General features: G+C 48.0%; 2 protein-coding genes across 2 annotated transcripts; one reads left to right on the forward strand and one right to left on the reverse strand.

Annotated features, from left to right (window-relative positions):
• The first annotated feature begins 10,666 nt into the window (after window positions 1-10,666).
• Window positions 10,667-53,052, forward strand: MME (membrane metalloendopeptidase). Its single transcript, XM_054386045.1, has 22 exons — window positions 10,667-10,826; window positions 12,545-12,580; window positions 19,196-19,357; window positions 20,893-20,973; window positions 21,708-21,803; window positions 21,898-22,016; window positions 23,311-23,376; window positions 26,165-26,299; window positions 28,867-28,968; window positions 32,267-32,403; window positions 33,194-33,287; window positions 34,962-35,090; window positions 36,236-36,334; window positions 36,990-37,070; window positions 37,950-38,053; window positions 38,412-38,470; window positions 42,393-42,512; window positions 43,665-43,798; window positions 44,547-44,612; window positions 47,750-47,845; window positions 48,245-48,321; window positions 52,953-53,052. Exons 1-22 carry the CDS (start codon window positions 10,667-10,669, stop codon window positions 53,050-53,052), a joined length of 2,253 nt encoding a protein of 750 aa, XP_054242020.1.
• A 14,067-nt stretch (window positions 53,053-67,119) lies between these two features.
• Window positions 67,120-70,685, reverse strand: STRIT1 (small transmembrane regulator of ion transport 1). The gene is made up of 2 exons (XM_054386345.1): window positions 70,673-70,685; window positions 67,120-67,214 (listed from the first exon to the last, which is right to left on the reverse strand). Exons 1-2 carry the CDS (start codon window positions 70,683-70,685, stop codon window positions 67,120-67,122), a joined length of 108 nt encoding a protein of 35 aa, XP_054242320.1.
• Window positions 70,686-70,833: the final 148 nt, after the last annotated feature.

The following is a 70,833-nucleotide window of genomic DNA, read 5'->3' on the forward strand; positions in this document are numbered from 1 at the left end:
AGTGATAGGACTGGAGGGAATGGAGCAAAGCTAGAAATGGGCAGATTCAGATTGGATGTGAGGAAGAAATTCTTCCCCATGAGGGTGGAGAGACACTGGCACAGGTTGCCCAGTAGAAGCTTCACCCCTGGAGGGTTTTGCAGCCAGGCTGGATGTGGCTGTGAGCAACCTGCTGTAGTGTGAGGTGTCCCTGCCCACGGCAGGATGGTTGGAACTGGGTGATCCTTGAGGTCCTTTCCCACCCTGACATAACTCCCACAAAGCTATGCCCTGCTGCTTAGATTTAGTTAATAAACAATTTGACACTCTGGACGATTCAAAGCATTTGATAATTGTGAACAACTCAGTGTGCTGGTGGACAGGATGCTTGGATTTGTGCATGTGAGGTAAAGAAGGGCTTATTGTGATAGGATGAGAGGAAATGGATTGAGGCTTGAGCAGTGGAGATTTAGACTGGAAGTTAGGAAGAAATTCTTTCCAGTGAGGGTGGTGAGACACTGAACAGGTCACCCAGGGAGGTTGTGGATGCTCCCTCCCTGGAGGTGTTCAAGACCAGGTTGGATGAGGCCTTGAGCAACCTGGACTAGTGGAAGTGGGGTTGGAACTAGAACCCCATGGCAGGGGGGTTGGAACTAGAACGATACTTAAAGGTCCTTCCAACCCCAAGCAGGCTGTGCTTATATGAATCTATGCAGGCAGGCATATAAATGGAAAAAAAAAATCTAATCACTTTAATCTCCTGAAATAATTAATATTTTTTTCTCTTGCAGCTTCACTCTACTTTTAACTTTCACACTAAGATACCTAGTGTGAAAGGATCTGCCCCATGCCTTCTATTAAGTACTGATGACATTCACCATTAGCCTCTAGAGAAAGCAACCAGGTCTGTATTCTTCCAAAGGTGCTGTGGCTCTGTGAACTCAACAACAGCTGTGCTGAAAGATCAGCTCTCCAGACACACCCAGGTAACCATTACACCAGAAGAAAAGTGGAGCCTGGAGAGGCAGCTCGTGTGAGAACTCTTCTGAGAGCACACTGGCACACTCAGTTCTGGAGGAGCATTTGCACTGCTCAGCTTCTCAGCCGCACTAGATTCAAGCACCCACATCAGAAGAGCTCACAGAAGACTTTCCACAGTATCCCTCCCCATCCCAATGCCAAGTGCAAGGCTAATTATTGCCCAGTAACTTCAGACCACTCTCAGAATCTGCCCTGTTCCTATGAATAAAATTGGTCCATCTTTCCCAAGTACTCTTGGGTAAACTTCCTTCATCTATCTAGCTACAAATTTAAATCTTGGTTCTGAAACAGCTTCAGTCAGTTCCAAGGGCTTGGGGAAGCTCTTCTGTGATCACAATTCTCACCACAGGGGCATCTCAGCAGACATGCACCTTTGTGAGGCTCTATCAGAGCTTGGAGAGAGGACTTTGGACAGACAGCAATAGTTGAAGTACTTCCATGCAAGTCATGCCACCTTCCTGGCACCGTGGCTGAAGCCTGCCTTGCCCTCCAGGGTGTGAGGCATATTTTTGCTGGAGCAAGTTCCCTGTGCCATCTGGAAGCTGCTCCAAATCTTAAATTTCTGAGCAATTAATACTAGGAACTGAAAACTGCAGTGTGTGGTTATTGCTTTACCATACAGTACCTATTGCAGCCCTGCTCTCAGGACAAGAAGTCAGAAACCCAAAACAAATGAGGCTGGACAAGCACTCAGATGGACACACAGCCAGTTTTACTCCTTGTACTGGTGGCTACACCAACTCTGCTGCCTCTGGGCACTATGCCACCTGCTCAGTCTGAGCCTTGGAGGATTTCAAATCAGGCCTCTGCTCTGTATTTTTGTAGAAGGAATTATTTCCACAAATCTCAAATTCATGTCCCCTGCATCAAGAACAGGATAGGCCCTTTCACAAGCCCACACCACAGCTTCCAGGCTAAAGTCCTCTGCAGAGCAGAGTAAAGCTGGTCACATAACAACTCCTGGATAGCCAAATCATCTGAAAACTATGGAATAATCAAAAAACCTGTGCTCCTTTGCTTTTTGTTATCTTTAATTATCTTGCACAGGCACACCAGGCATTAGGATTCAGCTTCAAACAGTGCTGTGGTCCAATGTACTCCAAGGCTTCATCTCATTGTTTAGCAGGAACCAGCTGCTAGCATTTTGCCTGGAGGAATACAGAGCAAGCACTTGATTTACAAGTTCCTAACTCAAAACAGTATCCACATTGTGTCCAGCAGCAGCAGAGGAGTGATGGTGCCCTTGTACTCAGCCCTGGTGAGGCCACAGCTTGAGTGCTGGGTTCAGTTGTGGGCACCACAAGATAGGAAAGACATTGAGGTCCTGGAGTGTGGTGAGGGGTTTGGAGACTATGTTCTACAGGGAGTGGCTGAGGGAGCTGGAGTTGTTTAGTCTGCAGAAGAGAAGGCTGAGGGGAGACCTTATTGCTCTCTACAGTTCCCTGAAAGGTTGGAGAGAGGCTGGGCTTGGTCTCTCCCAAGTAATCAGCAAGAGGATGAGAGGAAATGTTTGAGTTCTGCCAGGGGAGGATTAGATTGGACATGAGGAAAAACCTCCCCATGAGGGAGGTGGTGGAATTACCATCCCTGGAGGTGTTCAAGAAGCTGTAGATGTGGTGTTTCAGGTCATAGTTTAGTGGTCAGGGTAGCTGGGTTATGGTTGGACTCAATGATCTGAAAGGTCTTTTCCAGCCATAGTGCTTCTATGAATCATGGTCCCCATGCATCTCCCTGCCCACAGCTGACTCCTTGGTCAGTAACTGCCAGTGACTCTCTAGCACTGTCTGTAAAAACACAACCCCAAACACACCCCACATCATCCTCTCTCCACCACCACAAACCCCTGTCCTGGCACCTTGCCCTGCTTCCCACCCACAAGGCTCTTTGGCGACGTCCAGCTCTGCAGTACAGGCAAATAGGAAATCGCCACCCCCAAGGCCTAAGAATAACAAAGGTGGTGACAACGCTAAGAAAACACAAGCAAAGCTTAGGCTTTGGAGATGGCATCAGCAGCTGGCTTTAAATGTGACTCCTGTCAGCTGCCAGAAGCACAAATGGCCAGGTACAGCTGATGGGCTCACTGAGGGCAGCAATGCTGCTGGCTACTAAGGGTGACCAGTGGGGGACCCCCAACACAGCCCTGCAGAACCTCACACCGAGGTCTCCTGGAGTCAAGCCCCCACCAGTTGCCCAAAGTCTGGAGCACCAAGTCCCACCTGGGCAGGAGCACTCCTCCAAAGGAATTCCTGTCAGGAACAACAATCATCGTGTTCACTGCAAGGGAGAGGACTGCACTGACCTCTTCCCATGCCTGCCTCAGCTACCACCTCAGCCACGGCCTCAGGTGGTGGTCTCCACACCACTGTGCTTGCCCGGATTCCAGGTGTGGGGTAGGTTCAGGTAGGCTGAGGAGGGTTGAGGCAGCTGAGGTAAGGTGAGGTGAGGTGGGATGAGGCAGGTTGAGGTGGATCGAGGCAGTTTGAGGTGGACTGAGGCAGGTTGAGGCATGCTGAGACAGACTGAGGCAGGCTGAGGTGAGCTGAGGCAGGTTGAGGCAGGCTGAAGCAAGTTGAGGCAGGCTGAGGTGAGTTGAGGCAGGCTGAGGCGGGCTGAGGCAAATTGAGGCGGGCTGAGGCAGGCTGAGGCAAACTGAGGCAGGCTGAGGCAAACTGAGGCAGGCTGAGGTGAGCTGAGGCAGGCTGAGGTCTCTGCTCCTGGCTAAGGCACAGCCTGCTTGTCCTCAGCAAAGCCCCACCAGGGCAGTGCACCAGGCAGCAGGGCCACACAGCTGCCCACCTATGATGCCGAGCTGCTGGCTGCAGGGCAAGAAGTGCTCCTTTTGGTGACACATGCAGCAGGTGGGTGCTGGCCACAGGCCACCTGACATGAGGCTATAGGGATCACAGCCTGGGGCAGGGATAATGCACTGGGAGCCTCACCTGTGGGGCAGCCAAGCTCTGGAGCCTAAGTGCAGCCAGTTCCTTGGATATGTGGTGTGGACTCCTTATGTTTTGCCTCTCTTCAGTGGTTTCTGCTCCAGCTGCTGCTGGGGTAAAGGCCTCTCTGTACTTGTGCTCATTGTTTGGTTTTTGGGTTTTTTTGGTTTTTGCAGCACTGTGGTTCTAAAGTTAACCAGAAAAGTGTGACTCAAGCTTTGCACAGTCGTATTTGCACAGGAAAACTTGCAGCTAATTCATCCAAATTTCATCCCTTACCTTTACTTCTGTGTTTGCATTATTATCAGCTTTTAATGCTGCCTGCACACGGCACATGCAGTTTTACCTCACTCTCTTATCCTGCTTTCTCCACAAATCCCACTGTTTTCCCACTTGCATAACTGTGATTGCCAGTATGGCTGCAGAAAGGGTTCAGGACCCCCAAAAGCCTGTTAGCCTGCATTGAGGGAAGCATTGTGTGTGGCTTTAGACAAGCTCAAAAACAGCTAAAAAATAATAGTAATAATATAATAATGCAGCTTTTCAGCCAAGCATTTTACCAGGCTTGCAAACACCTGCAAATCAGTTCCACTGCAAAGCCTTTCAACTAACAAAGCTTTGTAATACAATACAATTAGACCTGAATAATTTAGGCACTGAAGCAAATATTTTGAGACTTGGGCTGTTTACTTTCCTGAATGAGAAATGACCCAGACTTGGATTTGTTATAAACCTACCGAGAAAACAAACTCACAACCACACTGTGCTAGACTTCCCCGGCTAAATTCTCTCACACTACAACTGCACTGAACACACATGGGGCCAAGGAGGCGAGGCAGGAGATTTTCCATGTGTTCTTCTGCCCACAACATTGGACTTGACAGGGAGATCAGTGGGATTAAGATGGGTGGTCAGAATCACACAGGCAGCGTTAACGTGGGCAGCTGTTTGTTTCTTGAACATTGACGTTGTGAGCTTTCCCAAAAGGAAACAGAGCAAGGATCATCAGAGTTGTTTCATGGCAATGTGGATGAGTCCTAATTTCCTACAAGTCATCCAGAGGTCATCTTGAGAATAAGGTCTTAGTGTTGTCAGTTTGGACCAACTGGAGGAAACAATGTTGAATGGCTTGTTGGCTTTTCTTCCCTCAATGAAGGATCCAAGCAGAGCTGTTGTGACACAGTTTGTTTTCCTGAAGGCTGGCCGGTGCCTCTGGCGTTGTGTGTGCTGAGCTACCTGTGGGCATAGTTTTTGGAGAAGCATCCTCCTCAAGCTAAGGCCCAAGAAGGAATCTCAGCACTTGACTCACAGATCACACCTCCTGCAGCCTAATCCCTCTCTCCAAGCACAGGGTTCCATGAGAGTGGAAACTCTCACACTGCCTGTCAGACACATGGGACCTTTGGACTGACAGATTTCCAGTCGAGCTTCTCCCTTTTCTCTCTCTCTGGGGTGAATTAGGCAGCTACATTTCATTGGTTCACCTGAAATTTTTGGAACAAGTCCTTTTCTTGCCATTTTAGCTCAGTTGACATACCCTCCCCTCCACCCCCCCTTCTCACACTGGTGTAGTTGAGGTTGTACAACAGGCATCTAGCTACAAACCCACATGGGTTGGTAATGACTCCTCTAGGCTGATCTTGCTGACTAAGTTTCCTGTTTATGTCTGGGTGTCTTTAAGGCACCAGGTAATGTCAGGACTGAGCTGCAGGAGGAGATAGCTTCTTCTGGCAGGGGGGTTGGACTGGGTGATCTTTCAATGTCCCTTCCAATCCCTAACACTCTGTGATTCTTCTGCTAACTGGAACTCTGCAAGAATTGATGCAGGAAGGGTTGAAAGTGAGAAATTTGTTACCAATTTTGAACACTGATTCTGCAAAGGCTGTACTCAGCATCTCCCCCACTCCTGCCTGTAAGAAAACGCAGTATTTTTGTTCTCTAGACTTCTTGAAATGGTTTTCTTGCCTGTTTTTGGTACTTTATTGCCTCAGTGAATAAAACCTTATCAGTTCTTGTTCCTTCAGGCGTTTGCTTTGTGAAAGTGCTTCATTTGTAGAGCTCGGTCCATGCCTTATCAGCCTCCTCCCCCCCTTCATTGTTTCTGCTCTGTGGATCGTTTGCTCTGCATTTCTGGAGAGAAGTCAAGTACAGTTTCCACCTTTCTGAGAGCAGAGGAAGGTTGTCCCTCTCAAGCAGCAGACATTTTAGGGTGAGTAGCAGGTAAAATATTTCAGAAATTTTGGCTGCCATTCCTGCCTCAGAGGTGACAAAGGTGCAGCAAAAGTGAGAGGAACGACAGCAGCTCACTGCTGCTGGTGGTGTTTGCTGGGTTATTAGCAAAAATGAAACTTAATAAAAATGAAACTTCGTAAGAACAAAACAAGTATCTTTTGATGTTTGGTGGGCTCGGAGCTGCCTCGTCGTGCAAGGAAGCCACAGCTATCTCCCCCATGAGAAGAAATCCCTAGATGCTTGAGGCTATAAGCTCTTGCACAGGGTATGTGACTGCATCCGTGTGACAAAGGCAGCGAGTCTGCAGGGAGACAGGCACCGAGCCTCGCAGAGATGCAGCCGCTCGCCCTCTCCGTGCATCATCAGCTCTTTCCTTTTCTTGGACTGCCTGGAAAGAGATGAGTAGCCGCAGGAGGCGGGCAGGTGCAGGCTGCTCTCGCACTCCAGCCCGGTGCTCGCTGTCCCTTCGGCCCGGGGGCCCGGCACGCTCCCGCGAGGCAGGCAGCGGTGGCCTCCCGAGCCCGCGGTGCCGCGTTGGGGATGGGGCAGCTCCATCGGACGTAAGGCTGCTCCGCACCGCCTGTGCCGGGGCGGCAGCTCCGTCCCCGCTCTCTCCCTGAGCCGCCCAGGGCAGGGCAGCTTGGCGAGGTACGGAGCGGGGCGGGGGGGGGGCAGGGGGTGGGGGGGAGGTGTTGTTTGTTTGTTTCCTGCCCCATCCCATTTTTACGGTCGCACAGAGGAAGAAGCCTTCAGGTCACCCGGAGAACTGCTCGTCCGACAGACAAGGGCTCCTTTGACTGCCAGCAGCTCGGCTCCGCGGCGAGCGGCCGGCGCGGCGGGCGGGGAGCGCCCCGGGCTTTGATGTTCCGGCGATGCCGGCTGCCCGCGGGCGGGCCGGGCGCTGAGCCCCGCCGGCGGCCGCCAGCCGCCCCGCCAGCCTAGCCTGCGGCGGCCTGCCCCCGGAACCCGCTGCCCCCGGGAGCCGCTGGCCCACGCCGCCTCCGCCCGGCGCTGCTCGGGGATGTGTGTGGCGGCCCCGCGGCCGGACCCCTCCGAGCGCCAGCTGGTGAGTAAAAGGGACAAGGGGACGGCGGGGCGGGCACAGCGGCAGGACGGACGGGTCCCTGCGGGGGTTTCTGACCGTCCCGAGTTAGGAGCCTGCTCGACGGGCGTGCCCCGGGCACAGCGGGCAGGTGGGTGCCGGGGCGGCGAGCCGTCGGGATGCGGGACGGCAAGGGTCTCCCGGAGCAGCGCCCCGAGAACCGCTCGGCTGCTCCGGCGGGAGCCGAGCGCTCTCCCGGCGCGGCTCGGCCCGGCAGCAGCCCGCTGTGGCCCCGACCCGGCGGCCCCTCCCCGCCTGGCCCGGCCCGACCCGCGGCGACACCCAGCGGGGCCGGTTTGAAACGGCGGCGGGCAGCGTGCGGTGGGTTCGGCGGGAGCAGAGGTGCCAGCCCGCGTCGGGGACTGGCTGGCCTCGGGGCACTTCTGCGCCGTCCTCACCGGTTGGATCTTGCTTTTGCCGTGTCCGGGGCAGCGCATCTGCACAAGCTGCTGACAACTAAAAAGTGTTCTTGTGACGTGCTGCATCTCCTGCGGAGCCTGCACTGAGCACCAGGTAAGCCACCAGCCCGTTTTTAACATGCAATCCCCAATCCCCAAAAGCCAAGCATTAGCTTTAGCTCCCTGTGCCACCTAGACCAGACCAAAGTCAGGTCAGCTGTCTGCGTACCCGAGCTTTAGTCGGCAGAGGGGAGCACAGAATACTGAGAAATGTGACCAAACCAGAGTACTGAGGCTTGTCTCTGCTTCTCTACTCTCCCACTTTTGATGTGCTTGCAGTTAGCACATAAAGAAGCTTTTACCTGCTGTTTCTTAATGCAGATGGGGGGGTGAGTTCTCTAAATAACTAGAAGTAAAAATGAGTCAGTGGGATGTCTTTAACCATGAGGAAGGCTCTTCCAGGAACAGAAATATTAGCTCACTTGGAAAAACTTAGCTGAGGGTGAGGAAGATATTTGCACATGAAAAGTGCAATGTTTCTGCTGAGCTGTGTTTTCAATGTTCTAAAGGCACCATTAGGGTCAGGAGGTGAGTTTTCAGTGCTCTAAAGGCACCATCATGGTCAGGAGATGAGTTTTCAGTGCTCTAAAGGCACCATTAGGGTCAGGAGATGAATTGTCAGTGCTCTAAAAGCACCATCAGGGTCAGGAGATGAGCATCCTTTCTTCACTTGGGCTCAGAGGACTCTGGGGACTGGTCAGTATTCAGTCAACACAAGGAACATCTTTTATTGCTTCATATGACTGGAAGTGAGAAGGGTATGATGGTTGAATTGCTTTTTTTATGATCTGTGATTTTATAGCTCACAGTTAATGCAAGGTGAGTTTCTCTCTATGTAGCTCAGTCTTTTACACGGTTCTGTGGGATTGCAGTCCTGTGTCCCACAAAGCACTTCGCTAATTTGAACAAAGTCCTGCTCTTCGGAGAAAAATAGCAGCTCCTGAGGAAGATGAAAGCAGCTGTAGTGGTCCCTATGGGTTTGGAAAGACAGGCTGGGCAGACCTTGCAGGATTCCAGCCTCAGAAGAGCTGTGATTCTAGCACTGCCAGGCACTTCATGCCTTTTGGTGCCCAGGGAGTAGTGACAAATGGGGAGATGAGACAGACTGAAATAAAATGTTCTCTCCTTCACTTAGAGGAACAATGTTAGTCTAATAGTGTCCAAGCATCCCCTGAGACAGGTGTTGTGTAACATGGAACACAACATCTCTGCTTACTTAGGGCCATACTACTGAGTTATTTGCCCTCTTTATTTCACTTTAGTGAGATGTTCCTGCAGTGGAGGAGCTGGCATTGTAGTGAGGTGGGCACCAAAGAGAGGGAGAAGTTATTGCAAACTAAGGAACAGGAGCTGAGCAGAAACAGAAGGTCCAGAGGAAAAGCAAAGGCTGGGCATCTAAAACATTGTGGCAGCTCGAGGAGACAAAGATGAATGCAAGGCAGGTAAAAGTTTAAAATCATGAAGTTCAAGTCTTAGCCTTAGATGGATGAGGGACTGGGAAGGGTTCCCTTGCTGCTACTTCCAGAGAGTGGAGAAAAAAGGGTGTAAGGAACACAAGAAGACTGGAATGCCCTGACCCGTACCACTGGTTGACCTCCTTGTGAGGGATGTAGGTCTTGCCATTATTTCTCCCAGTGGAGCTCTCATCTTCTTCCCTGCTGAATGGCAAGGGGTTGTGCTTCATGCATGTAAAGATCCCCAGGCAGTGCTGTGTTGAGTTTCACAGCTGAGAGACGCTGCAGTGTGTGCAGGAATTGGAATCTGTCAGCAGAGGAGTGTCTGGGAGCAGAGGAAGAGGGAGCAAAGACCCACAGAACAGCAGTGCTGCACAAGGTGGTCAGGTTGCTTCTGAAGAGTGACAGAAATGGCATCCCACAGCCTCCCACTGCACACACATCCCATGGGGAAGCCTCAGTCTGCTCACACCCACATGGGTTCTGCATGCCTGGGTTGCTGTCGCTGCTCATTTACAGTGTTCTAACCTCAAAAGAGAGGCATGGGCACAGGTCTTTAAGAGCTGCTGTGAAGACTCACTATCTCCAGTGTGAATTTGACAGGCTCCCAGCACAGCCTGAATGCTTTTTCTATTTTTAGAGACAGCTGTAAAGCTGTAGTCCAGAATTGCTTACATAATATTGTAAGAAATGACAGCCAAGCACAATGGCATATTGTGACCTTTGGCATCAGATAAGTAATTGGAAGATGAAGTTAATTTTTATTCAAGCAGGGAGCCTTGCTTCTTGCTTGCCTATGAACTCCTGTACCATCATACCCTCATTAAACTGCACGGGTGCCTGTTAGAAATAGGGTTTGGCTTGCTCGCTTTCCTTTTCTGCTTGGTGGCCTCTTCATCTGAGGTAAGACCACAGTTCTGTTCTCCATAAAGGACAAGCAGTGTGTGGTAGGTACTTGTGTTTGTGTGTGTGCTTGTGTGAGAGAAGCAGAGGATCCTTCATTTCATGGCTGACATTCTAGTAGGGCTACAAAGAATTTGAAAGCTCACGCAGAGAATGTCTTTGTTACTGCACAGTTGAGGAGCCACTTTCAAGTGGTTTTCACTTTTTTTAGGGTGTCAGGGAGTGATAGGACTGGGAAGAATGGAACAAAACTAGAAATGGGGAGATTCAGATTGGATGTTAGGAAGAAATTCTTCACCATGAAGGTAGTGAGAGACTGGCACAGGTTGCCCAGGGAGGTGGTGGAAGCCTCATCCCTGGAGGTTTTTGCAGCCAGGCTGGATGTGGCTGTGAGCAACCTGCTGTAGTGTGAGGTGTCCCTGCCCACGGCAGGGGGGTTGGAACTGGATGATCCTTGAGGTCCCTTCCAACCCTAACAATTCTGTGATTCAATGATTCTAAGACCTATGTCTGAATGTAAGGCCTGCAGTGAACTCTCCTTTGCCTTTCAGACGCTGGGTTATGGGCAAGTCAGAAAGCCAGATGGATATCACTGAGATGAATGCTCCCAAACCAAAGAAGAAGCTGCGATGGAGTGGGCTGGAAATTGGGCTGGCAGTGGTGGTGGTGCTGCTGACTGTGGTTGCCATCACCATGATTATTCTGTATGCCACCTACGACGGTGAGTGCCCTGCTGTCCCTGCCTGTGCCAGCGGGGTTGGAACCAGATGATCTTTAAGGTCTCTCCCAGCTCAAGGCATCCTATGATTCTATGAATATAGAAGTATTATAAGCAATTACAGGAAAATGCTCCAATAGATAGAATCCAGTTCACAGGATCACAGGATGCTAGGGGTTGGAAGGGAACCCTGGAGATCATGGAGTCCAACCCCCCCTTGCCAGAGCAGGACCATAGAAGCTATCACAAGTCACACAGGAATGTATCCAGATGGGTCTTGAAAGTCTCCAGAGGAGGAGACTCCACAGTTGTTAGTACACAGTTGTTAATACAGAGTAAAGAAATAAATACTGAGGCTGCACTGGACTGAAATGTTGTCTGAGAAGACCCTGTGCTGCATGGCATCTAGAGCTGACTGCATTAAACATGAAGAAAATCAAATCCTGAGGTCAGCTCAGAATCTTTTGCCCGATAATAGAAGCTCATTGCTTAGCCAGTGTACAAAATGAGATAACTAACAGCTGCTACCTCATCTCCAGATTGCGTATTTATGGCACTGGGCAGTAGGACACAACCATCTGAAGCATAAAGCTGCACTCACACTTGCTCTTGCTGGACACAGACCCAAAACTGCCTTTTTTTCTCTTTTTTTTTTTTTTTTCCAGCAGGGACTCTCTAATTTCATTTGTTCCTGCAGAGTTGTGGTAAACACAAAACATCTGCTTGTTAGGACTTAGCTGTTAGTTCTGTTTGTAATTAATGCTTCAGGAGGCAAAAATCTCTGCATGAGGAAAGGTAAACTACAGTGCTTCTTCCTCACCCCTGCAGATACTATGTGAAGGTCCTGCTTTCCCCTTTCACAGGCTGCTGCAGGGCTCTTAAGTGAGTGTAGTCACACTAAGAGGGGTTGGGATCCAGCAGCCACCCCAAAATATTTGAAAGGAGTTCCATTCAGGAGTATCCTGAGAATCCTTGGAAAAGAGAATACAGAGAGGCTAAAGTTTCCATTTGGGGTCAGACTAGAATTGTTTCCTCACATTGGCAGCAAAATGCTTTGTTTAATTTTAAAGTGCTCAATAAACAATTTTGTTTAAGCTGTAGATTTTAGTCTGGTTCAGGCATGGAATAGGGAAAAATGCCATTCTGAAATGGCAAAAATAAAAATGTCTCAAAAGGAAACTCTTTTGTCTTCCTGAACCTTGAGAGTGAATGTCTCAGAGTTTTCAATGAATTCCTTCAAAACCTTGATGGTTATTACTAAACTCAACCTGACTTTGCAGCTGCCTTCACTCCATGTGCTGTTTTTCTCCATTTTTTTTGTTATAAAAATAGTATTTTGCCCCCCTCTAATTGATTGATAAAACATTTCTTGGACACCTCCAGGGACAGTGATATGTTTGCCATGAGTTGCCCTGATCAGACTGGGAGGGTGAGGCTGGTATCTCCATGCAGCACCCTCCAGCCCTTCCCACACCTTTCCCTCTGCCAGCTACCAAAACTGCTCATGATGAGTGCCTAGCACTGAATGACCCTAAAGGGATGAAGATGATGGTACTTTTTAAAGCCTGATCCTATAAATGCTCACTGAGAGTGAGCATTTACCACTCCTCTTTACCTTCTGTACACTTAAAAGAGACTGTCAGTGAAAATCTTATTTGCAGCAGGCTTTATTATATTGATTGTCAGTAAAGGATTAAGACTATGACTGTGTCCTCTTTCAGATGGGATTTGCAAGACATCAGACTGCATAAAATCAGGTAAGAACAAAAATATTCACCTTTTAAATTCTCTATTACCACCATGTAATGCTCCCATCTAGCTGCAGACAACTACCCTGAGGCATAGTATCTGCTAGCCCAAATCATTTTCTTTGCCGGCTTCTTTTCCAGATGTAAAATCCTGTGATGAAATAGTGTCAGATCTCACAAAGTCATCAGGGGCTGGCTAGGTTAAAACTCAGAAACAAATACAACACTACAAATACAAATACAACTCTTCCCCACCCCTCCCTCCAGATCAGAATTCCAGCTGAGGCCATGGCTCTGCAGACATGGATATTAGGAAGAAATTCTTTACAGTGAGGGCAGGGAGACACTGGCACAGGTTGCCCAGGGAGGCTGTGGATGCCCCCTCTCTGGAGGTGTTCAAGGCCAGGCTGGATGAGGAAACTTGAGCAAACTGGGCTGGTGGGAGGTGTCCCTACCCATGGCAGGGGGGTTGGCACTGGATGATCTTGAAGATCCCTTCCAGCCCAAACCACTCTGTGAAGAAGGTACATGGGAACCATGGGAGACTTCCAAAAGAATTTGGTTTGTATGCCCCATTTAGACTTGCAGACATGCCAGAAACAGCTTAGAAAGGTCATTAGATGAGCTTCCTTACTTCCATGGGACTGCTCATTTTAGGTCTCCTTTTAGGCAGCAGCCAGAGCAGCTAAGTTGGTTGCCCCTCACACCTTGCTCCTGCTGGAGTCATCCACTGGTGAAGTCCCAGTGAAGTCCATGGTCTCACTAACTGCACAGTGTCATCAGCACTTTGTTTTCTTTCAGATGGTCATCACTGTCTTCTAGCTACCCTTTCCAAGGTGGTTTGCTGAGATTTCTTTCAGATGGTCATCACTGTTTTCTAGCTACCCTTTCCAAGGTGGTTTGCTGCCACCATGAAAGAGGTTCCCATAGATGGTGTAATGCTGAATGGACTCAAAAAGGAAAAGCGGTACAAGCTCAGATAAGATCTAAAGAGATGCAGAAGGCACTGAACTTCTGACCCTGTTATGACCTGCAGTGTTAGTGTTGGTAGGGACAACCATCAGAAGGGGCTGAGGACCTGCAGGGTCTGTTAGCATTGAAGTACTAAAACCTTGCCCTGGGGGAGCCAGTTAGGATCAGTTTGGTTGTGTTGGTCCTTACAGAACTGTCAGCTCCAAGTCCTGCATCTGTCTGGAAATGATTCAGAGCAGAGCTCTGAGCAAAGTTGGGAATGACCAGGTTGAATTTAAATTGCAGGCCAGGATGTCCATGAATGCATTTCAGGCAGAACTTGCTGTAGAAGTGTTGGGCCTTCTCCATACCTCCAGGGCCATTAAATGATACACAGAGTATGAAAAAGGAGGCTGGAATCACCTAGAAGACTTCTCTGATATGGTGGTCACTAGAGAGAGTGAGTTCTGTGCTCCAGAAGCAGAATACTGACTCAGGTGCATAGAATGGTTAACTGGCACCTGCTCCAGCCTTCAGTACTCCAAGAGCTTCACAAACACTTCCAAGAGTTTGTCAGAACTGTATCATTTAATAACAAAATCAGATTTAAAAATGCAGTGTCAAAGGCTTAAAGCAGAGGAACAATTTGTTATTATTGCTGTTTAGTTGTCATCCTACTGGGATGAATCCACAAATTCAGTGTTACTTTGAATCAGGATTTTGTAAGTGGTCATTTTTAACTTGACTGCTTCATCCAGACTGTGTCGGTGTGAGCTGAAATTCTCCCCCCACCAACAATAACCAGGCTGGCCCAGTCTGGAAGCAAATGAAGGCTGTATTTACAAGCAGAGTCTAAAATCTACAATGAAATGCAATGAATATGTACAAATATACAAAATTCACAACATTCACAAATATATACAATCAACAGAAAAGCACAACCGATCTCCCTTTGCTTCCCCCCAAGGGGACCCTCCCAAAGGGGCCTCTCTCTCTCCCAGGAGCTTCCCCCTAGACCCCCCTGGACAGAGAAGCAGAGTTAGTTAAGCAGAAAGTTGTTAACTTAGCTGCCAAGGTCAGTACGTGTTATCTTCAGCCAGAAGAGAAGAAGAAACAGCAGCCAGACAGCCCAGCAACTGCCCCCACTGCCGAACGCAGAATATGCAGAGTGCCTACTTTGTTTTGGGTAATAGTTCTTAAACATTTCTATCTATCCAATGGAAGTGTTTAGAACAATCACTATTTTGCTTTCTTACACCCAATAGTGACTTATTTACATTCTTTCACTTTCTCTGTTCTGAACTTTGCAAGGAAAAATTAAAAAGACAGTTTCAAACCATCACACAGACCGTGTAGGAGAAGAGACAGGAAAAGTTAGACAGATGGAGGCAGAAAGCAGGAAGTGTTAACTCTGAAATACTGCTTGGAAATGTCCTTCTAGAAAGCTTGGAAATGTCCTGTCCTTTCAGGAAATGGTCTTAGGAACAGATATGAACTGATTAGTACTGGGCCAGATCTTTGCAGTCACTTTCATTGTTCTGTGATAGCTACAAGCCACTAGAAGAAGAACAAAGTGAAGATCCTGTCAGAATTTGCAGTACCTTTAATAGAGCAGATGAAGTGTAATGAAAATTCACTTGGTTCTAGACAGGGTAAGCTGTTTGTGAACCCCACCATGATCCCCTGTAGTCTGTAGATCTGAGCATGTTCTGAAAAAGCCAGCAGGCTCTGCTCACTTCCCTGAGCTCAGGCAGCACAGGGAGGAGAAGAGGGAATTCTGATCTCTCTGAGCTGAGTTTCACCTAGGTAAGCATGTTGTATTTCTCCTGCATCCTCCCCAGGCCACTTGTTGTGTCAGCTTATAGCACTTTATTAGTAAGCTATTAAAGCAACAACTGGCAATCAGGAGTACTACAATAAAATTAATCATTAAGTAGCTGAGATAAGGCTCTGCATTCCTCAATGACAGTCAGGAACTTGAACAAACAAGTGAGGAGAGGAACAAACCCAAACACTGGGTCACCAAAGCAATGCTGAGGACTACTGAAGGGCGTATCATGTATTGATCTGTGTTTGTGTACAGAGACATTAACCTCTGGTAGAGCTAAACCAAGACAAGAGTCATCACTCTCACACTTGACCTCTCCAGAGCAAAAGCATCTTGGTGTGTACAGCCATGGATTTACCATAAAGCTTCTTTGGGGACAATATCAACTAATAAACAACTTAGAATCACAAAATTGTCAGGGCTGGAAAGGACCACAAGGATCATCCAGTTCCAACCCCCCTGTCATGGGCAGGGACACCTCACACTACAGCAGGTTGCCCAGAGCCAGATCCAGCCTGGCCTTAAAAACCTCCAGGGATGAGGCTTCCACCACCTCCCTGGGCAACCTGTGCCAGTCTCTCACTACCTTCATGGTGAAGAATTTCTTCCTAACATCCAATCTGAATCTCCCCATTTCTAGTTTTGCTCCGTTCCCCCCAGTCCTATCACTACCTGACAGCCTAAAAAGTCCCTCCCCAGCTTCCTTGTAGACCCCTTCAGATACTGGAGCAAACCTGGAGCAAGTTTTGGATTCTGTCTAGCCCAGTTGGGCCTGCTGCCTTAAGGGGCAGTTCCTGGGTCACCATGCTTCTGGGCTTGGTTGGTGACAAAATCACATTGCCTTGATTTCAGCAGATTCATGGTATCAGTCAAAGAGTGAATGGTGATCCTGGGGGTTCAGGTGTGCAGATTACCCTCTTGAGGAGAATGCTTAATGCATGTGTTTTGCATGAAGCCCTAAGTGAGAGGTTGCAGCTCCCATGGCTGAGCTCTTTCTGTTATGTTTGCAGTGCTTAAACTTCAAATTTTGATCAACGTTGAATAGTTGATAGTGGCTAGCCTGGAATTTACAGCAGAAGCACTGAGGGATGGATATTTCTGGGTGACAGCAGCAGACAAGGAACATCAAGCAGATGCTGACTACAAATACAGCAACCTGATTCCATACAGACTGTTAATCATTGCTCAGGTTTACACAAGATGTGGGGTTCTCCTGGGGTTTGGTTTAGTTTGGTTTTGCTAAGGTGACAAGACAGTGGACAAAAGCCATCTTCTCTTGGGGTCAGCTTTCTCTGTCCTGCCATTCCTTCTTGGCAGGGCTGGCACACAGCTCAGAGTGAGCCACCCATAGTGTCCAGTCCTGGCTTGTTAAAGCCTTTCTTGCTGGACTAACACATGCCAAGGTAATCCAAGAGAATACTGCCTTTTAGATGGTGCTCCATCCTAGCAGGGAGCTTGATAAGGACACCCTTAAACCAGGAGAGGTTGGTAATCATCATCAGTATTCCTCTTTTACAGCAAATAGATGGAGCTAGGACAGGAATAAAGTGCACCACTGAAAACATTCCCCTTCCACACTGGGACAAACTAGAAGGCAGTAGCAGAGTTCACACAATCACAGGACAGTTGGGGTTGGATGTGGCCTCTGGAGATCACACAGTCCAGCAGCTCTGCTTAAAGCAGGGTCAGCTAGAGCAAGTTGCTCAGGATCTTGTCCAGGCAGGTTTTGATTATTTCCCAGATGGCGACTTCACAACTTCCCTGGAATCCCATTCCAGGGTTGGATCACCCTTAGAGTAGGAAGCTTTTCCTTCACTTCAGAAGGACTTTTTCCCCCCTCTTTTCTTTCTTTCTTTATTCCTGTTTGTGCCCATTGCCTCTTGTCCAAGTTTACAGACAAAGCGGAAATTCCTTGCTTTGTCAGACAGGACAGTAGGGCCGGATGCTTGGCATTCTCAGGAACGGGCAAAAACCAAGTCACACCTCATAAAATCATGAGGGAATTTTACAATCTCAGGCTGTTGGCATGGTCCTGTCTCCTTTCAAATTGATCTCAGCCTGCCATTGACTTCAGAAGGAAGAGAATCACGTGGCAGATGTCGTACCTATTACTGCAGTGGGTTTTATGCTACTGAAGCAACCTAAAGCTGCAGATGTGTGTGTTGCCATCTTCCAAGCACTGGAACTCTCTAAAGCCATCAGATGTCGGCCTCAACTGTAACACTCTTAAGCCAACTGAAGAGTCCTAGAAAAAGGGAGGAGGCAAGTCAACCTGACTACTGCAGCCTCTCCAACCACCTCTCATTTCTACCAGCACAACAGCCATGGAAAATATTGGAAGTACAGGAGGAATAACTCTAAATATTTGATTCAGCCATGTGGGAGGAATGAACACATGAAATCACAAGCCTCACCCTTTGCTAAAAATAAAGCCTGAAAAAAGAGGAAGGGCATTCAGTCTCCTGGGAAATGCAGAGGTTTCACTGGCTCTTGCTTGACTCCTAGCACCTGTCCTTTCTGTGAGAGCCTCCATGCTGGCATACTGGTGCTGAAAGCAGCCTTGGTGGAACAGGAATATAAAAAGGAAAAGGCACAGAAGGTTTAGGAACTGCAGCTGGTATCAGATCTCACTAGAGAATCCCATGTCCTGGTCAGTCAGTGACTGGTTAGTCTTCGACAAGCCACTTCAAGAGGGACAGCAAGAGGCAGTATCAGTTCTAAAATAAAAATCATTGTAGATTCAGAAAGCATTAAGAGGAAAAGCTTCCCTGACAGGACCTTAAATGGTCCAACCAGGCTATGATTTTCTTGAACCAGACAGGATTCAGCTCACCCTCCATCATACCTAATCACTTAAATTGCATTACAGGAGGTGAGATGAGATTCCCCTCTGATCTGCCTTGTGTTTTTAATTGGTGTTCTCACCCCATTTCAATACAGAGAAGTGTAAGTCAGGAACTGAGACATCCTACCTTTGATTTCAAAATGAGCAGCACAGACAGGGAGCAGCAACATCAGCAAACACAGGCAACAGGGAAGTCTGTAAGCTACAGGCAGGGAGGGAACTGGAATGGGTTGTTCACTGCCAGCTACTTTGGTCTAGATTGCTGAGAAGCAGCAGTGCCCTCCTGCAGCCCAGCAGGCAGCTGTGTGCTGGGCTGCAGCCAGAGGAGTGTGGGCAGCAGGGCAGGAGAGGGGATTCTGTCCCTTTGCTCTGATGAGACCTCACCTTCAATTCTGCATCCAGTTCTGGTGTCCCCAGCATAGGAGGGACGCAGAGCTGCTGGAATGAGTCCAGAGGAGACCACAAAGATGACCCAAGGGCTGGAGCAGCTCTGCTGTGAGGACAGGCTGAGGGAGCTGGGGGTGTGCAGCCTGGAGAGGAGAAGGCTCCAGGGGGACCTTAGAGCTGCCTTCCAATACCTGAAGGGATCCTACAGGAAGGCTGCAGAGGGACTTTTCATGAGGGTGTCTGAGACAGGACAAGGGGGAATGGTTTGAAGCTGAGGCAGGGCAGGGTTAGACTGGAGCTGAGGAAGAGGTTCTTCAGTATGAGGGTGGTGAGACTCCTGAAGAGGTTGCCCAGGGAGGCTGCAGATGCTTGCTGCCTGGAGGTGTTCAAGGCCAGGCTGGATGAGGCTGTGAGCAGCCAAGGCAGAGGGGTTGGAGAAGATGATCTCTAAGGTCCCTTCCAACCTGAGCCATTATATGATTCTACCATTCAATCAGGCTCAAGCCTACTCTAAACTGAAGGCAATATATGGTATCACTTCTGCAGAGCACAGAAGTGTGTTAATTTCTCTTCTCTGGAGGTCCTTTATGCCTTGCTTTGTGTGGTATTACAGCAGCCCGAATCCTGGAGAACATGGACACCACTGCAGAGCCCTGCAAAGACTTTTACCAATATGCCTGTGGAGGGTGGCTCAAGAGGAACGTCATCCCAGAGACCAGCTCCCGTTACAGCAACTTTGACATTTTAAGAGATGATCTAGAAGTTGTTCTAAAAGGTCAGTAGGGTTTATGTTGGTGGACTATATAAAGTTTCTTCTTTGGCTCACATGTTATTCTGCTAAGATGTGGTTGTCTAGCAAACCTTAAAACACTTCCAAGTGTTTCAGTTTCTTGGTGTTGGGTTGAGGACAAATCTACCACAAAGTGTTTGCTGTGGAGGTTATGCTGTTGGGTCTGACACTGGAGTGGGGCTGACCAGAGCTGACCTTTCTGGTATCTGGCCTCTGTGTGCTCATCTGCATATTATAACAACTGAAATCCATATCATCACCCTCCTGAGCTACTAGCAGCAGCCAAGCTAGATGAAGAAGGAGGAGGGATGCCTGTGTCTGAGGTAGCTGAAAGGCTGGAAGTTACCCCCTGGCATTCCTATGTCCTGCATGTCTTCATTCCAGCAGCTGAATCCCACAGAGCAGGCAAGCAATTTTCTAACTAGGCACATCATCAACTTACAAATGTTCCTTTTCCCTGGGTGTCAAATGGTCCATATTCCCCTTTTCCAGACAAAAATAACAGAGTCCAAGAAGTCAGTTTATCCTCATGGAATATTCTCTAGACCACTCTCTCCAGACAATATCATTTTTATGACTGTGCATATCACCAGGCTTGCAGTTTATGGATGCCATAGTGGTCCTTAGGCTTCAGCTGCTCTGAAGCAAAGCAACTGCAAAACAGTAATTGGAGTAATTGTAAAGTACTGGCAAGAGCAGGCAGCTCCACAAGGGAAGGGGAGCCAGAAGCCCACTGTGAACGAGGCAGGCATGGACAGAGGCCTCACAGACATGGGGCTCAGACCCACAGGACCCAAACCAGAGAGCAGAGCAGGTGACAGTGACTGAGTTCAGCCAACAGCCTCGTGCCCACCAGACAAGGCCACAGTCATGCAGCAGGTCTCAGGCAAGTCACACTCAGCAAGGTACAAGGCCAGGTGAGCACTTAAAAGTGTGGGCAAGGACCATAGGCAAGGGACTGCCATGGACTGCTGCTCCTGAGCCAACAGCCACTGGGTGCACAAGTGGAGGCACCAGATGAGGCTTCTCATGGCTCTTTCTTACAATTTAGCTGTTCTCACAGCCACATGGCTGTGCTGTGCCAAAGCAGACCCTGACCACCAACAGCTAAACTCCTGGCTGCAGTGAAGAGACTGCAGGTTAGAATGACAGGAAAAGAGGGTTATGGGCTGGTTAGTGCAGTTAGAGCCTGCTGCTACACTTAAGACCCCCCACAGCAGCTCTCTTCACACCGTAGCTTGGTCCCTGAGAAGTCAGAGCATTTTGCTAAAGGTGACCCACAGAGTATCTGTGTGGCTCCTCAATGCTCAGCACACAACACAGGCCAGTGTCATTGCAAAGCCAAATCATCTCCAGAGCTTTCTCCCCTCTGAAAGGCAAAGCTTCTCTGGAAGCTGAGATGGACACAGAGCATGCACTGTCCACCCTCTGGTCCTCAGGATGGTGTCCACTCTGGTTCCTTCAGTACCTTTCCAGTTAAGATCAGATATTAAGGTAGATTTGCTGCCTGTTTGTTTCAGATGTCCTTGACACACCGAGCAGCAACGACATAGCAGCAGTGCAGAAGGCAAAAACTCTGTACAGATCCTGTGTAAATGAAAGTAAGTATCTCCTGGCTGGGCTGCAGATAGGATACATAAACCTCATCCAAAGAACCTCACCTTCACAGGCAGCTGCACCCAGGGCCTAAGCATCATTGCTCAGAAGTTCTCCCTGAAAACTCAAACGTTTCTGTTCTATAGAGTCCCATCAGAATATCAGCAGTAAGATCAGTGTTGGAGCTCCTGTTTCACTAGCTTGGGTATTTTAGGTGAGATTACATCACTCTTCAGTCACCAGTTTGCTGCAGATACTCAAATTCTCTCAGTTATAAATGTGAGTTAACTTCTTTTACAGAAATTATCATGGATGAGGTGAAAAACAGCTGCCACAGCAGGCTGCTAGAAAGGGAGGGAGGTATTTAGTTAGGAATTTGGGCTAGGTGCTGCCACTGGACTGAGGAGCAGCAAGCCAGCAGCGCTCCCTAAATCTTGTGTTTTTATAGTTCCTATAGTGCTATTAATACTTCTCAAACCTAGTATTTCAAGCTACCCACAGAGGGAAAATGCAGAGGTCTTCAGTGTCACAGTCTCCAGGGTGTGCATAGGAAGTTTGCAGCCATGGCTAAAATGTTTTGGAAGTGAAATGTTAAAGCACAGTCACAGACCAGAGTGTGTTCCTGTTGTGGTGGTGGGGAAGACACATTTCTCAGCTTCTTTACTCTGAACTCATTGCAGTAGTGTAGGGTTGGTGTGGTTTAAAATGTCCTGGTAACTCATTTGATTCCTTCCCAAAGCTACCATTGACAGCAGAGGTGGAAAGCCTTTAATCAGTTTACTGCCAAATGTGTCTGACTGGCCTGTAGCAACAGCTAACTGGGATACTTCTTATGGTAAGATAATCTGCACTGATTCACCACAGCCTCTCTGAATGATTGGCACTGCACACCAAAGACAGAGGCTGAGGCTACCTTTCATTTTGCCTAGGTGCTGCTTGGACAGCTGAGACAGCAATTGCACAGCTGAACTCCAGATATGGAAAAAAGGTCCTTATTAATTTTTTTGTTGGCACAGATGATAAAAACTCCTCAGCACACATCATTCATGTAAGTCTCTCTGGGTGCCTTTGCCTTGTTGATTACAGAAGTGCAGCACAGCCATAAATGTTAACTGGGAGAAACATCTGCAATGGGACTTTGCTATAGCAAAGTAAGTTGTAGATTAATCTTTTGAATCTATGAATCATAGAATGGTCCAGGCTGGAAGGGATCTCCAAAGCTCATCCAGTCTGACCTCCCTGCAGTCAGCAGGGACATCCCCAACTAGATCAGGTTGCCCAGAGCCCTGTCCAGCCTCAGCTTGAATATCTCCAGGGAAGGGGCCTCAACCACCTCCTTGGGCAACCTGCTCCACCCTCATAGTGAAAAACTTCTTCCTGATATCCAATCTAAATCTGCCCTTCTCTAGTTTGAAGTCATTTCCCCATGTCCTGTCACCACAGGCCCTTGCAAACAGTCTCTCCCCATCCTTCCTGTAGGCCCTCCTCAGATACTGGAAAAGAATCCCCTGATTTTTTTCAGAGCTAAATTCTCAGAGTGCACTCTCTGTCCATTCTCATTAAGCTCTGTGTCTGTGCACTCAAGCTGTTATTCTCAGTGAGATGAGGGCAGCAGAGACATTTCCAGACACAACTGATGTGTACACTGCACAGCAGACAGACACCAGCTTATGCTGCATGCAAGCAGTAAAGCAAACTTGATTTCCTTAGCATGGACTTGAGGCAGAAAGCTCTGCTACTAAGAAGCTGGGCTGGGCTGGGCTGCCAATGGCAGAAAGCCCACAAAGGTTGTGTTTTCACAAGGTATCAGATGCCAAAGCACCAAAGGGACCTGCTGGCACAGACCTGAAAGGGGCTGAGGGCATTTGCATAAGGAGCATGTAGAGAAAGATCCCTGCCTGTCAGTGTGAGCAGATCCCTGGGCAGGCCAGGGGAAGGCAGCAGCTCTGTGTGAGCTCCACCTTCACCTAAAACCCAACAGTTACAAGAGCAAAGGTCTAATCTTCCTTGTCAGTGGGTAGATAGATCCATCACCACTTGGCAGGTACAGATTTCCAGGAGGCAGTAATTGCCTTGTTTGTCTCTGGACTAGTTTGTCTGCTGTACATCCACTTCTCACACTGGTTATGTGCGGTCTGCACTGTTCAGCCACAGAACAAAACCAACTGGAAAAACAGACAAAAAGTGTAGGGAGAATGAAAAGAATTTAAAGGGGGGGCAACAGGCTGGGAGAGAAACTCCTCTTTGGCCAGCAGACAATTTGGCAAGAGTGCAGCATCCTAAGAGACAAAAGTGCTTTGCCATTTTGTCTTTAATCACTTAATTTTTATTGGCATTTCCAGATTGATCAGCCTGGGCTTGGCCTGCCTTCTCGTGACTACTACGAATGCACTGGTGCCTACAAAGAGGTAAGGTGGAGCTGAGAGATCCCTGACTACAGCTGGGGAGTGGGGATAGGCAGAGAACAGGGGAAGGGAAATGGAGAGGATACAGAGAAATGAGACCAAAGGCAAGCAGAAATAAGTCAGCCAAGAGTGGAGAGAGCCTAAGAAGTGTCCTGAAGAGGAGACCTCACAATATGATGCCATAAATGTCAGTGACCTTGTTTGATCTTCCTGGCAGCACCAGGAGCCAAGGGGGTTTTGTCTAGGCTCCAGTTGCCAACTCTCTCTGCACTGGATGAGAGGAGTGCACATTCCTCTGGCATCACTACACCCCAGACATCCCAACCTGTTTCCCTTCCTGTGCCCCCCTCCCTTCTCTTCCATTCCTGAATGTAGCTGTGAGGAGAAGTTCCACACAGCTTCTGTATGAATGTGCAGGTCAGATGAGGAACAGCTACTTGACATTTTAGGACCTCTTGGAGAGAAGTAAACACAGAGCCATTACACAGCTTCTGCCAGGCTTCACGGCTGAGTCAAGAGCTACCTCAGAAGTGGTAATAAGATAGACTATGAGTGCTTATGGATCACCCCTTATGGATCTCTCAGGATCCTGTTTCTGATTGACTGGCAAGAGCTTCAGGGGCCAGTGGAGTCCAGCTGGAGTAGGCACTCATAGGCTTAGACAGAAAAAAGAACCACTCAGAACCAAAGACACACTTCTCTGCTTGAAAGATCTGAACAGATCATAGTCTCCCAAGTCAACTGCTGCATGAAATGGCATCACCTAAACTCTGTGATATCAGCAACTGCTGCAGATACTAAAATCTTACTTGGTTTTGAATTAATCTTTAGCTGTTTTTTGGTATGCATTCTAATTAACCTGGTAGCACTTGATGCTGTGCTAATCTTGGAAGTGCATTAAGTCCTGGAGAGCTGAAGTGTACTCATTGTAGTCAGGTAGCTGAAACTACCACCACAGTAACCCTTAATTATCCAGGACTTCTTTTCTTGTAATTAAAAGCAGAAGCGAGGAGAACGTGTACAAAACATTTGGGGTCTGTAGGCATTTTGCTGATGTGCTGATAGCTAATACTCTAATAATGATGACCTTTGATTACAGAGCACATGCTAGTAAAGACAATCATCACTGTTATCTGTTCAGTTCCATCATCATCATCATCACCACATGTGCCACAGCCTCTAGGAGCTGGCTCTTGCGTCACAGTCTGCTCCCTTCCTTGTGTTACATTGACTGCAGCACCAAAGGGCCATTCCCCTTCTAATCTCTGACCCACCTGAAGATATCAAAACACTTTGCACTGCTGGGAAGTAGAGGAGGAAGTATTTTAAATCCAGGAGGTTTATCAGTGAAGGGCAGACCCATGATATTCTGCTGGGCAAGCCATGCCCTCCTTGAGGTCCCTGGGCTCTGTATGCTGCTGTGTCACTCTACTCTTTGAGCTTCCAGCAGGCAGCAAACAAGGGATCATCTGCACTTTAACCTCTGCCTTTATCAGGACTTCCCTTCACAAGGCTACAGGAGCAGTCTGTCAATAGGGTATTTTGAAAAGCTTTTTTCCCTGTAAGCTCCATGACTCCTCTGCTCATCCAGGAGTCACTCTGACATCCAAGTCCCCACTCAGAAACCTGCCAGTATTCACACAGTCCATCTGAAGTTAACTGAGCTGGTTCTTTGCCAACTGACCACACAGTGGTCTGCACTTCAGGCCAAGAGTAAAGTTGCAGAATCACACAGACTCACAGAATTGTCAGGGTTGGAAGGGACCTCAAGGATCAGCCAGTTCCTACCCCACTGCCATGAGCAGGGACACCTCACACTACAGCAGGTTGCTCACAGCCACATCCAGCCTGGCTGCAAAAACCTCCAGGGATGAGGCTTCCACCACCTCCCTGGGCAACCTCTGCCAGTGTCTCACCACCCTCATGGGGAAGAATTTCTTCCTCACATCCAATCTCAATCTCCCCATTTCTAGTTTTGTTCCATTCCCCCCAGTCCTATCACTCCCTGACACCCTCAAAAGTCCCTCCCCAGCTTTCTTGTAGCCCCCTTCAGATACTGGAAGGCCACAAGAAGGTCTCCTTGGAGCCTTCTCTTCTCCAGACTGAACAACCCTCTGCTCATCCTTGTGGCCCTTCTCTGGACACCTTCCAGCACCTTCATAAATGAAATGAATTCTGTAGACACTTGCCAGTGTGACTTTCAAGAGGATATACTTCCATGCTTTCATCCTTCCCCTTGATGAATTATTTTATGTGCAAAGTAATAAATACTTTTTTGTCTCTAGGATATCCAGATATGCTACCTTGAGAGGCAGCACCACAGTTTCTAAGTGTTCCAAGAAGCAATGGAGGAGGCTCAGTGCTTCTGGGAGTGATTTCCCCACAATGCTAATTCAACACAGCCCATCAGCATTGCTCTTGGTTTTATGTTTCTGGTATTTTTAGCAGTTGTAATTAAAGTGAGCTAGGAAAAAAAAAGCAACAAGGTTGATGGCTTAAGTATGGGACATAGAAATATCTCATTTGAGATAATGAAAACACAGGGGCAGTAGCTGAGACTGTTTGGCTTTGAACAGCAGGATGAATTATCCAGCAATTTTCCATGAGGGAATTTTCAGAGTTAATTTCTGTTTGTCAGCTAAGTGTATTGCAGAATAAATGACTACGGAATGGGGTATGGAAGGGATGAAGGACTGCAGCTCAGAAGGATGAAGTGGAATCTTAAAGATAATCAAGGTAGGGTAAACTTGGAAGAGTTTGGTCTGTAACACCTTTGTATTTGCTCCTGCAGGCATGCTCTGCCTACGTGGATTTCATGATTTCTGTAGCTATGCTGATCCTACAAGAAAGAAATATTTCTTTCAATGAGAACGAGGTCTCTGAGCAGATGAAGAGAGTTATGGAGCTGGAGAAGGAGATTGCCAACGTAAGAAAAACATTATTAAAGTGCCCTTTAAATAACTGCCTTTTCCCTTGATACCTAGGGGAGCTAACTGTAAACTGAGTTGTTAAGTTCCTCACTAATGTTATTCTGTGGGATCAAAAGCTGACCAAAAATGCACGGGGCCTGGAACACCTAAGAGGAACACATAATGAGAAGGACATGCCTTCTAAGGAGAGGGAAAATATTTGAGTTAGCTCTTTTCCAAAGAGCACAGTCTTTTATCCTAAGCTGTTCACATAAGCCCTTCAAGAGGAGAAAGGGAGCAAAGAGAGACATAAGTGGTTGCTGTTTAGTCTGTTTCAGAAAGGGAGTTTTGGGAGATGCTTCCTGGCCTCTTCTCTCTCTGCCCTGTTTCCCCCGTGGGCTGTTTGGTTATCAGAGCAGCAGATTCCCAGCCCTTAGCCTGCCAGTGCCACACAAAGTAATGTTTGTCCTGCAGAAGCTGCTCCACAATGCTGATTGTTCCCAGGGCATGTTCAATCAAACACTGTTCCCCGTCACAATGTGCCTTGGAGAAAAGGCTGGGATTTGAACTTGCATGGAGGGGAAACAAATGGAAATGCAAACGTTCATGAGCAGAAATGGTTGGACTTGATCTTAAAGGTCTTTTCCAGCCTTAATGATTCTGTGAAAAGCATGGCTGATGATTGTTAAACATCTCAGAAAGACCTGGAGCTGAGGATGATTGTAGAGCAACTTAAATGCAAACAAGTTCTAGCTTCAGCTGCTTTTCAAGCTACACTGATAGTAAGCCTATGGTTTTGGCAGAGGAAGACTTTTCCTTCCCCCATTTGTATAAAATAAACCCATCTGATTTCAATTCCTCTTCACATTTTCCTGTGAAACACACCTCTGACTTAGATCAGAGAAGGAAAATTATTACAAAAAAATAAAAGGAGTTAATTGGAGAAAGATTTGAAGGGGAGTACAAAAGGAAGCCCCAACTGAAATGTCTGTGGAGCAGTTGCTGCTGGTAGAGTACAGTTGGTGGGGGGTAAACTGTTGCCTCTGTGTTTAATCTCTTTGGTCAAAAACTCGGCACCAGCCTGGATGCTACTGGAAGAGAGCTGGTGTTGTGCTCTTGGGAGTCTGTTAAAGAGAAAAAGCCACTGAATGCACAATAGATTAGGAAAGAGGAAGAGGAAGAGAAAGCTTTTGTGAAGAAAGACAGAGATCAGATCAGACTTGGCCTGGCTGGGTTCTCAGAGCAGTTTAAATAGGCAATATCTGCTGTGCTCACTCCTGAGCCACTCAGGTAAGAGGTCACTCGAGGCAGCAGGGATGCAGCTTCCCCTGTGGGAACTACCCTCACAAGATCACTTTTTCCCCCATAATCGTTTGTGTCCTTGAATTTTCTTCCTCTGCCATCAAAAAGCGGAATCAGGGGCTGGGTGAATGATGAGCATCAGCCAGTGCTAGTGCTGTCACAAGATACTTCTGCAGCAGAACAAAGGTGTGAAAGAGGATCCAGGAATCCACTTCAGAAGCCTGCAGGGGCAGCCTAGCAAGGGACACACTAGTGCTGGAGGAAACAGAAAGACATCCAAGAGAGCATTCAGAGACCATGGGAATAGTTACCACTAGGTGCTGCTTTTGTCTTCTCTCAGGCTACATTGTCCACACCTTATTTCCAGAGACCTTCCTGCTAACATTTGCTGTCTGGAGACTCCAGTGATTAACTGGCCTCATAAAGCACCACCACAAACACAGGTCTCTGGCAGCCAGGCAGTTTCATTGTCTACAATAAATGGGCCTAGTAGAGTGGTGCCATGAAGGTGTTAATGCATGCACAGTTTTAACACACTGGTGCAGAACCTCCTTGCCTAGACTAATGCAAAGCTTACTTGAGTTGTGAGTTATGGCTCCCTTTCTGTTCTGGGAAGAACAGGCCAGACAGCAGCACACTCAGCTGCATTCCTACCACAGCACTCTGGTTGCCCTATGCTCCATAAATCTATGTCCTTTATTAGGCTGGAGCTTAGGAAGAAATTCTTTACAGTCAGGGTGGTGAGACACTGGAAGAGGTTGCCCAGGGAGGCTGTAGATGCCTCCTCCCTGGAGGTGTTCAAAGCCAGGTTGGATGAGGCCTTGAGCAACCTGGGCTGGTGGGAGGTGGCCCTGCCCATGGCAGGGGAGTTGGACTTGATGAACTTCAAAGTCCCTTCCAACCCAAACCATTCTGTACATCTGTGATTCCCTTCTCCCAAGATTTTTGCAGCTTGCATCATCCCATGAGTGTCATGGGATACTCTTGTGTTGATTGTGTCTGTGGGTAACAGATTCTGCTGTGGGTGCTGTGAGTGCTGTGGGTCTGTGTTCCTGCACAGCCCAAAAAGTAAAGCTGCAGTTCGCTGTCAGAAATGTAGCTCATTTCATCTGACATTTTATATGCTTTCCATCCATACTTACATGTAAGCTACTTTACACTTAATGCAAACTTATCTTTTAAGCCAGCAATGCTCATTTTCTTACTTTGTACTTCCACTTACTGAAACTGCTGTGAATTGCCTCAACAGACTTAGTGATTTTGTCCTTGCTAACTTTGATAGGCAACGACGAGATCTGAAGACAGAAATGATCCACTTCTGCTGTACAATAAAATGACCTTGGCACAGCTCCAGAACAACTTCTCCCTGGAAATCAATGGAAAGGTGATGATCAGTAATCTGGTATTTTAACCTCCAGTTTGTGACTAAGTTAAACAATGAAGCCTGACAACTATTTCTTTTCAAGACATTAAGTCTTGAGCTGGGCCATATTTGAAATTGAGCTGGGTACCTGACCTGCACACTCCTACCTAAACATCTGCTGACTCTAAACTGGGTGGAAAAGGCTCTACTTCTGTACCCAGTTTCTCCTTACTTGAAGGCAGATCTTATCCTCTGCTTCAACATAGAGAGATGGAAAAGGACAAAGGAAAAAAGCCAATCCCATGAGTTTGATTTACCCTCATGGATTCAGGGTGGTAAATTCTGTAAAACCTGCGGTACATAGCCCTTGTTACAAGTCAGAGTGCAGATCAATTCCCTTCTTATCTTATTACCACAGCAGCTCCAGAAGGATTCAGAAGAAATCAGCCAGAGGGGTGCACATTCAGAACAAGAAGTCCTCTTTTTCCAACATCCCCTCAGTAAGATGGGCTCCCAAAGCATGCAGAAAGAAGCCCAAAGGTCATGCCTATGGATCAGGAAATCTCTCCCCATTCCTTCCCCTGTAGCTCCCACAGGATGTTTCAGCTCTGTCTTTCCCCTGCCCCTCAGCCATGTGCCATTTGTGCACCATAACCTTCAGCTCTTGGAGCCACAAAGTCCAGCTAGGGAGCAGGCAGAGTTGATAACATGTGGGTGTGCCTGCTCAGTGCATCATGTCCCACATAGACACAGTGGTGTTCAGCATCAGTGACTCCTCCTTCAGTCCCTGGCACAACAGGCAAGCAGTTAACTGAGCTGTCACAGGGAGGACACAATGGCCCGGCTGGCAGGAGGGCATTACTGTCTCTTTTGAGGCCACTCAGGTACTATCAAAATACTGCCCCAAATTCCTTGCCACAGCTTCATAATTGCTGCTGTTGTTATTGACTTCAAATTCTTCAGCTTTAAAGTACAGGACAGTTCACTCCTGCCCACCTTAATTTGTTTCATAATTTACCTTCTCCCACAGATCCCAGCTGAACACCATCACAGTCCTAATGACAGAAACTAACTTCTCTTGTCACAGAATGGTATTGCCCTGCTCATTTTTAGTTCCTGGGGAGAGCTGCAGATCAGCAATAATCATCTGCTCTAAATTTATCCCCAAATGCTCAAAAGACACATGATGGGAGTTGGTAGCATTGTTGTAACTGTCTAAGGATAGAACAGCAATTATCCCTAAGATTAGCTTGATGTTGGCTGCTTCTCTTCCAAACTTGAAGTGATTCTGTTCCTGAAAGCTTATCTGCTTCCCTCAGCTCCAGGAGTTTGTCTGATGAAAGACATCAGCTCTTTTAATAAAACTTCCTCTCAAAAAATACAGGTTGGCAAAAAAAAAAGTCACCAACGCTTCTCAAAGCAACAGGCACAACAAAAAAGGTTTGAAATTCTGACAAAAAAACAGTTTTTTATCTGCTTTGCATAAATGTGACACCTCCCTGGTCATTGCTGAGATGGTACCTGGGGTAAAAGCGTTTAAGAGCTCTAGAATTCTGGGGTGCATCAAGAAAAGTGTGGCCAGCAGGGCTAGGGAAGTTCTCCTCCCCCTCTACTCTGCCCTGCTGAGACCACAGCTGGAGTACTGTGTCCAGTCTTGGTCTCCCTAGTTCAAGAGAGACAGATACCTGCTGGAGAGAGTCCAGTGGAGGCTATGAGGATGATGAAAGGATTGGAACATTTCTCCTATGAAGAAGGTCTGAGAGGCCTGGAGCTGTTTAGTCTGGAGAAGGCTGAGAAAGGATCTTGTCAGTGTCTATAAATATCTGAGGGGTGAGTGTCAAGAAAAAGGGCCTTTTTGGTGGTGCCCAGTGGTAGGTCACAGTCTCACAGTCTCACAGTCTCACAGTGTATCAGTTGGAAGGGACCTCAAGAGATCATCAGGTCCAACCCCCCTGCCAGAGCAGCATCACTTAGGGGAGTCCACACAGGACAAAGGGTACAAGCTGGGACCCAGGAGGTTCTACCTCGACATGAGGAAAAACTTACTTGGTGTGAGGGTGCTGGAGCCCTGGAGCAGGCTGCCCAGAGAGGTTGTGGAGTCTCTGTCTCTGGAGACTTTCAAAATACATCTGAATGTGTTCCTGTGTGACCTACCCTAGGTGACCCTGCCTTGGCAGGGGGGTTGGACTCAGTGATCTCTGAGATCCCTTCCAACCCCCATGATTCTATAATTCTATGAATTCTGATGATGATTTTCAGCTTCTGCTCTGAATCATTTTCTCAGTCCAAGCAGTCTCAAGCCACAGATCAGGAGATTTTGGAGCCATGTATGTAGAGCTAGCTGTGAGGTTGCTGTCATTTACTATAGAAGTGAGTGGAGGCACTGGGGCAATATGTCACACAGTGCAAGTGTCTGTGCCCACAGGCCACCTTCTCTCAGCAAGCCAGAAAATGACTCTGTGCTCTCCAGCCAGTAATGCTCTCTGAGGCAAACAGCACTGCCCAAGGGAAGTTATTTATTTATCAGCAAAGGACTGAGAGTTCCCAGCTGGGAGTGCCCAGGCACTGCAGTGCTGCTCTGCTCAGCTCACATGGACACCACAGAATGAAAACTTCACAAAACCTTTTCATAGGTTCCCTGAGCCTCTCACAACAATGAATGCAGCACAAAGAAAGAGGGGTTTAGGGCCAGAGCAGTAGAAAACAAACCACCACTCCAGCCTTTGTCAGGTTTCTCAGGCTGACCTGCTGTCAGATCTGTGCTTCCCCAGTACCAGAGGACAATTCACTACAGAGAGAGGATTTAGAGTGTCTGTTCTAAAGCCTGTTGAAATAAATCCTTTTATGGACTTCAGTGTACTTCAGAACAAGTCCCTGCCATATGCTTCAGGATGGATGGCCAAGGATGCCATGAACCCTGCAGCCCCACAGGTGCAGAGCCACTGAACTGGTCAGGGTCAGCGTGTCCCTTAAAAGCTCTTAGTCAAACACAGCAAACAGGCAGCTGAAAATTTTACTTAAAATACCATTTCTGCTTTCCCAGGCCAGAAGGAAGGGACTATAACCTCTTTAGTTGTGGTAGTCTGAAATCAAAGCAAAGTCTTATCCCTTCCTGCTACACGCCTCTCTATTTTAATGGGATTTTAGAGCACAGAGGAGATAACTGATCTCAGACATTGCTCTGGTTACAAGCAGTGCAGCTCTCAGGCAAATTAAAAGGCAGAGCATTTGTGTTACACAAACATATTTACATTGGAAAACCAGCTGAAGGCTCTTTCTTCCTGATTTAACTATATGACAACACACCTTCGTTCTCCAGGTATTCAACTGGTCAAAATTCATCAATGACATCATGTCAACAGTGCAGATCAACGTGGGGAACACCGAGCACGTCATTGTTTATGACCCTGAATACCTCACCAAGCTGAAGCCTATTCTTATCAAATATACCCACAGGTAGGTAACATGGCCATTGCTGTTTGTGTGGTGGAGAAGGACCTGGGAGTCCTGGGGGAGAGCAAGTTCTCCATGGGACAGCAATGTGCCCTTGTGGCCAAGAAGGCCAATGGTGTCCTGGGGTGCATTCAGAGGAATGTGTCCAGCAGATCCAGGGAGGTTCTCCTCCCCTTCTACTTTGCCCTGGTGAGGCCACACCTGGAATATTGCATCCAGTTCTGGGCTCCCCAGTTCAAGAGGGACAGAGATCTACTTGAGAGAGTCCAAGGCAGGGCTACAAGGATGCTGAAGGGACTGGAGCACTGCCTGATGAGGAGAGGCTGAGAGCCCTGGGGGTGTTTAGTCTGGAGAAGAGAAGGCTGAGAGGGGATCTAATAAATGTCTAACAATATCTGAGGGCTGGGGGTCAGGAAAAAAGGGACAGGGACAGCCTCTGCTCATTTGTGCCCTGGGATAGGACAAGGTGCAATGGATAAAGACTACAGCACAGGAGGTTCCACCTCAACATGAGGAAGAACTTCTTCACTGGGAGGGTCACAGAGCACCGGGACAGGCTGCCCAGAGAGGTTGTGGAGCCTCCTTCTCTGGAGACTTCCCAACCCTGTCTGGATGCATTCCCGTGCTACCTGTGCTGGATTCTATGGTCCTGCTCTGGCAGCAGGTTTGGACTGGAAGTTCTCCAGAGGTCCCTTCCAACCCCTAACATCCTGTGATCCTCTGTTTTCCAATAAACCTTAGTAGCCTAAAGACATGAGCAGCTTATTATTGTTGTTGTTGTCTTGTTAAACAGGGACCTTCAAAATTACATGGGCTGGCGCTTCGTCATGGATCTTGTCAACAGCCTGAGCCGCATCTACAAGGACACCAGGAACGCTTTTCGTAAGGTGCAGCACCTGACCTCTATTTTAAGTTGTAAAGATGACTTTTTGGGAACCACAAAAGATCTTTTTTTTTTTTTTTAATGCACTTGTAATATAAAACAATGCCATGTGTTGTGAATTTTGCACACAAAATCTGGGACAGGCTCCCCAGAGAGGTTGTGGAGTCTCCTTCTCTGGAGACTTTCAAGACCTGTCTGGATGTGTTGCTGTGTGACCTGTGCTGGGTTCTATGGTCCTGCTCTGGCAGTGGGGCTGGACTGGATGATCTCCAGAGGTCTCTTCCAACCCCTAACATTCTGTGATTCTGTGTTCACTGAAGCTTCTGCTGGAGTGTTCACATAATTTCTGTGATGCATGCTTGATGGCTGGAGAGGATTTGAAAAGCTCTGCTCTGGTGCTTGGTCTCTGTGCTCTTCCGAATCTAAACCCGTCCCTGTTTTGATGCCAGCACAGTCTTTTACTTGCAAGTGGGTACTGAACTCTTCTGACTGAACTGCAACATTTAAGCTAGAGCAGGGGAGATTTAGGTTGGATATCAAGGGGAAGTACTTCACAATGAGGGTAGTGAGATACTGGAACAGGTTGCCCACTGAAAGGGTTGGAGGCCCCATCCCTGGAGACATTCCAAGTCATACTTGATGGGGCCCTTGTGCAACCTGATCTAGTTCAAGGTGTCTCTGCTCACTGCAGGGGGTTGGACAAGATGACTTTTGAGGGTCCCTTCCAACCCAATGCACTCTGTGATTCTCTGATTTGTTGCAAATTCTTCATCATCCAAAGCAAAACATTTCCAGTCAAACATTATGAGCCCAATCTTGGTTTTCAGGCATTTGATCCTGCAGGTATTTTATGCTCTGAAGGAAATGCAGAGAAATTTCACAGACAGGCTGGAGATGAAAGTCCCTTTGTATTGCCACAGTAGGATTTCCTACATTGCAAGCTAGCTCAGCTCCGTTAGAAACGGTTAAAGCCACTTGGTGATACCTGTCAGTGACAGAAGAAATACTTCTAACACACACATGCAGCTTTTTAAGGAGATTACTTTGCTGCATAATCACAGTGGCCCCGTCAGAGGCTGGAACTGCAACAGAGATCCCTGGAACAGTGGAAGCCTTGTGTCAGCGTGTTCCTCTTGAACCTCCCCTGCTCTTAGCTTTCAGAGTGGTTTTCTTCTCTCTACCTTTCATCTTTATAAGAATAAAGAATCTTGCTAATGATTCCCATGTTTCCTCAGCCTGTGGCAGATGTTCTCATTACAGAGCCTGTCTAACTGCCATACCCACAAATGTGAGTCACATCCATCTATTTAAGGTGGATTAGGGTCCTGTGAAACACACATGTGCCAGTCTCCCTATAGAATCAGAGAATTGTTTGCGTTGGAAAAGCCTTTTAAGATCATTGAGTCCAACCTTCAACCTAATACCACCGTGGCCAACAAGCCATGTCCCCAGGTGTCAAGGCCACAGGTTTCTTGAACACCTCAAGGGATGGGGACTCTACCACCTCCCTGGGCAGCCTGTGCCAATCCTTGACGACCCTTCCTGGGAAGAAATTGTTCCTAATGACCTAACCTAACCCTCCCCTGGCACAATTCCCTCTCATTCTCATCACCTGTTACTAGGCAGGCCCTCTGTGGGCCCAGATGTCACTCTTTCACCTCCTGCTTGTGTTTCCCAGGCACTCTACGGCACGACATCAGAGACTGCTGTGTGGCGGCGCTGCGCCAACTACGTCAACAGCAACATGGAGAATGCGGTGGGAAGGCTGTACGTGGAGGAGGCCTTTGCTGGAGACAGCAAACACGTGGTGAGGCCTTGAGCAAACTCAGCCTTGTGCCTTCTAGGCACCACTTCATTGTCACAGCTTTCACACAGCATTGATGACACTTTTTGTTAAACCCTTTCTGTGTAGTTGGTTACTTCTTAGTTTGCAGCCTGCCAACAAGGGCGCAGGGACAGTTGGTTACTGATGGTTGTCTTCAGTCACTGAACTTAATTACAGAATCATAGAATTGTTTCAGTTAGAAAATACCTCCAAGATCATAGAGTCCAACCTTCAATCCAACACCACTATGGCCGTTAAACCATGTCCCCAGGTGCCACGGCCACAGGTTTCTTGACCATCTCCAGGGATGGGAACTGCATCACCTCCCTGGGCAGCCTTCAGGGACCACTCCTTCAGGGCAGAAATTTTTCCTAATATCCAACCTAGACCTCCCCTGGCAGAATTTCAGGCCTCTTCTTCTCCTTCTACCACCTGAGACTAGAGAGAAAAGACCAACTCCCACCTAGCTTCAACCTCCTTTCAGGGAGTTGTAGAGAGCAACAAGATCTCGCCTCAGCCACTCTTCTTCTCCAGACTAAATATCTTCAGTTCCCTCAGCTGCTCTTCACCAGCCCTGTTCTCCAGACCCTTCAACAGCTTTGTTCTCTGGACCTGCTCCAGCTCTTCAATGTCCTTGTTGGAGTGAGGGCCCCAAAACTGAACCCACTATTCAAGGTGTGCCCTCAGCAGTGTCCTGTCCAGGGCTATGATCACTTCCCTACTCCTGCTGGCTACACCATTGCTGATCCAGGCCAGGATGCTGGTGACCTTCTTGGCAACCTGGGCACACACTGGTTCATGTTCAGACAGCTATTGACCAGCACCTCCAGGTCTTTTTCTGCCACTCTGACCTAAGCCTGGAGCATTCCTGGAGCTGTTAACCCTTAGCTGACTCCTATTCACTCCTACTGTATGCAGGCACCTTTTGACATATGCAAGGTGATGTGATCAGATGAACAACATTGATGGATGGGTCTCTATCAGATGTTTTTTTTGACCTGAATGACTAAATTTCATTGCCTTGTGAGCTCATGCCCATTCCCTCTCCTCCCAAGGGACAGGCTAAATGTCCAACTAGAACTGGATCATTTGATGTGGCTTTGTAACATTCTGCTGCTTTCCCCAAGGTGGAGGAAATGATTGCAGATATCCGTGATGTCTTTATCCAAACCTTGGATGAACTCACCTGGATGGATGCAGAAACCAAGAAGAAAGCAGAACAAAAAGTAAGTTAAATCTGAAATGTAGTGAGGTCTAAGAAACCCTTGAAAGTTTCTACAAAAAGTCACTGTTTCAAGTCTTTTCTAAATACAAAGCACTACTTGGCCATCAGAAGAAACTGAGTAAGGTTTGGGACTTCCAATTGTGAACATTTGGGAATGTTTAAATAACTTCTTGCACTGCAGTACAGATAGATGTAGGAGGAGCTAGTTAAGAAATAGGGAACCAGACCCAAACTGTGTGCAAGTGTTCACATTTCTGGAAATTTCTAGGTGTGTTTTCCTGTAATGAACTGAAGTAAAAAAAAAAAAAAAATCCAGTTATTAATTTCATTTCTGTTTTAGCTACTGTAAAATATGTCAAAGACTTCAGAATTTCTGCTATTTGTTTACACCAGCCTGTCAGCTGTTTGTCTGTCTGTCTGGTGCACTTTACTTGCAAAGGAAGGAAGAGAAGAGAGTTTCTAGACTTTTCCCTGGTTGTAATTAACCATCAGAGCTTTACAGTGCTCCAAATCAACACAAAATGTAAACAAAACCTACAGATAATTAACATCCTGAAGTCTCTGCAGTCACTTCCAGATTTCATTTCTTAGCTAATTAGGATTGATTTCTAAATCTGGCTGGATTTGCTATGGATGTCAACTGCTGTTGTCCCTAGGCCCTGGCAATCAGAGAGAGGATTGGGTACCCAGATGAGATCGTGACTGATGATGACAAGCTGAACAGTGAGTACCAGGAGGTAAGTGTCCCTGACAGGCAGGATGGTTAGGGAAGGGTCACATCCACTCCAGTACAGTATTTGAGGGGATTTCAAGGGAATGGATCAGTTCTAGAGGAATTACACTAGGATAAAATGTGCAGAAGGGCTGGAACACCTCTGCTGCAAGGACAGGCTGAGGGAGCTGGGGTCATTCAGCCTGGAGAAGACTCCAGGGGAACCTTAGAGATGCCTTTCAACACCTGCAGAATCCTACAGGAAGGCTGCAGAGGGACTTTTCCTGAGGATGTCTAGAGACAGGACAAGGGGGAATGGTTTAAAGCTGAGGGAAGGTAAGTTTAAACTGGATCTTAGGAAGAAGTTCTTCAGTATGAGGGTGGTGAGACTCTGGAACAGGCTGCCCAGAGAGGTCATGGGTACTTCCTCCCTGGAGCTGCTGAAGGCCAGACTGGATGAGGCCTCGCGCAGCTGAGTCTACTTGAGAGGTGTCCCTGCCCAGGGCAGGGAGGTTGGAGTAGGTGATCTCTAAGGTCCCTTCTAACCTAAGCCATTCTAGGATTCTATGATAAAATGCAGAGCCAACAGTGCTGAGTCCAGTGGCTACAGGTTTCAAGCAGGCAACTCCCCAGAGGTTAGAGTCAAACCCAAAAAATGCTGAATGCCACTCAAAAGATCAATATAAAAAGGCAATAAAGATCTCTGGAAAGAATTACAGAGCCACTAGGATATATCCAGCTACAGTAGCAACCCTGTGACATAGCAGAGCACTGCAAACTCAGAACCTAGTCCTCAAAATGCATTGCTTAGCTCATTGTGCTTTAGAGTAGATCCTCCAGATCCATGTCTTTTACTGCAAGTCAGTAACACCACCTCTAAGGACTTTTCCCTCTTTCTTTTTAGTTGAACTACAAAGAAGAAGAATACTTTGAAAACATTATTCAAAATTTGGTATTCACCCAGAAGAAAAGGTTGAAAAAGCTTAGAGAAAAGGTGGACAAAGAGGAGTAAGTATTTAAAAATACTGTGTGTGGCTTTCATCCACTTTCCACTGGAGGAGGTTCTGGGGGGGTAGTCAGTGATGATTTAATGACCCTCCTTCTGCACTTTGCCCTCCATGAAGGGGGCATTGCTCATGTCTCAAAGGCTGGACCTACATCAGCAAGTAGAGCAGAGCAACTGGGAGCTGGTGTATGCCTAAGAAACGCAGAGTTAAGTACTCTGGAGTAGGTCAAGTCTGGTCCTTTAGTTCCCAGTGTGGGTTAAGTGGACTTCTGGAGAGCAGCTTTGTAATGAAGTTCATCTGAAAGATGCCATTAAGAACTGAAAATGATCTGACATTTATTCTTCTGTTACTATTATTAGGTGGATAAGTGGAGCTGCTGTGGTCAATGCTTTTTATTCAGCAAGCAGAAATCAGATAGGTAAGGCTTACTAACTTCTTAACTGGAGACAGGTTTAATTAACACAAATGATTTATGTATGTGTGTATATTTTTAAAATGAAAAAGTGAAACCACCTGAACATTCTGGGGGCTGCAGAAAGGCCTCAGTGCAGCACAATCAGAAGTTGTCATTCATAGAGGTTGTCATTTCATCTCTTTGGGTTTTGAGTTGCCTTTGTGCAGACCAAAACCAAACAAAAATACAGGATGAGAAGAGAAGCAGTGTGGAGTGGCTACAGCTTTAATGGCCAAGGTAAACAATAAAAATTAAAAGGCCACCAAATTTAAGGGGTGAGCAAGGAGCACAGCACCACTTTTACCTGAAGGAAACAGTGGCTTCAAAAAGCCCCAGAGCTTCCTGCCATGGACTTCTTGTGGCTTCCACTCCTTACAGCCCTGCTGCTGTACCCCCCCAGCTGCTTCTGAGTTTCTGTGTCCTCATTTCCAGTGCTTCCACACACACAGCTGTAAGAGGCAATGCTCAGAGGAGAGACTCCAGCAATCAGCTTCACATAAGCTGTGCTTAGCAAACTTGTCCCATGCTGCACGGGCCCAGCAGCTCATGGGCTCACTGCTTCTGGAGCATAGGGTTATGGTTCCAGAGCTGCTTCAAGTCCCAAGCAGACAGAAATCCTGCATGGCTATCTACAAAGATCCAAGACAAGTGGAACATAGAATCACAGAATGGTAGGGGTTGGGAAGGAGCTCAGGAGATCATCAAGCCCAGCCCCCCTGCTAAAGCATTTGGGGCCCAGTGAAACCAGCATTGCCCAAAAGACAAAGTTTGCTCAGAAAACATCTCACCAGCTCTCTTATCTATAGCACTTCAAGATCTAATTAGGAACCACAGCACACCACAGCTCCATTCCAGTAGGACTTTAAGTAGTCCCACTTCAATGGCGACTCCTAACTGGTCACTGACTTAAATACAAAGCCCTGACATGCATCCTTTTACATAAGGCTTAAGAAAAGAAGAAAAGTTTAAGTGCTTTTGGGGCATCCTCAGCTGTGGCACTTAAGAAGCAAGGTCTGCCAGATGCCTTTGAGCTCACTGTCTGCTGTCATTTAATTCTGCTGTTTTTGGGAAGTGGAAATGGCCACCTGGTAGCTTAAACCAAGGGGAGAACCAAACTGAAAAAAGAGAAAAGTTCACTACAATCAAATTGTTTTCATAGGGCTTTTGAGCATAAACATTTCTACTCTCAGCCCACCCAAAACCATCCATGGTGAAAAGTAAAAGAGAATAGGAAGCCGTCAAATGCTTTTAAAGACAAAGAATTCATTGTAGCTAGAGGTTAGAACTGTGTGGCAGCACTGAGGTTTCTCAGTTTGTGAGCTGTGCCAGCTCTGCACAGCCTTGATGCACCACAAAGCATTTTACACAAAGCATTAATTCTGCCTCACACTATGTCTGTCATAAGCCATTCTTCAGATACTGTTGTTCTCCACACTTCATACCTGCCAAGGTGTTAGTGAGGTTCTGTGACCCACAGATAGCTCCTGCAAACAAGGCTCTAAAAAATGAGAAACCCTTGTCCTGGCCTAGAAATGAAACAATTACTTATGAAGGCTTCCAAGGAAAGTATTTGCTGAAGACATTATTTTCACTGCTAGGGATGGAATTCCCACTGCCTTTCAGTCTTCAGGAATGGCTTTTGAGGTAGTCCCACCTCCTTTATCAAATGGACTATTAAATCAAGGTGAAAACTGTTGGGTACTCCTTCCTCTGGGCTCTCCTAACACTAGTTTCAAAATAACACTACAGTTCTGCAGGACTGTTCCCACCAGCAGGACTTCAGTAGCACCAAAGTTAACCAAAGTTAAGCTTGACTTGGGGACCAAATGTTTATTCCCTGTCCAAAAGCACTCCCTGATGTCCAGTCTGCTCAGCCAGATGGATGCAGTTCTCTTCCACTTTTAACAGAGTCACATTTGGTGTTTTCTGTGCAAAACCCAGAGCTCATTTAGCTCCTCTGATCACCCAAGCCTTGATTCTGCCAGGGCAGGTTTTGAGGAACAGGATCAGCTTCATAAGGGAAGAAATCAAACTGAGCCAAGCATTCCAAAAGGATTTTTTCCTTTTTCATTCTTTCTGGCCCCACTGAAGAAAATGTATCCCTGCAGTCCAAGATCTTACTGCAAATGTGATCCTGACTTCTAGCCGTAACCTGTGTCTTTGCAGTAGCTTGCACCTTCTGCAACTCTGCATGGGGCACACTGGGACTGCAGCACTGCCTACCTCAGCATCATGAAAGGATTGAGGAGAAAACTCCTTGTATTGGTTCAGTCATGCACAGGAGAAGGGATTAAACGCACTAGAAATGCTGCTGCTTGCAAAGGAATTCAGCAGCTGCACCCCTCACCTAGTTTTGAGTTTCATGCCCTTGTCAAATCTTTCGTGATATTTGCCAAGGGTGAAGTTAACCCAAACTGTTCTGGCTGTGCAGTGGGTTGCAGAGGTGAAAGATGAAATCAGCATTGTGAAATCCAAGATGGACTTCACAGAGACAAACCCATGTGAACTTCACTGAGCAGCACTGCTTGGTTAAGGGTGGCAAGGCGGTGCAGCCAGTGGGGCAGGTGGTAAAGCCAAGGAGTGTTTAGCTCATTACTGAACATTTAGCACAAGAATCACCTCAGGCAGCTTTGTTTAGAGCAGCTTTGTTCATTGAGCTGTGGAAAAGGAATCATGATTTGGAAGACTGAAGCTGGTGACTGGCAGTTAATGTGAGCCATAAATTCTTACCTCCTTCAGCTATGGCATGCCACAGGATAATTAAAGCAGTCTGATCTTTAGAATGATGTCTGAGTTCACTCAGGGTTTTGCTTTTTAAGTAAAAACCCTCTAAAGAGTTCTGTGCATGATGGGTAGGAAATTTAGAGCTCTGCTCTTGCAAGATGGCCTGATCTTCACTGCTCCATCAGTGAAGGAAGGAACAAGACGGTAAGGAAGCCACTCAACCTCAAAAAATGAGCTGAGCTGCCTCTAGTAAGGTCCAGCACTCCCTAGAGCTCCTGTGTCCCAGGCAGCAGTTTGTATAGTGCAGCAGAAGTGGGAGTTTTGTAACCTGCTTCCGTTTTCCCATGGTGCTTCCTCCTCTGGAAAGAAACTGCTAGAACTAGACTGGATTTGTGCTGCAAGGCAACCAACACTGCAGTGAAAACTGCCATCCAGCTCCTCTTTTCTGTTCAAGTTCTGCAGTCATATCTCATTCACAGTGAGAATTAATACTCAATATTGCTGCAGCAGGCTGGAGTAGAGGGGAAAGCCTCCATGAAAGAGAAAGTGTAATTTGGTATCTGGTAGAATATTTTGTCATTCTTCATTTATACAAAGATCACAATTGTTAAGTGATTTCTTTTTTTTTTTTTTTTCCTTACTGATTTCTTAGAAAAAAATGAGCACCAAGTGGGTGAAAAGAACCAGTGTGCTCCAGTTCTTTGGCCTATTTTTACTGATTCTAGTGGGAATTATTGCTATGTCCAGTGGAAGAATAAAGTCTTCTCTCCTGAGACTGATTTGTGGTGGGGGCAATGATCAAACAATTTATTCTGCTAGGGGAACACCTTCCACTTTTCATGACATCATCAGGTTTGCTTGATAACAATGCAGCCAAGTGCTGCAAATTGAAAAGTAAACTGATTTTTTTTTTTTTTGCTAAGTAAAATAGTAAAGACAAAGTAAAAGCTGATCATGACTTTGGGAGTGTCTAAGGAGGAGGGGAGTGCTGCTGCTGCTCTGCTCCTGCTGTCCTACAACCATCCCCATGTATCAGCTCACTTGCTGCTGCTGGTGAATCTGAGGGAGCAGCATGACTCTGGCTGAAGCCCATTGAAAAATGTCTGTTCATGCTGTGGGATAATGAGGCAGGGCCCTGACTGTGTTGTGGTTTTCCTTGCAGTCTTCCCTGCTGGCATTTTGCAGCCTCCTTTCTTCAGTGCATCCCAGCCCAAGTCCCTGAACTATGGTGGCATAGGCATGGTCATTGGGCATGAAATCACACATGGCTTTGATGACAACGGTAAGGCACCAAGCTTCTGCTTGTAAAACTTAAGAGTGCCAGAATGTTCTGCATGCTTTAGCGCTTAATCACTCCAGAAAGCAGATAAAGTGAATTCTCCATCAGAAATCCACATCTGGATTTTTGAGGCTTTACAGTATTGTTCTCCATGATGATTCCCTACAGCAGAATCCAAGGAATCCCACAGACACTCTTGCCACTGCAAGGCTGCAGGAACAGCTCTGGATGTTGGTCTGTGGCACACAAGGGCTTTTAACAGAGCTGCTGCTCACCTGCTTTTCCCAAGGCCTACAGCAAAACCCATCATAAACCACCCAGAACTGTGCCAGGGTGTGCCACTGGGCTGGCTGTCTCAAGGGTCTGGCTCTCAGGCCTGCTGCCCAGCCACACTGGTCACTTCTCCCCACACTATGATCAACCACAGGTCAGAGCCGTTCCAGGCTTCTCAAGAGAGGCTTTAAAAATGAAAGAGAAAGAAAGGAAAAGCTGTAAAATACGTAAGCATCATCTGTTTGACCACCTCATTACTATGATATTTTTTTCTGCATGACTGCCTATTGCCCTTTCTACTGCACCAAACCCCTCTGTTCCTCTACACAGAATTCTCTTAAAGTGATTCCACCCTTCTGCTCTGCTCTGGTGAGACCTCACCAAGAGCACTGTGTCCAGATCTGGGGCTCCCAACACAACAGGGACATGGATCTGCTGGGGAGGGTACAGAGGAGGCCACAAAGATGATCAGAGGGCTGAAGAACCTCCTCTATGTGGACAGGCTGAAAGAATTGGGGCTGATCAGCCTGGAGAAGAGAAGGCTCCAGGCAGACCTCAGAGCAGCATTTCAATATCTGAAGGGGACCTACAGGAAGGCTGGAGAGGGACTCTTCAGAAGGGGCTGTGGTTATAGGATGAGGGGCAGTGGTTTGAAATTGGAGCAGGTTGGACATCAGGAGGAAGTTCTGCACAGTGAGGGTGGGAAGACACTGGAACAGGTTGCCCATGGATGTCCTTGAGGCCCCATCCCTGGAGACATTCAGGATCAGACTCGATGTGCCCCTGGGCAGCCTGGAGGTGTCCCTGCTGACTGCAGGAGGGTTGGACAAGATGCTCTTTGAGGGTCCCTTCCAATCCAATCCAATCTGTGAATTATTGCAGGCAGAAATTTCAATGAGAATGGAGACCTTGTAGACTGGTGGACTGAAGAATCAGCACAGAATTTTAAGGAGCTATCCCAGTGTATGGTGTACCAGTATGGCAACTTCTCCTGGGACCTAGCAGGTGGACAGCACGTATGTCATATACCTTTGTAACCATCAATGGTGATTTTCATGAGGAAACATAGAACTCTTCTGTTCTAAACATGCAAACCCTGACTTCAGAACCTGATGATGATTCTAAAGTGTTGGAGCTTTGAATATCATGGCCCAGTGTCTTGGGCTGAAGGTTGAAAATGTAATGGCATTAAAACGAAGTGACAGGTTCCCCATCAGCCAGGCTTCATCATCGTGAGTGGTGCTGCCCTGATTGAGGAATAGCAGCCAAAGAGGCACCTCCTATGTATCTTGCTACCTGACCTGCCTAACATGCAGGAAAATCCTTTGCTAGCAGGTTTGCTGCTGATAATTTCAGCTGCTGGGAGTTTGGAGTTGAACTTGTTTTGTAGAGTCAAGTGGGACAGGTTCTGCCCACCGCCTCTAACTGGGACTGTAGTAAGAAGCTGAGGGTTAAAGACATGGGGAAAACAGGAAGTTTGACTGAACACTGACTAAGCATCAGAAAATCTGGGTAGAAGAGCTATGAGAGCCTAGGAAACTGTCTGTAAGGCAAAGAAGAGGATGAGGGAAGAGTATCCTCAGGGCATTTGAGACAAGGGAGGCAAAGACCTTCCTGAGATGTGAACACAACCTTCTGCTAAAACTTCAGATCTGAAGGGAATGTTTGCCTTTGAACAGTGGAAACCACCCAGAGTTTGCCATCATAGGGCCTGGATCAGCTCTGCTTCCCAGAAAAACTGTACTTTTCCTTTCTGTTTTACAGCTGAGTGGCATCAACACCCTCGGAGAAAACATTGCTGACAACGGGGGGGTGAGACAAGCCTATAAGGTAAGAGGCATCCACTTCCCTGCTTTAGCTGAAACCATCACACATCAAGAATTAATCCCAGAGCCTTTGAAGAAGCAGCATTATTTTTGTATTAGGCACAAGACCATACCTACTGCCCCATCAAGGCATGGTTTAAAACTGCTGCCCAGCAGCTGCACTTCTTTCAACCTGTGAATCACTCCCTGGTACATATTCTCTGTTCTAGTGCACTCCTTTTCAGCTGACTTAATTTTTTTTTCCCCATTTTTTCCTACTGTGAATTTGTAGAATGAGAACATTTACTGCATCACACTTGGACCATCACCTCTAACTGAACTGGTGATGCTGAGCAGCTGTTTGTCTCTGCCTCCATCAGCTTTTTTTTCTGCCAGGAAGGAGGGACAGAAGGATTTTACCTATAAACAATCTGCCTCCATGGAATACTATTCACTACTCAAAAACCTGTTCCAACTATCAGCCTGTACTTGGGTCCCCTGTGCAGGTAGCCAAAGATGTGACATCTGGATGCTTTACACTAAGCATTCCATGGCAGCTTGGCTGCTTTTTGGCTTTCCTCTTCTTCTCTTCACCTAACTCCTTCAACTGGCCAACTTGGAGACTGAAAGCAGAAGCAGCAGAGGTTTTGTTTTCCTCAGTGCAGACTGGGAGATGAGAAGGAAGTCAGCAAGTCAGCTTCTCTAGGAACTTCTCTTGTCACTTGCAAACCTGGTAGACACAGGCCTTAATAGCACCATCCTCCCTCCTTCCCTGAACACCTTCTTCCAAACCAGAACGTTCAACACCTGACAACTGGAGTGTTCTCACAGGCACCAGCACAGGTTAGGGACTGCTCTGCTGAAAAGCAGCTCCACAGGGAAAGACCTTGGAGTGCTGGTGGACAGCAAGTTCTGCATGGGACAGCAAAGTGCTCTTGTGGCCAAGAGAGCCAATGGGATCTTGGGGTGTATCAAGATAAGTGGGGCCAGCAGGGGCTTCTCTCCCTCTACTTTGCCCTGGTGAGACCACACCTGCAATACTGTGTCCAGTTTTGGGCTCCCCAGTTCAAGAGAGACAGAGACCTGCTGGAGAGAGTCCAACAGAGAGCCACAAGGATGCTTGGGGGATTTGAGTAGCTTCTTTATGGAGAGAGACTGAGAGCCCTGGGGCTGTTTAGTGTTGAGAAGAGAGGGCTGAGAGGGGATCTGATCAATGTCTATCAGTATCTGAGGCGTGGGTGTCAAGTGGAGGGGGCCAGGCTTTTTTCAGTGGTGCACAGTAATAAGGCAAGGAACAATGGATACAAACTTGAACAGAGAAGGTTTCACCTCAACATGAGGAGAAACTTCTTTACACCAGCAATGGAAACAGGGAGCAAGCTGTTCCCTTCTCTCCTGTGGCCTTACACGTGTTTGAAGGTTGTTACATACTTCAAGGCCCAGACTTCTCTTCCTCAGACTAAACAAACCCAATTCTTTCAATCTTTCCTCATAGGTCATGTTTGCTAGACCTTTGCTCATTCTTGCTGCTTTCTTCTGGACTCTCTCCAGTCAGTCCAGATATTTCTTGATGTGTGGTGCCCAAAGCTGGACAGAGCACTCCAGCTGAGACCTGGCCAGTACCAAGTGGAGTAGGAGGAATACTTCACATGCCTTGTGTCAGCCCCTCCTGTGTGTACAGCCCAGGAGGACACCCACCCCTTTCTGCAGTGCTGTGGCACTGCTGGCTCCTGTTCACCCACTGAGGCCTTGCAGCCTGTTCAGTGGAGCTGCAACCGCTCGTTCCTCAGCTTGTGCAGCAGCCTGGCACTGGCTCTAGTCAGAACACTTCTGCCATTTGCCAGCACCCCTCCATCAGCAATGATGTGCTGACACCAGAGTGTTTGACACATGGTCTTCAGAAGAGACAGGGAAGCAGCTGTTCTTCCTGTGGGAAGGTTTTAAGGAGTTTTGCAATTTGCTTTTCAAAACCATGATGGGAACCCCTGCTCCTCATAGCACCACCTTAGAGAGCTGAGGGAATGGATTGCCTACTCCCTGCAGAAACAGGTCTGTGCCTGCAGAATTGGATGCTGGAACTCTGCACTGTATCCAGGGAAAGACTAGCTTAACCTTTAAGTGTGGTATTTTAAAGTCCAACCTAAATGCTGGCAAAAAAAAGTCAGAATATTTCAATATGGTAAAGATCAGAGAGAAGCAGCTGTAAAGAGGAGAGCAGAGATGTGTGTTCTGGAGGATCAGAGAGGAGAATGACTTTTTGCCCCATGTCTCTCAAGTCTAATGGGGAAGAGAAGGGGAAGATGAAAAGATGAACCAAGGGGGAGGGATGAATCCTCAGGTCACACCCTGATTGACTCGGAGCTGGTTCGTTCCTCCCCTAGCAGGGGCTGGCTGGGTTGCCCAGCCCAGTCACTTAGCCAGGGATTGATTCATGCCCAGGGAACCTCCAGATCAGGTGAGACACCTCAGGAATGCCTGCTTTGGGACTGTGCCTTAGCAAGCAGCATGCTGTGATCCACAGGGATCTCTGCTGTGCAAGGTGGAGCCTTGATTTCCCTGTGCTCCAATAAATTGCCTTCTTTAAGTCTGTTTCTCTTGCTGTTTATTCCAACATAACTCAGACAGCTTCACCAAACCTGGTGTCAACCATTCTGGAAGGCCAGGTAGTGAGGAAACTCTTGATCCACTCAGGCCACTGGTATTAGAGAGTCCTGAGAAATGGCCCTGCAAGGTGGCCAAGGTATCCCATGATGAATTATGTCAGAGAATCCACATTGGTCCTCCTCCTCATTTCATTCTGACTGTCTGGGCTGGAAGTTTCACAGATTGCATGATGCTGGAAGGGACCCTTAAAAGTCATCTTTCCAACGCACCCTGCAGCCAGCAGGGACATCTCCAGTTAGGTCAGGCCACATCAAGCCTGATCTTGAATGTCTCCAGGGACAAGGCCTCAATCACATCCCTGGGTAGCCTGTTCCAGTGTCTCCCCACCCTCACTTTCTTCTGATGTCCAACATAAATGTCTCCTGCTCCAGTTCCAAACCTCTGCCCCTCATCCTATCACTACAAACCCTTGGAAACAGGCACTCTCCAGCCTTCCTGTAGGTCCCATTGCAATGCAGTATGTAAAGTTGTAACATTTCTACTCAATTCATTCCACAGGCCTATGAAAACTTTGTGAGCAAGCATGGAAAAGAAAAACTTCTACCTGGCCTTGAGATGAACCACAAGCAGCTGTTTTTCCTGAACTTTGCACAGGTATTTTATGCACCTGGACTGAAGGCTTTGGAAGTCACACAAGGGTTGAGTTTAACAGCAAGTCAGGAAGGACAGGCTGACTGCCACACTTGGATTGAGCACAAGCAGAGCTGCTAAGCTGAGCAGAGCAGTGAAAAGAGCCTTGTTAGATAATGTTGACCTTGCCTAAATCAATGAGTTCAGCCACGAGCAGGTCTTGTAGATAGTTTGCTGTGCCCAAGTACCTTTGTCTGAGGACAGCAGTCTATTTTTATTGAGTTTTTAAACAAAATATACCATATTTTTGTCTCTAGGTTCTAGTTGATTCTGTCAGCACTCAGTGTTTCCCAGTGCAGTGTCAGCAGGTCTCTCCCTGGACAGCCTGAGAGCTCACAGAGGCTTTTCTTTGTGACACTGCAGGTATGGTGTGGAACGTACAGACCAGAGTACGCTGTGAACTCCATCAAAACCGACGTGCACAGCCCAGGCAAATTCAGGTCAGTGCCTACACCAACCTTCAGTGTCCTTCCTGAGGAAGCAACCTGCAGCTGGTGAGGAGAGAGAAGGACACTGTCCCTTGACTTCCTAGCTCTAGCATGACTCTGTGCCCTTCCCAGGAAGCTCCACAGGTAGAGCAGGGCTGTGGGGTTTGTCCTCCCCCCTGAAATGGTACAACTCAGCTGAGAAGCTGTGAGCAGTCATCACAGGGCACAACCCTCATCACCTAGCTATTATTAATGTGCACAATGCTTACAGCAGAGTCCCACTGACTGTGTCTGGATTCCAGTGCTCTAGTGAAGTCCTTTGGCTCCCACAATAGCTCCTGACAGGGTACCTCATAAAGACCAAAGGCTGGAGATGGCCTTCAGCTCCCCACTAAAGTCACAGGCAAAATCTCCAATTCATGCAAGGACTTCACTCTCCAAGCATGGAGAAGAATTCATTTTCTTGTACTTACTTCTGAGCAGTGATCCTGACATGAGGAAGAAATGACCTCCTGTCAGTAGCCTTTGCCATCCAGAGAGACAGATCTGCTCCAGCAGCATGGGCTGGCCCAGCCTGGCTGCTACATGGACAGCATTTCTCCTAGTTACACAAGGTCACTCCTTGCTCTCTCTTGGAAGGGAGAAGTGAGTTTTGGGTGGGAGATGCCTGCCCCTCAGTCTGTCACAAAGCTCTGTGCTGTGGTGCAATAGAACACTGGGGTTTCCTGCCTTGTCTACTCAGCCTTCCCAGGAACAGTTGGGCTGGAAAGGTTCTGGGTGCAAGTCTTTGGGCCAGGCTAGGATCTTTTCTTTCTCACTTAAGCCAGAGCAACCTGTTCATCAGTGGTGTAATGAGGGTTTTGCTCCAGTAGATGTGTTTGGTCAGATGCCATGAGATCAGGTAGTGATCACACAATGGTAGGAGCTGGAAGGGACCTCTGAAGATCATTAAGTCCAAACCCCCAGCCAGAGCAGGATCACCTAAAGCAGATCACACAGGAACAAGTCCATGTGGGCCTTGAAAGTGTCCAGAAACAGAGACTCCACCAACTCTCTGGCAGCCTGCTCCAGTGCTCTGCCAGCCTCAAAGTAAAGAAGTTCCTTCTCAGGTTTAGATGGAACCTCCTATGTTCAAGTTCCTGCCCATTAGCTACCCTGTAGTGATGCAGACATCACCACATCCCTGCTAGCTCTCAAGGCTGTATGTACACAAGAGCTGATTTCTCCCCTCATACCATTCAGCACATTGATTCTTTCAGCAGCTTTTCAGCAGAGAATCTTTTTGTTTATCCCCCACACTCAAATGTTTAGTGAAAGCAGTGACTGTTCCTTCAGCCTGAGTGGCATTTCACTGTGGGTAGTTCCTGCTCTATCTGCAGATCTCTCCCAGGTGGCTGTGTATGCACCAGGTCCTGTGAGCAGCTGGATTTGGCCACAGTGCCCAGGAGGCTCTGCAGCGGTTTCAGAGCTCTGCTCCTTTGTCTAATTGGTGTGAATCACAGCCCTCTGAAGTTCACTAATTCAGCAACTCTGTCCAGTCATATTTGTGCACATCTTGGCTATATGACATCAGGGATTGTGCTGGACTGACATCAGACTGAAAGGCTGTGAACTTTAGGTGGACTCACACAACTCAAGCTACACAGAGGGGCTGCAGTAGGGACTACTCAAGCTACACAGAGGGGCTGCAGTAGGGACTACTCAAGCTACACAGAGGGGCTGCAGTAGGGACTACTCAAGCTACACAGAGGGGCTGCAGTAGGGACTACTCAAGCTACACAGAGGGGCTGCAGCAGGGACTACTCAAGCTACACAGAGAGGCTGCAGCAGGGACTACTCAAGCTACACAGAAGGGCTGCAGTAGGGACTACTCAAGCTACACAGAGGGGCTGCAGCAGGGACTACTCAAGCTACACAGAGGGGCTGCAGCAGGGACTACTCAAGCTACACAGAGGGGCTGCAGTAGGGACTACTCAAGCTACACAGAGGGGCTGCAGTAGGGACTACTCAAGCTACACAGAAGGGCTGCAGTAGGGACTACTCAAGCTACACAGAGGGGCTGCAGTAGGGACTACTCAAGCTACACAGAGGGGCTGCAGCAGGGACTACTCAAGCTACACAGAGAGGCTGCAGCAGGGACTACTCAAGCTACACAGAAGGGCTGCAGCAGGGACTACTCAAGCTACACAGAGGGGCTGCAGCAGGGACTACTCAAGCTACACAGAGGGGCTGCAGCAGGGACTACTCAAGCTACACAGAGGGGCTGCAGCAGGGACTACTCAAGCTACACAGAGGGGCTGCAGCAGGGACTACTCAAGCTACACAGAGGGGCTGCAGCAGGGACTACTCAAGCTACACAGAGAGGCTGCAGCAGGGACTACTCCAGCTACACAGAGAGGCTGCAGCAGGGACTACTCAAGCTACACAGAGGGGCTGCAGCAGGGACTACTCAAGCTACACAGAGGGGCTGCAGCAGGGACTACTCAAGCTACACAGAGGGGCTGCAGCAGGGACTACTCAAGCTACACAGAGGGGCTGCAGCAGGGACTACTCAAGCTACACAGAGGGGCTGCAGCAGGGACTACTCAAGCTACACAGAAGGGCTGCAGCAGGGACTACTCAAGCTACACAGAAGGGCTGCAGTAGGGACTACTCAAGCTACACAGAGGGGCTGCAGTAGGGACTACTCAAGCTACACAGAGGGGCTGCAGTAGGGACTACTCAAGCTACACAGAGGGGCTGCAGTAGGGACTACTCAAGCTACACAGAGGGGCTGCAGTAGGGACTACTCAAGCTACACAGAAGGGCTGCAATAGGGACTACTCCAGGTACACAGGGGGGCTGCAGTAGGGACTACTCAAGGTACACAGAAGGGCTGCAGTAGGGACTACTCAAGGTACACAGAAGGGCTGCAGTAGGGACTACTCAAGGTACACAGAAGGGCTGCAGTAGGGACTACTCCAGCTACACAGGGGGGCTGCAGTAGGGACTACTCAAGCTACACAGAAGGGCTGCAGTAGGGACTACTCAAGCTACACAGAAGGGCTGCAGTAGGGACTACTCAAGCTACACAGAAGGGCTGCAGTAGGGACTACTCAAGCTACACAGAGGGGCTGCAGTAGGGACTACTCAAGCTACACAGAAGGGCTGCAGTAGGGACTACTCAAGCTACACAGAGAGGCTGCAGTAGGGACTACTCAAGCTACACAGAGAGGCTGCAGTAGGGACTACTCAAGCTACACAGAGAGGCTGCAGTAGGGACTACTCAAGCTACACAGAGAGGCTGCAGTAGGGACTACTCAAGCTACACAGAGAGGCTGCAGTAGGGACTACTCAAGCTACACAGAGAGGCTGCAGTAGGGACTACTCAAGCTACACAGAGAGGCTGCAGTAGGGACTACTCAAGCTACACAGAGAGGCTGCAGTAGGGACTACTCAAGCTACACAGAGAGGCTGCAGTAGGGACTACTCAAGCTACACAGAGAGGCTGCAGTAGGGACTACTCAAGCTACACAGAGAGGCTGCAGTAGGGACTACTCAAGCTACACAGAGAGGCTGCAGTAGGGACTACTCAAGCTACACAGAGAGGCTGCAGTAGGGACTACTCAAGCTACACAGAGAGGCTGCAGTAGGGACTACTCAAGCTACACAGAGGGGCTGCAGTAGGGACTACTCAAGCTACACAGAGAGGCTGCAGTAGGGACTACTCAAGCTACACAGAGAGGCTGCAGTAGGGACTACTCAAGCTACACAGAGAGGCTGCAGTAGGGACTACTCAAGCTACACAGAGAGGCTGCAGCAGGGACTACTCATGCTACACAGAGAGGCTGCAGCAGGGACTACTCAAGCTACACAGAAGGGCTGCAGTAGGGACTACTCAAGCTACACAGAGGGGCTGCAGCAGGGACTACTCAAGCTACACAGAGGGGCTGCAGTAGGGACTACTCAAGCTACACAGAGAGGCTGCAGTAGGGACTACTCAAGGTACACAGAAGGGCTGCAGTAGGGACTACTCAAGCTACACAGAGAGGCTGCAGTAGGGACTACTCAAGGTACACAGAAGGGCTGCAGTAGGGACTACTCAAGCTACACAGAAGGGCTGCAGCAGGGACTACTCAAGCTACACAGAGGGGCTGCAGCAGGGACTACTCAAGCTACACAGAGGGGCTGCAGTAGGGACTACTCAAGCTACACAGAGAGGCTGCAGTAGGGACTACTCAAGCTACACAGAAGGGCTGCAGTAGGGACTACTCAAGCTACACAGAGGGGCTGCAGTAGGGACTACTCAAGCTACACAGAGGGGCTGCAGTAGGGACTACTCAAGCTACACAGAGGGGCTGCAGTAGGGACTACTCAAGCTACACAGAGAGGCTGCAGTAGGGACTACTCAAGCTACACAGAAGGGCTGCAGTAGGGACTACTCAATCTACACAGAAAAGTGGCAGTAGGGACTGCTCCAGCCACACAGAGAGGAACCAGCCACTGCTTGAGATGAAATGGAAGAGTCAGAGCACGGAAACATGGCTGTTGCCCACAGCATTTTGAGGTGACCCGAAAAAGGAAGCTGCAAGATGTGGGCTGTCTGTGTCTGCTTTAAGCAAAGGCAAGTGACAATGACAAGATGGTGTTGTTTTGTCTTAAAGGGTCATAGGATCACTGCAAAACTCTCCAGAGTTTTCTGAAGCCTTCTCCTGCACCCAGACAAACTACATGGATCCTGCTGAGAAGTGCCGAGTTTGGTGATGAACTGCAAACCTCCCAGCTCTAGCAGCTTCCCAGGAAAAGAGAACTTTGGAACTAAATTTGGGCAGAAGAGGACGGAAGAAAACTGAGGGGAATATGTCAGAGCAGTCACTGTAATTCTCAATAAACAAGAAAACCCAACCTATAGCAGACATCAAACCAGGACTAACGCCACTGCAGCGAGGAGCTGCTGTAGCTGACCAGCTGCTTTCCCTGCCCCTCCACCCTGCAGCACCAAAATCACTCCATGGTGTACAGCAGCACTACGCTTGTAGTTAACCCTCTTCCCCACCAGCCAGTGGCTCTTGAGGTTGTTTTACATCTCAAGCATAGCACATGAACTCCCCCTGGTCAGCAAATGCTCACTGCTGATGGGGCAGAGGAAGGGAATGGTAATTAAAGCCTAGTTGGAGCCATCACAACATGATCCTGAGACAACAGTTCAGGTCCCCAGTGCCAGGCTTCCTACCCTCTGCTGTTCTGATCAATCTGTTCTGCCAAATGTTGTCACTTTTACTTGAAACCCTTTCTACAAAGAGGAGGCCAAAGACCTGCTGTATACTTCAGTAACTTCTAACTAACATTCTGGCCTGCAGCATCTGGAGTCACTAACCCCAAACAGTTTATTTACAGCTTTCTGGCCAGCCTGAAGCTGTAGGTAATTTATTCATCTTGAACATGTAATCCGTCAGGTGGTGATCAAAGAGCCTCTCACAGTTTTCTAAGCTTTTTTTTTTTTCCCCTTGCTTTCTCTAAAGTTGGTCTTTTTTAAAGTTTCTAGTAATGTATAAATCATAGTTTTTATATTTAAAATCTGAGCTACACTTTTGACTTGAAGCATTGTAATATATTTTGTCAATGGCTGCACAGAACCTTGGAGATTGGAGTCAAGCAGGGTGTGGGTAAAAAGACAAAAGCCTGCAAACTGAGCTCTCCCAGCAGGACACCAAGGTGCAGGTTTCAGGCCGGCTTTGTCTGTGGTTAGGGTCTAACCCTGCACAGAAAAATGTACCTGTTTAGATTGATGCCAGTAAAGCTGCACAGCTGATGGCAAGAACCAGGAGGAGCTTTAAGTGAGAAGGTGAAAGGCTTTAAATCTGCAGTGACAGATATTAAACATCCTCCTGCAGATTGCAAAGGAACTTACTGCTTTGTGTATCAAAGCAAATAGCTTCCCCAACCAGATACCTCAGATGACTGCTGCAATAGGTCTGTTTAAGCACCTATGTCCTTTCTGCTTCCTGAGTTTGTCATCTGATAAAAAACCCTTTTGATAATAAACTGAACTGATGAGCCAAACGCAGCGTTGTGTGCTTGGCAGGAAAGATTGGAGTACCAAGCAAATGTTCTCTGCAAACACATTCCTCTGCTCACCCTGAGCATCACACTGTACCCTGTGGAAGGACTGGCAGAGGGGAGTTCAAATCACCACCTTCTGGTTTGAAAGCAACAGATTCTGTGCTGGAGCCAGGTGGGTGTTGGTCTTTTCTCCCAGGCAAGCAGCAACAGAACAAGAGGACAGAGTCTCAGGCTGTGCAGGGGGAGGTTTAGGCTTGATCTTAACAAGAGGTTCTTCATAGACAGAGAGATTACCTATGGGAATGGGCTGCCCAGGGAGGGGATGGGGTCAGCATCCCTTGAGGTGTTTAAGCCTGGTGAGGCATTCAGTGCCATGGTCTGCTTGATCAGTTAGGCTTGGGTAATCAGTTGGACTTGATGATCTTGGAAGTCTCTTCCAACCTGCTTGATTCTGTGATCTAAGGAAATCAGACCACAACTGCCTGCAGAAAACAGACACCTCCAGGACATTTCATTGAATGGTTTGGATTGGAAGGAACAGGGACAACTAGAGCAGGTTGCTGAGAGCCCCATCCAAACTGACCTGGATTGTTTCCAGGGATGAGGCATCTCCCACATCTCTGGGCAACTCAGGTCAGTGTTTCACCATCCTCAGTGTAAAAAATGTATTTCTTCTCTCTAGTCTGAATCTCCCCTCTTTAGTTTAAAACCATCACCCCTTGTCCTGTTCCAATAGACCCTGATCAAAAGTCTGTCCCCATCATTCTATAAGCCCCCTTTATGCACTGAAAGGCCACCAGAAGGTCTCCCTGAAGCCTTCTCTTCTTCAGGCTGAACAACCCCAATTCACTCAGTCTGGCCTCACAGCAGAGAGCTTCCAGCCCTCCCAGCACTGCTGGGGCCTCCTTCTGGTGCTGCTCCAACAGGTCCCTGTCTGTGCTGAGGACTCCAGAGCTGCCCCAGCACCCCAAGGGAGATCTCAGCAGAGCACAGCAGAGGGGCAGAATCCCCTCCCTTCATCTTCTGGTCACACTGCTTGCATTTCCCCCACAGTATGCTAACAAGAGCAGAAAAATCAGAGCCTTTCCATTAAGCTGGAGGAGCCATGCTCAAGACAAGAGCATGCACTAACCAGGACACAGGAGTTTCTTTAACTGTCAGACAGAGCCACCCTTGTGGAGAGCATCCAGCAACACTCTGGCCAGAGAGCAACAGAAACTCTTTAAGGAATCAAAACAGAGAGACATCTGACAGCTGGCTTTAGACATGTCATCACCCTCAGCTTTTACAGCAGAGTTATAAGACTCCCTCCCCCAACCCCCCCTCTCTCCCCCTTCATCACTGCTGCTCTCTCCCATCTCCTTTATTGCAGACAATCCATCTGTAACAATGAGCTGGAGTTTGGAAAGTGTGTGAAATGCAAACCAAACATGCTGCACATCACATCTCCAGAAGAAATGGCAGAGCTACCTTGCTCTTTGCTGACTGCACAATGGGCCAGAAGCAACTTCTTCCAGTACAGGAAACAAAGAATATGGATATGTAGAAAACAACCTACAAACACTCCATAACACGAGAAAGGCTTGGAGAGAAGGACCTGATCACTGTAGGAACCTAAAATCAAACTGTTTGTAAAAGCCACATTTACCTGTGCTCCTGCATCACTTCCAAACACACCCCCTGAGACACCCCTGCCTTCCATCCTTCCTCCTCACAGCCACATGGCTTACACCAACCCCAGGTTCAAGCCCCTAGCTGCAAATGAGGCTGCTCATTCCCTTATTTCCCCTTTGGAGTAGGTGGGAAAAATCAACAAAGGGTTGGTTTTGCTGCTGGCTAAAGCAGCTGAATCAGCACCGTGTGGGTAGCTGTGACTCTGAAAAGAGCCCTAGCAGGAGATGGCTCCACGCCAGAACCATGAGACAACAAGGAACCTGTAGGAGAGATCAGAATCTTGGTGTCTGCTGACAGCAGCCCCGGGGCTGGGCACACCACACACCATCTCTCAGCAGGTTATTCTTCTCCAGCAGTCGCTCAGCACATCAGCCAAGCACAGGGCTGCCTGGTGCTAGCAGGGAACAGGAAACTCAAATGTAAACTGCAGGTCTAGAAAGAAGCCTTCAGCCACTGGCAGTTCGTATTTCCTCACTCATGCAAAAGTGGAATTGAGCTCTTCGTAGAAGAAAGCCAGCCCTAAGCATTCAGATGTGATACCTGACATCAAACAAGCAGTGACAGAGGATTCCTTTCATCACAACTTGCAAGCTAGTTAGTGCCAGCCAGGATTTTCCTTCTCAGGGTGTTAATGTCAGGGAAGTATTTATAGACATGCCACGGAAAGCAGTTACCAAAAGCCTCCAAACCAACAAGGGAGTGAAGATGTCACTCAGGGCACCATCCAGATTTTACTGCTTCTTCAGCTGCACCTTTAAACACTCTGAGATTTCACAGCAGGAGTTCAAGGTGTGTGGCCCTGGTTTGTGATGTTCTAAACCAGGAGGAGTCAAGTAACAAAGAGCAGGAAACCATCAGCATTACCTGGATGGAAGGCAAAGAATCTCCATACTCAACTTGTTAATGCCTGACAAGTATTTAAACTGATCTTGATTTGTGTGCAGATAGCTCCTTGGCAGACTCCTCTAATTCCCTTACCCTTGAAAGTTTTATCCTTGGGGTTTGCTTTCCAGCTGCTGGAGTCACTTTCACCTGTATTGTCTTCCAGAAATCAATTCCATGCAAGCAGCCACACAATCACATAATCCATCAGCCACTTTTTCCTCTTTGCCTTCCCATTTCAGCTCCAAGTTCTCCCTCCACTGATTTCTCCTTTACACACACACAGAAGTATTAGGGTCCCTTTGCCCCAAGAGCTTGGTCAGGCTGCTGCTGTCAAATCCTGCCTCTCTACAAGTTCTAAAGTGCTGTGGAGAGCAGCAAAGAGGCAGAGAGAAGCTGGAGCAGGATTCTTTCTCATGGTACACCTCATATTCTTTCTGGGCTGAAATGCCAGCACACCACATCCTGAACTAGTTCACAGTTGAAGTGAGGACAGGTGCTGGCTGCCATGCCCCTGTTTCAGTCCTCACAAGGATGGAGTGTCCTGGGGCTAGTCCTCTACCTTAAAACCCACCCTGCTCTCAGGGGGAATGCAGATGACAGCAAGCAGGTAACCAGGGCATGGGATGAGGGCTTTATCACAGATGTCCAGAAACTGACCTAACTAAGGCTAGATTGTCATGGAACTGACATCAAATTTTGTCATGGAATTGAAATTAACTTCTTTGCCCAGCTTCAGCCTTCCCAGCACACCAGCAGCCTCTGCACTGTAGGACTGCCCTCCCAGGAAAAGCCCAGCCCTGGAGAGCACTTTCCCTGGGCATTATTCCTTGTTCCTCTCACACTCCTTTCTCCTAGACCTTTTAACTCAAACCAGGAACAGCTTTGATGCAATACCTCATGCTATTTGCTCATTTTCCTTCCTATGCCCCAGTGCTTTTCTTCCTGGGCCAGCTGCTGACAGGCTGCTAACTACAGAATTCATTTTCTCAGCTAAACTATTAAGGAATTCTTACCCCACTATGAGGCAAAAACCTTTCCAGCTGCTTTGGGATGTCTTCCCTCTGAGTCAAGCCACTCCACACAACCACATTTCACAGACTTGGCCAGGAGCTCCTTGCCTGTGGCCAGTCACTGGTGTCTCACTAAAATCTATAAGACATTTTCATAGAATCATAGAATTGTCAGGGTTGGAAGGGACCTCAAGGATCATTCAGTTCCAACCCCCCTGCCATGGGCAGGGACACCTCACACTACAGCAGGTTGCTCACAGCCACATCCAGCCTGGCTGCAAAAACCTCCAGGGATGAGGCTTCCACCACCTCCCTGGGCAACCTGTGCCAATGTCTCACCACCCTCACGGGGAAGAATTTCTTGCTCTCCTACACTTAGGGGTCTCACTGACTTTAAGAAAGACAATGAAGAAGAATGCTACACAACACAATATCTACAGAACTGAAAAAGTACAGAAAAATAATTAAAAGTACTCTTTAAATGCATTTTTGAAGCTGTAATACCCATAGAAGGAGATTCAGTATCTCAACTGTTATCTGAGAATCGAATTCTCCCATGAACCTCAAAACAGTCCAAAAATGATTTTATCAGGAGGCACTGGAATAAATTCTCCTCCAGAAGACTCAAAGATGCAGACACAGAGTCCCTGGGAAGAAGCAGAGCAGGGTTTGGAATTCCTTTCCAGACTACAACCAGCCTTACAGCACTGGAGCAGTGCTGCAGAGAGCAGGAAGGGGGTGGTTCAGAAACAAATTAAAGTGGCAGTGATGATAATTATAAACAAACAAACAGAGAGTTTGGAGAACAGGCAGATTTTCCCCAAATTAGCCAAGTTCCACATGTCTCACTCTCTCCTTTGGCCTGCACTAACTCAAGCTGTTCTCCTCACATCAAGCGTGAGACACCAGAACCAAACATGGCACTTGGTCTCTTCTCCCTAGCATCAGGTGATAGAAGGAGAGGGAATGGCCTGAAATTGTGCCAGGGGAGGGTTAGGCTGGAGATTAGGGAAAAGTTCTTTGCTCCAAGAGTGGTCAGGATTGGAACAGGCTGCCCAGGGAGGTGGTGGAGTTCCCATCCCTGGAGGTATTCAAGAAACCTGTGGCCTTGGCACTTGGGGACAGGGTTTGGTGGCCATGGTGGGGTTGGGTTGACAGTTGGATTTGATGATCTTAGAGGGTTTTCCAATCCAAACAATTCTATGGTTCTATGGGAGAAGTGAGGGAGGTGACTCAGGGCAGAAAGAGAACCTCCTCACAAAAATCACTGTTTGATAGAAGTGAGTCCTGATGAGCCCAGAGCAGCCTCCTGGGCTCAGAAACAAGCAGGAGGTTAGCTCTGTGCCCAGAGCCCTTCTCACCCCCTCCTTTATGAGACCAAATCTGCTCCCTCATGCAGACTCAGTTGCTGTGTGTTGCCTGGGCCTCTGCTGTGCCCTGACAAAGGTTTTGGGCACACCAAACACCATCCCCTCTGGTAAGGGCACTTTTCCTGCATCTAGAAGAGGAACATCTGCTCTGACTTCCAACATCTCAAAAGCCTTTTCAGGTCCCATCCAAAGGCTGTCAGTCACACAGAACAAGGGGTAATGGTGGAAGCTGAGGCATAGGAAGTTCCATGGAAACATGAGGAAACATTTTTTCCCTGTGAGGGTGGCAAAACACTGAATCAGGCTGCCCAGGGGTGTTGTGGAGTCTCCCCCTCCGGAGATGTTCAAAATCCACCAGGATGTGTTCTTGTGTGATCTCTCTAGGTGCTCTTGCTCTGGTAGGGGGGTTGGATGAGCTTTGGAGGTCCCTTCCAGCCCCTAACATTCTGTGATTCTGTGATTTGAGACAAAACTCCTCATGCTGACACTACTCAACCTTCCCACCCCCAGCTGCTGCTTTAGGCTCATCTGGTGACAACAGCACCATTCAGTATGTTCACACTGCCCGTGCAGGCCCTCACGTAGCAGTCAGACATTCCACTAACAACAGCAAACAACAAACCACTTTGGAACAATCATTACACATTTGTGGCTGCCACATAGACCTTCTTATGCTTCTAAGGCTTCCCCCCAGGAGGGGGGACTTTATTGATGAAGCACAAAGCTGATCTGAGAAGACAGACATACCTATTTCCATTTGATTGCTACCATACTTCCCATTTTCCATGCCAGGTCTCATATCCCAACCATGATACACCAGCAGAGTGCTAAACAACAGTAAGCTGCCTTTTGTTGTCCTCACTGCAGCAGCAAAGATGCATCACAGCATCCACTAAGTCATGTATGAGCAGTGCTACACATATTCATGTTGGAGAAGACACAGCCAAAGATGCAAGAGTGGTGCACACAGAAAATTGCATGATGGTGTTTCCAATGGACCTTTGAAGCCAGGATTCAAGCCAGTGCTGAACCAGGTCCTCCTCAAGCATAGGTCACCTTTTGCTAGTTACACAGTGCACCAAACCCAGAGTCGTCAGTTATAGTCTTCATCTAAAATTGTGTCAGACTGACACTGACAGCATGATTCAGTATGTTATGAGAAGTTAATGGAGGAGCAGAATTCAGTTGTCCTGCTCGTGATGAGACCTCTTACACCAGGCTGGGCTTTCTCAGGGACTGGGCTTCTTGCTCACATGAGTTAGATGCCTGCAGCCCAGCTATGGGGTGATGAAGTGAAGCTAAGCCATGAACACCATGATGAGATACAGCAACCAAAACAAAATGGATGGCAGAAAGAGTAACTCAAAGCTGCTGTGAAGAAGCTTGTGGTATGAGGCAGCTGGCACTGACTCCCAGGCCCCTCCCCAAACAACCCAGGTGCCCTGCCTAGTGCATCTGCAACCAGATGCAGCTGCAGAAAACAACAGAATGTTTTCACCTATTGTTGAGGACACCTTCCAGGGCTGGACTCAGTGAACCTCCTTGCCTTTCCCAGCCTTGCATTCTTAAGTCTAGCTCCCTTCAGGAGGGGACCTCATACAAATAGATTCTCTGGTGAACTTCTTCCTCCCTCCCTCCCTTAAGGACCAGAATAAGACATTTACACAGACCATTAGTAGCTGCCATTTCATTATTCACAGAATCACAGAATTGTCAGGGTTGGAAGGGACCCCAAGGATCATCCAGTTCCAACTCCCCTGCCATGGGCAGGGACACCTCACACTACAGCAGGTTGCTCACAGCCACCTCCAGCCTGGCTGCAAAAACCTCCAGGGATGAGGCGTCCACCATCTCCCTGGGCAACCTGTTCCAGTGTCTCACCACCATAATGGGGAAGAACTTGTTCCCAATATCTAATCCAAATCTACCCTCCTCTAGCTTGGATCCCTTCCCCCTAGTCAGCTTGAAAAAGTTCAGCTTAAGAATAATATTGATGGAGTAACTCTTCACCTTATTAAAACTACCTCACAGGATCATAGACATTAGGGGTTGGAGACGACCTCCAAAGATCATCCAGTCCAACCCCCCTGCCAGAGCAGGACCATAGAATCCAGCACAGGTCACACAGGAACACATCCAGATGGGTCTTGAAAGGCTCCAGAGAAGGAGACTCCACAACCTCTCTGGGCAGCCTGTTCCAGTGCTCTGGGACCCTCACAGTGAAGAAGTTCCTCCTCATGTGGAGGTGGAACCTCCTGTGCTGGAGTTTCCACCCATTGCCCCTTGTCCTATCCCAGGGTGCAACTGAGCAGAGCCTGTCCCCAGCCCTCAGATATTGATAAACATTGATTAAATCCCCTCTCAGTCTCTTCTCCAAACTAATCAGCCCCAGGCCTCTCAGCCTCTCCAATGCCCACAGCTATCTTGGTATGCAAGGGGTTGCAATTATTAATTAAATCACACAGAAAAGGCTCTCACAGGTGGGAACCCCATTTGCCTTTCACTGCAGCTCATCTCAACAGTACCTGAGAGTGACTTGGTCACAGACTGCACCTTCCTGGTCCAGCACCAGGTTCAAGAGGCTATGAACTTGAACACCAGGAGCAAGAGTTAACCCAGACCAGCTGATGGCTACTGGCAAGGTGAAGCACCCAGTCTGGGCTGTGTCCATGCAGCTGCACACTGAGGTCAGCCCCTCTGACCCAAATGGATTCACCTCCAGTTCCTACAGCTGGTGAAGCACAACAGCCTCCTGCAACTCAACGGACCTAACCAGGCCAACAGCTCCCCAGGGTCAGTTTCTTTAAATGTCAGTAAACAAAACCCACAGCAACCACCACAGCATCTCCCTACAGAGCTTGGACCATCTGCTCTCAACAGAAAGAAGCCTCTCACCAAAGGGGAAAAGCACAACTCCTCCATTTTCACACTGGGACCAATGCTCTCTGCAGCTTTTAAAGCATATTTTAAAGGCAGATGTAGCTCCATGTGCTGCTGGCCCTAGGGAAGGCTCACGGCTGCAAAGCCTCTACTGGGCTCTTGGGTGGGAGCCAGGAATGGGCCTGAAAACTCAGGGAGGTGCTGGGTTAGGCCTGGAGAGCTGCACACAGGGAGAGTCTCCATCACTGCTGCTTCCCCAGGGTCAGTTTCTTTAAATGTCAGTAAACAAAACCCACAGCAAACACCACAGCATCTCCCTACAGAGCTTGGACCATCTGCTCTCAACAGAAAGAAGCCTCTCACCAAAGGAGAAAAGCACAACTCCTCCATTTTCACACTGGGACCAATGCTCTCTGCAGCTTTTAAAGCATATTTTAAAGGCAGATGTAGCTCTATGTGCTGCTGGCCCTAGGGAAGGCTCACGGCTGCAAGGCCTCTGCTGGGCTCTTGGGTGGGAGCCAGGAATGGGCCTGAAAGCTCAGGGAGGTGCTGGGTTAGGCCTGGAGAGCTGCACACAGGGAGAGTCTCCATCACTGCTGCACCTGAAGGCCTCCAGATCCATGCCCTGCAGGGCCTTCCACTTCCATTACCAGGCAAGGGTCAGGGCCCAGCCAGCACTCAGCACCAACACAGCCCCAGCAGTGCTCTTACCTCTGGTGTCCTCGTCTCAGGGGCAGGTCTGAGGTGGAAGGAGGCTTTGGGTGGGCTGAGGCAGCACACCTGGCTCTGGGGTGGGTCAGAGCTGACACCCAACTCAGCCCCTGATGAAATACACCTGTGAAGGAGGCTTTGGGTGGGCTGAGGCAGCACACTGTGGCTCTGGGGTGGGTGAGAGCTGACCCTCAACTCAGCCCCTGATAAAGCATATCCTGGGCAGGGCTTTAAGGGCAGCCTGGGGCAGCCCCACCAAGATGGCCCTGGGCTGGGCTGAGCAGGCAGCTGGATGGGGAATGCTGCTCACTGGGGTTTGACTCTCCCAGGAAGGCTCCAGGGGGACCCTGGACTGGGACTATGGCACTAGAAAGGAGGGACAGGGCTGACTCCATTTTCCCCTTCCCACTTCAGCCAAGAGAAGAGGAAGGGAAGAGTGTGTCCACCACTAACCCTGCTGGGGAAAGGGGCCTGTCCTTACCAAGCCAGGGCCCACACTTACTGACAGGGCTGAACCTGGGTTAAACACCACTAGAGAAGGAGCTGGAAGGGAGGAGGTTGACCTGATCTCTGTTCTGGTGTTAGCCTTTGGGGCAGAGGAGACACAAGAGGTGGGCACAGTGCCCTGAAGCCACTGTCTTTGGTTTAGGTCTCCCAAAGATAAACTCTCCAGGTAGGCTTTCTTGCAGCTCCACTCTATGCAATGGAGAGAATCACAGCTATGCTCTTGTGTATGCTCATATCCTTAAATTGGATTATAGGCATTAAACAACATAAGCAAGAGGTTGGAACAGACACCAGGAAGCCACATGCAGCATCCTGGGATGCAGACTCATCTCTAATCAGCTTACTCCAACAGCTCTTCAGTGGGTAGCAGGGAAAGCCAAGCAGAAAGCATGGTGCAAGCTTGGCAGCTGTTCTCTGGAGCACTAACAACCCAAATGTTCCCACTTAGCTTTTGTAAATAAAAAGGCAAATAATAAACCAATCAGTAAAAATCATCTTAGAACACAGAAAACTTCATCCTATCTGGAAGGAGATGAATGAAAAGGGTGCTCACTGGCAATGTGTTCAGGCCTCCTTTGCTCATGGACAACTGAGCTTCAGGTGATGTCATGCCGCTCTTTGGAGCTCAGTGGTGTTACATGTCATGAAGCCAAAGCCTTCTCCAGCATCATAACAACACAAGTGCTCCATGTACTGGCACAGGGACATATATCTGAATCTATCATAGAGTGGTTTAGGGTGAGAGACACCTTAAAGATCATTTAGTTCCAAGCTCCCTGCCATGGGCAGGACACATCCCACTAGCCCCTAGGCTCGAGGCCTCATCCAACCTGGTCTTGGACACCTCCAGGGAGGGGTTATCCACAGCCTCCCTGGGCAATCTGTTCCAATGTCTCCCCACCCTCACTGTCAAGAATGTCTTCAAAACATCCAGTTTAAATCTACCCTCTTCCAGTTTAAAACCATCACCCCTTGTCCTGTCACTACATTCCCTCTCCTTCTTTCTGTAGGCTCCTTTAAATGTTGAAAGGCCACTCTAAAGGTCTCCCCAGAGCCTTCTCTTCTCCAGGCTGAACAACCCCAGCTCTCTGAGTCTCCATCACTGCCCTTCAATAGTGATGCTAGCTCACCTCATCTACAGGTACAAGTGAGTCAGAACGGATATTGTCATATAGAAGTAACAAGAAGACTGTTGGTGAGGCTGGAGGGCCTCACAGGGACATAGCACTGGCTTCAGAGACTGGGAATCTCCAGCTGTCTGAGATACTTCATGCTTTGTCCTCTCTCTTCCAGGATGTTTGATACAGGATGCCCCTTTGCCTGCTTCCTTCACAGGCCACCAGATTTGGTGTCACAGTGTTCCCAAAACTGAATGTCATGCTTCAGGGCTTCTGCTGAGAGCTGCTGGAGTGGTGAAGGAATTTTCATGCTTGCACTAAGTCAAATATGTTTCTGTTTTGTTTTCATTCCTAAAGGGTAACAGACACTGACCACAGCTGGAGACAGGATGTCTGCTTGATCTGCCTGCCTCACCTTCTCTAAATTACACTAATTGCCCGAGCAGGACTCAGAAATTACTTTGTTTTTGATCTAACTCCATCAAGGGTCATTAAGATTTTTGTTTTGTATACCCCTAAGCATGCACCTTGCTAGGATTTTCCAGATGCCTCCCACAGTCTGTTCTCTAACTGGAAATGGAATTATTCCTGATTTGGTCTTCTGAGCAGTGAAACTTTTTAGTCTGAAAATCTCTGAGCTCAAAAGCTTGAAGCTGCCTGTGCAAACGTTCAGCGGCTCAGATGATCTCATCACCATTTCTGATTTCAGTGACCAGGTCACTGCAAGGTCTCCAGGCACATCATCAAATGGGTGAATATAATTATCTCCAACCCTAATTAAAAAAGGGCAAAACCCCTTGTAGAAGATAAGCAGAGGCCACAGGGCATCTGAGCCATGGTTGTGGCCACGCTCCGCTGCACAACAGACCTCCCAACCCTAAGCCAGGCTGATGTTTTCTTTGTGAAGGACATCCATGTTTCTGTTTCATAACAATAGATTCCAAGAAATTTTCCCCATAATATGGCTAAAAATACCTCCTCAGGCATCAGGAGGAGTTAACTCTTGCCTGTTGCCATCAAGCTTGAAGCTCCTTAGCTGGTAGCAGCTATTTAAGGGGTTTGACAGTCAGTGAGATGCCACGAAAAGCTAAGTTTCTCCAGCCAGGGGTAAGAACACCATAGCAAGGCTGAGCCAGGCAGCATCACATGAATCATAGATTCACAGAATGGTGTGGGTTGGAACGGACCTTAAAAATTATCCAGCTACAATCCTGCCATGGGCACGGACACCTTCCAGATCATCTAGTTCAAATCCTGCCATGGGCAGGGACACCTTCCACTAAACCAGGCTGCTTATGGTCCCATCCAGCCTGGCCTCGACCAACCCCAGGGAGGGGGCATCCATCACCTCCCTGTTGCAATGGCTGCCAGGCCAACAGTTGAGCATACAACTGTTTGGTAACTCATGTTACACCAGTCAGGGTGTATGGTGTGGGACAGCCTGTCTCACCTCAAGGCCTCTGATCTTCCCAGCTTCTGCCTTGGTGAGGCTGAACTGCTGCCAGAGCTGATAGCAGAGCACCAAAACTGGGAAGTCCAGAGAACTGGAATGGTTGCCAGTGGAGAAAAAACACCAAACTGGGGCCTGAGCAGCATGCAAACAGAGGAGACCAGCAGTTAATTTGGTATTTAGCTACATACTATTAAATAAACCCTACATGTGTGAGGATTTAGAAAACCCAAGTCATACATCTGAGGATTTATTGCTTCCAGGTATCTTGCTCTGCTGCTTTTCAGTTTCTAAAGGACTTTTTTCCCCATTGTGTGACTTTGCTTTTTCCCCAAATGAAGTTAATGTCATTTCAGAACATTTCCCACTTCAGCTTTTGGGGCAAGCAGACTACACCACCACACTATTTTAAATGTCATCATTTAGGGTTTTTTTACTACAAAACTTAATTTGTCTTAACCCACTAAAAATTTAACCAAATTAATTGAGCTGCTTCTTCCCAGATCAACACATCTCACAAATGTGCTTAACTCACTTTTCTGTCCATCATGCATTGCTAACTCTAGGAATATTGTTTCCAAAATTGCTTAGACTCAGGGTAGCAACACCAAAGAGGCTGGAGAACAAGCTGGTATCTGACCTGACAGCTATCAGTGACCTGACAGCTTGCCCAGGGAGGTCGTTGAGGCTCCATCCCTGGGGACATTCAAGGTGAGGCTGGACAGGGCTCTGGGCAGCCTGATCTAGTTGGGGATGTCCCTGCTGACTGCAGAGGGGGTTGGGGCTGGATGAGCTTTGGAGGTCCCTTCCAACCCAGACCATTCTTTGGTTCTGTGACCTGCCACTGGCCTCCAGAAGCTCCTTACTCAATGACAAAGCATCTGAAAACTGAAACACTGGTTTGATGGTTCCTCCTAATACTCTAATTAGCATTCCAAACCTTGGTTGGAGACAAAAAGTGCACACCATGTTTACAGTGTTGGTATCACAAACAGCTCATTTTATACACATTGGAGTCATCAGAGATTTCAGTTCCACTTGCAGGTTCCTCTCATCAACAGCACTGCAAATCCTTCTGCCCTGTAAAACAAAGCAAATTGCATCTTAGGAGGTGTCACTGCAAGCCAAAGGCAGCATGGAGGGGCACAAGTCACTTACTTCCATCAGGAGAAGACAATGTAAACCACCAGTGCACATCCCACTATCCAGCCAACTGCAAGGAGCAGAGGAACCAGGAAGCGTGAGAGAGGGCCTTGGGCTGCAAGAGAACAGATGGAGGCCTGCAGGAAGCACCTCACGTGGACACTGAACCCACTCAATCAAACACATCCCCCCCAGTTATCAGGGAGCAGAAGGATACCTGTGAGCTCAGGCCACAATCTCTGTGATTGCTGTTTTTAGCACAGAGTCCCCACATCTTGGCAGGCTTCCTACTGGGATACACAGCTCAAGCCCAAAGGGATTTGATGCTGTGGTTTCTGCAACCAGATAGGTACAAGGCTTAGCACCCCCAAAAGCAGCAGGGCACAGGGAGGGGACAAGCATTGTTCTATCCTTGGTCTCTGGAGGTCATCAGGAGAACATCTGTGCTGGGCTTCATTGAAAGCAAGTGTCCCAGCAGATTCAGGACTCAATCCTTGACAAGTACAGCACCTTCTACAAATGGGCCTCTCACTCCAAGGACTTTGAGGTGCTGGAGCAGGTCCAGAGAAGGGCATCAAAGCTGGTGAAGGGTCTGAAGAACAGGGTGGGTGAGGAGTGGCTGAGGGACCTGGGGTTGTTCAGCCTGGAGAACAGGAGGCCAAGGGAAGACCTCATTGCTCTCTACAACTCCCTGAAAGGAGGTTGGTGTTGGTCTCTTCACCTTCGGCTCAGGTGATAGAACGAGAGGAAATGGCCTGAAATTTTGCCAGGGGAGGGTTAGGTTGCACAGAAGGAACAATTTCTTTGCTGCAAGAGGGGACAGGGATTGGAACAGGATGCCCAGGGAGGTGGTGGAGTCTCCATCCCTGGAGGTGTTCAAGAAACCTGTGGCCATGGCTCTTGGGGACACGGTTTAGTGGCCATGGTGGTGTTTGGTTGAGAGTTGGACTCAATGATATGAGAGGGCTTTTCCAACTGAAACAATTCCATGATTCTAAAAGTCTCCTCAGGCCTGTGCTGCCCACTGGCACTAGGACAAGCTAAAAAAACTACATGCAGTCCAACACAGAAGATGGTTCCTGAAGGAGCATGCAGCAAGCAGGACCAGAGCTTTAGCTAAATATCTTTCTGTAGAGCATCAGAATTTCCAAGATCCTTTACCAGGTCCCTGCAAAGAGCAGAAGCTCACCAAAAAGCTGCCTATCAACCTCTGAGACCAGATTGCTTGCTGATACATTACAGCATTTCAAAGCACATCTTTCTGCACTGAAAAGATTTCCAGGTTCCTGAAGGGATTAATAAACGATGCAAAGATATCCACAACACCTCACAGGGTTTTGACCAGGCAGACAGACCTGGGAGAGACTCTCAATAATTTAAGGTCTCTTAAAGCTCTGCAAAAAACAACCATGCCTCACTGTGCCATTGCATGGGGCATCTGCTGGCAGGGAGAGAGAGCAGACAGAGAGAAAATCCACCTGCTGCCATCAAAATATTAAACAGAGAAGCAACCACACAGCAAAAAGGTAACCTCAAACAGCCCTACTCTGAAGTTTGGTGTCCTTTTGCCACAGGGGAGTCCTGAAACTGTTTTATTTAAGAGCTTTTATTCCTGGGACACTCTGTAAGGCAAAGCTACTTCTGCTGGGGATCATTTCTCTTTACCTGCCGTTTGTGCTAAAGGCTTTGGGTTTTTCTGTGGGATTTTTTTCCCCCATTTTTCTTAGCTTCAATCATAAATTTGTCTCCAAATAAACAGTGGGAGGCTTGTCAGAGCTAGCAGGTACCCAACACTTTTGCTGTGCTAAAGCAGGGTTGCTCTGTGTGTGACCATCAGGTCCTGAGCTCTGCACTTCAGCAGGTCAGAGCCCTGGGAGTTGCCTAATATGGGATGCCCAAGAGCCCTGGTGAAGCCAAGGATCCTTCAACTGCAGGATCCAGCAGCACAGGCTTCCAGGCTAAATACAGCCTAAACACACTGACAAACCTCATCTGATCACTGCCTGCCTTTCTTTTTTTTTTTTACCCAGGGCTTACCTTTTATCCAGAGCAGTAAATTGGTTTGGTTTTGCCATCTACAGTTGGTCAAAACTCCTGCCAGCTACCAGGAGAAAAATGGTCTCACTGAGCTGCCTTCCACCTGGAATGCCAGGGCCCAACTGCACTGACAAGGGCACCCCAAGATACCAGCTGAACAAAGCAGGCAGAGGCTTGGCAGGTTCAGAAGGGAAAGCTGCCCTGCCTCAGCCTGTTGAGCTCAAACCCTTTATCTTCCCTACTCCAAAACACCTCAGAATTTAATGCAGCTTCTCTTAGTACTTTCTATCTACACATGCACCCCACACCCCCCAAGCCACCAGCAAGGACTGTGTGGCCATGCCCAGAGGACCCCATCTCCTGCATGGCTGCCAGGTGCCAGCCCCCACAAACAAGATTTTCCATGTTCCCTATGTGCTGCCAGGTGAGGCTGTGGTGCTCCAAAACTCAGTTTAAGCCTGGCCCTGATAGAGCTTTTGTGATGATGCCATTTGCTAGCAAATGAAACACAAAAGAACAATGCACACCCTACCAATGCACTATATGGTTAAGCACTAATTCCTGGTGGAATTCCAGCAAAATTCCTCTGGATATCAATGGAAATTAAAAGCAACACACAGCATTAAATACTCTGCTGTGTCTGAGTTCAGTAGAATTCTGCTGTCCTTCTTAGGCACCAGGGGTAATGGTGCTAAACAAGGGAGAGCAAAGGCTTCAAACACTGGTTGTGGTGTTAGAAAAGGGAGAGGAAAGTCTTTAAAATTGTTTATGGGGCTACAAAAAGGGAGAGGAAAGTCTTTAAAATTGGTAATGGTGCTACAAAAAGGGAGAGGAAAGCCTTTAAAATTGGTTGTGGTGCTAAAAATGGGAGAGAAAAATCTTTAAAATTGGTAATGGTGCTAAAAGAGAGAGAAAAGTCTTTAAAAACTTAATCTAGCTACAAAGTTGTATTCAGAAGGTACTTTCACCAGGCAAAGTACTACCTGAGTGCCTGCAGACAGCTAACACCAGATTTAAACTTGCAGCCATTTCCCCCTCCACACCTCTAGAGTAAAGCAAACATAAAATGAACCTAAAATGCCACTTGGGGTTCATGAGGTTAAAATCCAACTGACTCTGCATGCAGCCAGCCTCACACTCAGTTTCAGCTCCACTGGCAGGGGAGCTAAAACTCTGTTAAACATCACTCAGCTGACACAATGATGTGAACTCAACTTAAAAATGCAGTGACAGAGCTGCAGCAAAGAGAAGTGGCAGGGTTCAGAAATGCAAGAGGAACCCACAGCTGCTTTCAACTCCTTGCTGGTAGCAGAAGGAGCTTTTAGAACACAGGACAATTTCTGCTGCAAAGTCAAACACAAAGTGCAGGAACACAAAGAGCTGAGCATTTCCATGCCCCCCCATGGCAGGGGGCTTGGAACTGGATGATCCTTGAGGTCCCTTCCAACCCTGACAATTCTCTGATTCCTCCTTGCACTGCTCAAAGTTAAGCATTTGAAGAACACAAGGTTACACACACAGAGCTCTGCATCTTACCTGGTTCTGCCATTCCCCCCTCTGCTACTTTATGTTGGCAGGTTTTAAGGTTTGCCTCTGCAGCTGTTCCTGGGAGCCTTGGGATGCTTTAAATAGGGGAGTCGTGGAATGTGCTGTAGCTGCCTTGCTCTCTGATGCCAGGTTTGGCCATAGCCACTCAA

This window comes from Indicator indicator, chromosome 13 (genome assembly GCF_027791375.1).
Source record: "Indicator indicator isolate 239-I01 chromosome 13, UM_Iind_1.1, whole genome shotgun sequence".
NCBI classification, from domain to species: domain Eukaryota; kingdom Metazoa; phylum Chordata; class Aves; order Piciformes; family Indicatoridae; genus Indicator; species Indicator indicator.

Excerpts from the sequence above, each read along its gene's own strand:
- MME (XM_054386045.1), top strand. The coding sequence starts at position 10,667 with ATGGGCAAGTCAGAAAGCCAGATGGATATCACTGAGATGAATGCTCCC. Across the intron at positions 33,288-34,961 it reads CCAGGAACGCTTTTCGTAAG|GCACTCTACGGCACGACATC; the intron begins GTGCAGCACCTG and ends TGTGTTTCCCAG. Across the intron at positions 35,091-36,235 it reads CTGGAGACAGCAAACACGTG|GTGGAGGAAATGATTGCAGA; the intron begins GTGAGGCCTTGA and ends GCTTTCCCCAAG.